Below are 69,054 nucleotides of genomic sequence, written 5' to 3' on the forward strand. Positions count from 1 at the left end.
AAAGTTTATAATATGTCTCTCTCTCTATATATATATTTTTAACTACTAACAAACAAATAAATGCGTCATATCAGTGTGCAGTGACAGGTAGTTCAACATGTAATTCAATTAAGAAATCTAAAACTATTCATCCTGTTCTGCAGTTCAATATTCAATCTAGTTATAATGGTCTACTCTGAGTTTAGAGTTTGTCCTGCTTGGACTATTTTCCTTTACAATGTACCATTGCTCAAATATGGAAATCATTACCATATATTATATGGGGACGAGTCCAAAGTCATGTGATTTTCAGCTGTTAAGTTTAAATGAGTTATAAATCAATAATATCTATATTTTACGTACCCGACAGAATTATATTTAAATAAAATACAGAAAAATGAAATCTTGTCTTTTTTTGGTTTGTTAAACGGAGGATGAAGATCGCAAACATTGCAGCAAAGAGTTGCATAATGCGGGTTATTCATTTTTCTGGTAGGTTTGCTACCTTCATATCCCAATTAACAAACCAAAGAAAGCATTTATTATTGTTTTAAAATGTACGAATGATGAACTTTATGTCAAAACTTTCCGAAGCAATTTTTCTTTCGACTGCGTACGTGTGAAGAATGCACACATAATGCATACATTATAAAATAAAACTAACAAAGATGTCCGCGAGTTAAATTGGTGAAAAAAAAAAAAAGACCGAGAATATTGTTGTATTCTTTTCATCTTAGATGAAATCAATAGTTCACACTTTATAACACCATTATAGATACACAAACCACGTTAGTTTGGAAAAAAATATTAATTATTAGTGGGTATACATGTATATATATGCATGTACATACCTTTAAAGAAATAAATGCTTTGGTTATTTGTATACAACCGCGACATTTATTCCCTAAATAGAATGAAAGGATTTGATTTCTATTTTGTAAACGTTTTGTTGAATCAGAAAACTGATGAGCAGACAAATTTTCAATTTTTTTGCACACTAGTTCCAATTTGAGCAACAACAAAAATTGAGCAAAGAAAGACAACTCTATTTCAAATTATTTTTTTTTAATAGAATCTAACAGAAATACAGTTACTTATAAAGCATACTTTTTGCTAGAAGAGATTGTCTTCTACTGTAAATAACAAATAAATCAATTTATAAAAAAAGGTGATATATTTCATTTCATAAATAAAAAAATAAAATCTCTTTTGGATAAGCAAACAATGTTCTCAACTATAATGTTCATTTCAACAGCAACTAAATTCAATGAAGTGAAAACTTTGCGTTCATGCCTTGTTGATGACCAGGGTCAGTGAGGCCAAGAGCATGGCCAGGAGGACGGAGCACTGGACACCAGCTGAAATAAACATGATAAGGTTATCACATGATCGAACTTACATTACAGAGTGCTTTCCGTTGAAAATCAGACACTTTCTATATGTATAGGTGGCATATGGCTTGCCAGGGACTGTCTATAAGTTAGGTGGCATATGGCTTGCCAGGCACTGTCTATAAGTATAGGTGATATGACATGCCAGGCACTGTCTATAAGTTTAGGTGATACTGTCTATAAGTTTAGGTGATATGACATGTCAAGCACTGTCTATAAGTTTAGGTGATATGAAATGTCAGGCACTGTCTATAAGTTTAGGTGATATGACATGTCAGGCACTGTCTATAAGTTTAGGTGATATGACATGTCAGGCACTGTCTATAAGTATAGGTGATATGACATGTCAGGCACTGTCTATAAGTTTAGGTGATATGAAATGTCAGGCACTGTCTATAAGTTTAGGTGATATGACATGTCAGGCACTGTCTATAAGTTTAGGTGATATGAAATGTCAGGCACTGTCTATACGTTTAGGTGATATGACATGTCAGGCACTGTCTATAAGTTTAGGTGATATGACATGTCAGGCACTGTCTATAAGTATAGGTGATATGACATGTCAAGCACTGTCTATAAGTTTAGGTGATATGAAATGTCAGGCACTGTCTATAAGTTTAGGTGATATGACATGTCAGGCACTGTCTATAAGTTTAGGTGATATGACATGTCAGGCACTGTCTATAAGTATAGGTGATATGACATGTCAGGCACTGTCTATAAGTTTAGGTGATATGAAATGTCAGGCACTGTCTATAAGTTTAGGTGATATGACATGTCAGGCACTGTCTATAAGTTTAGGTGATATGAAATGTCAGGCACTGTCTATACGTTTAGGTGATATGACATGTCAGGCACTGTCTATAAGTTTAGGTGATATGACATGTCAGGCACTGTCTATAAGTTTAGGTGATATGAAATGTCAGGCACTGTCTATAAGTTTAGGTGATATGACATGTCAAGCACTGTCTATAAGTATAGGTGATATGACATGTCAGGCACTGTCTATAAGTTTAGGTGATATGACATGTCAGGCACTGTCTATAAGTATAGGTGATATGACATGTCAGGCACTGTCTATAAGTATAGGTGATATGACATGTCAGGCACTGTCTATAGGTATAAGTGGCATATGACATGTCAGGTAGGAACGAAGAACCATGGGATATGAGATACCCGCCCCTCCCAGGTTTTTTTTTTGACAACGCTCAATTTGCGTTATGCCAAGTTGATCATATTCACATGCACAGGCTTTCAAGTGACATTTTGCAAAAAAATAAGGGCCATTTTTAGGGCAAAATTATCAAAAAATAAGGGCACTTTTTAGGGCTTTTTAGACAAAAATAAGGGTTAAATTTACAAATCAATAGGAAAGAAAAAATGTTTTACTCACCGTTCGCAAGAGCAATAATACAAAAACTAATTACCCACTCAGAAGATCATACCAGTGGTCATCAATAGCCATATTCGGCATTCAGCACAAACCATGATATAATTCAGGTGGACTCCCATGGCTCACAATAAATGCTGAATATAGCTGATAACCATCAAGATGTCTTCTGAGATGTACATTTAATCAACATATTCATTTTCTGAAAGTATACTAAGACTAAATTTAATAAATTCCAACACTTACTTTGTGTCAAATTTATTTCAACTTTCAAAATTTGAAAATGTAGGAATTTCAACAAAAAATTTGGTCTTTTTTAGGATTCTAAAGCTCAAATAAGGAAAATAAGGACCCGCTTGAAAGCCTTCATGCACAGTAAGGTATATTGGGTGATCTCCCCTTTATCATAGTACATGTAGTATTATAGTACATGTAGTAGCTAAAACGTATGGACTCATTAGTAATAAAAATGAAGCACGAACCACAAGCACCATCCCCTCCAACACCCCAACTGATTTAAGATTAAAGTTTGGGAGGTACCAAAATTGTGTATCAGTCTTTAGCTTTCGTTTGATTCTCAAGAATTTTAGACAATTGTATTTAGTCAATTTTTACCCGGCTGCCCCACCCCACCCCAGCTTTGTAAAACGGCGCTACGTGCCTGTCGGGGTCCATCAATTGTTCCTATTAGTCCTTTTGATTCCTCGACTAACATGGAATTCAGCAAGATAATAAATAATGATATTAATGATTTTCTTCTGCTAGTAAAAAATATATGTCGTTTACAGCCAGTGCATTAGTAAGGAGTATGAGTATAGTATATGTCATGTAAAATCGCACATGCTGATCACAAACTCGATATGCCAGCCTTTCTCTGATATCCCATGGACAGCCTCTTAAGGTGGGTGTGGAATTTTAGGTGTTTGCTTTGTTGAAAAATAATGCAATTTTATTTGTGCTATCAAACGGAATTTTGAGCCACATTCGTATAATTGGAAATCTTAGCGAGACACAAATTTAGCGATTTTCCCATAAAAATGGATATACATAATATATATATAATATATGTATATATATAGCTGCAGAACTGTAGCTCTCTGAAAAAATATTTTGACATAACAACGAGCTACAGATCCACCTCTTATAAAAACCTTCGATTTATATGAATTGACCGTCTACCTAACATGGCTACGTCAACAAACGAAATCATTTGAAGCTGGGAGTTTTCAGGTCGTATGGGGCTTTAATGAATATTTGAAGGTATGTTTAAACACAAGTATAGTAGGAAAATATGTTAAGAATTTTTTTTATATTAAATTTGTGAGACAGCAACTCAAGAATACAACGATATAAGGGCTCAACCGTGCGCAGCTTTTTGTGCCCCGTAAATCGAAGGTTTTTATAAGGGGTGGATCTGTAGCTCTCTGTTATGTCAAAATATTTTTTCAGAGAGCTAGTTCTGCAGCTAATATATATATATATATATATATCGATCGATTTTAGCGACTTTATAATTTTAGGAAAGATAACTATTACCTTCGATGTGGAATAAATTGTTAGCGATACTCAATTTTAGACATCTCATCACTCTCGCTAATAATGCCAAAATTGAATCCTCGCTAAAAATTCTGCTTATATGGTAGTACTAGTAAGAAGTGTACTGACCGGCCGTGTTACTGTAACTGACTCCAGATACCGAGGACAGGGCCGACAACTGGTCCGCACTGAGAGCGGCCCTCTGGGAGGCGGTGCTAGCCTGAGCCTGGGCAGGATCAAAGGTGTAAATCTGTGTGGTAGAGAAACCCTGAAAAAAACAACAACAAATGATGAAGATGATGCAATGTCACCGGAAACAAAGAGAATTGTGGGTTGTAACAACTGCCTGAGAATTATTCAATATCTTATCAAATCATTTATAAAATCAAATTCACTGGTACATTCGATTAATACTGTTTAATCTGAAGGCATTGTACTGTGAATTTCGGCTCTAATTCTTATTCTTTTGTTTTCTATGTTCCTCACGATGTGCAATCTAACATCTTATTTAAAATGGACCCCCCCCCCCCCCAATGTGTGTGTGATTAAACAGGTTTCACTGTTCAAGCAGATTTACAATGATAATATAGAAATGATTTTATGAGTGTGACTACATTCATCGTGAGCTGTGTCACATACCGAGGATACCGAGAGGAACTTCACAATTTCAGAAGTACTAATTGTTTATCAGAATCGCAGTGAACCGCCATTTCAAAATGGCTGCTAAAATATCAAGTTTGTCGGATTTCAACCAAAGTTTGTTTCTAGGGTGAATTGAGAATCCCAAGTCCATTTCTAGCACCAAAAGGGACAAATATCCGCGTATGACAGTTCAAGTATTCGTCAACTTTTCATAACGTTTTTTGAACGAACTGGTTAAATATCGAGAAAAATGTAACTGCAAAAATCATTATAGTTTATTATTCATACGTTAGTATAATACTGGTATTGTCCATTTACTTGTGTATACACCTGATTAGCAATTCATATATGTATGTACTTGTTTCCCCAACATGCTGCATCCACATGCAGTTTGCAGTCTATGTAACCTGTAGTTAATGTTGTCAACTTTCTTTCTTTTTTGAATTTCCTTCTTTATAAGTTGTTTTGCTGTTATGTCCCCTAGGCTCAAAATTGGAATAAACTTATCTTATCTTATCTGTAACCCCCCAACCCCCCCAAATCATAAAAAAATTCCATATTGTAAACATTGCTTCTGCAATTATTTAATCGTCTCGGGACATAGTCTGAACAGAGACTAACATAATGTTATCAATGCTTCAGGTCAGAAAGACATAGAGAGCAAAAAATCCACCGAGCTTTCCCACTGCCTTTTGTAAATGTAATTCAGGGTCATACCATGTACTTTGGTAATCACGAATATTATTTAATTTTTCTCCCAGTGACAACATGAAACCATCAGTGCAGAAGGACACTTTTAATATTTCTCAGTTACAGAATAATAGTTCATGAAGGGTGCTCCAGTACATCGCACCAAGGAGACTTACGGTTAATTCTTCGACATACTGCATTCTCTAGTCAGGAGCAGCTTTTTGTTTAGTATGTGAGGTATGCGTTTCTATTAACAAGATATGAATTCAAGGTGCACTTGCCATTCAGTTCCCAAGAGGAATTTAACGCATCAAAATTTTGCATGCATTGATGTAGTTTTCATAGAGTTGAGAAAAACAAGATTTAAAAAAAATGTGTACATTTCCTATAGATTTAGCCCTGCAATGTAATATTTTCAACTTACTGAAAACGCTGTTGGGGGGATGTAGGCCACATCAGCGGCAGCAATGCTGTCAATCTGCGTCTCCGACAGAGTGGACATTTCCGATGAGGTCAGACCACCTGCATGTAAATTACAAGATTTCAAAACCGTAAACTTAGAATGATTTTATAAAACTTCATTGAAGAATTCTATTCAACATGCTATACCGATTACTATTCCTATGTTGGAAATAGTAGCGCTGTCCCAGACTGTGATGTCACTTCCGTATTCGGTCTTGGCATGCGCAATCCATTGCTGCAGTTGGAATTCGGAACAAGTGGTGACCTCACCAACAGTATCAGCAGATGCCCTGGTGAAAACCAGCATTGGTATTATCAACTCAGATATATAAATTAGAAGTCTAATTCACTGATCAAACTCGCATTGATTCTACGGAGAAATCATCAAAGTTAAGCATGTGTCAAAAGACGTTCAATAGGTATTATATAACCTGAAGATTTTAAATGCCGGTATATAATAGTTAAAGCGGAGTCATATGGTATGTATTCTCATGAAACACATCATAATTCACTTGTAATTATGGCGCTATTCTTACTTGTAGACTGAAGACTGGATTGAGGAAATGTGGCTGGTACTGGCGCCGCAGGTCAAGTGACCGAGAGATCGGAGTTCGCTGGATGTAACAGTGGCAGCGCTGGAGGATTTTTCATAACTCAACCACCGATCGAATACGGCTTGTTTCTGTTAAAGATACAAAACCCCGGCATGTGGTCAGCTGGTCACTGAATTGTATCAACAGTACTAGAGTGTATTTCAGGTTAATAGTCAGAGGTTAGAGAGCATCAAGTTACCTTGCTATCAGTCCAGGAGCTAAAGGTTCCCATACGAGATATGGAGTCCAGATTGATGGGGATTGTAGCGATCTCTGTTGCGGTGAGTCCCTCGATGAAGGACCCGGCGGAGTACACGTAAGTGGTGGTCCAGGAGGACGGCGTGTTCCAAACCTACAATGAATCGTCATAGTCATAGGATAGTATACTCGGTAAACACACATGCAAGCTATATTTACTGAATGTCCGGGTTTAGCGTCACAGTTGCTGGAACAAGAGATTCAACTCGTCTCTACTTAGGTAGTAGATAACGGCTGGATTGAAAGACATATTCCCTTGAATTAACGTTCGCTGGCAGTCATTAATAATGTAAATTTCGATCATTTCACATCGCAAACGATTAAAAACTTTAAAATGATTAAAACGGTCAACGATAAAACTAAATCCAGACAAGAGGTGACTAGACCCATTGAAAAAGAATTCTTAGCCTAACGAATAATTCCTATTGCGAAGCTCGATAGGCTATTCCATGCACTTCGCAAAAACCGTGCTGTAGTGCACATACCGGGTATATAGCATTACATTAATATCGACGATTCGCCGTTGCTAGCTGCATGGTATTGCCGATCAGAAGACTCGTGGGGTACTTACCGTTGATCTTTTGGCTACAACCACCAATGCCTCCTTCTGGGCGTCGGACCAATCAGAGACGGACCCTAACAATTCTGCGCAGTCCTTGAAATCCTGGTCCTGGATGTTGCTGATCTGTGTGGTAGTCAGTGCCGACAATCCCGTAGTTCCGATGGATGTCAAATCCGTGCATGTAAGGGAAGCTACGGTAAAGAAAACATGGACCAATTTTAGCTAAACCAGATCAGTTTGCAGAATCTTTATTTTTCTGAATAAAGAGCCAGTCTGTCAAACCAACAGAAAACAGCATTCGATTAAATAATAAATGTCGTTTTAGAAAAGGCATGGGGGTACGATCTGTGACGCCAGCATTCTTTTCGTGAAGTGTGTTAATAGATTTCAGTTTTGAAAATACACACATGTACATGTATGTAGGATATGAACTTCAAAGCTTCACGTCAGCATACTTTATATGAAGCCCTATCGCGCTTCTTAGAGTACGACGGTGTGAAGAGTTGCAATTCATACTCTCATGTATTTTCAAAAATGAATTTATTTCTGATATTTACATTCTACTTTCATCTTTGTCAGAATTTAAAATCAAATTAATCAAGATTCATTCGCGCATACTTTACAACTACAACGCGTTCATCAGGAAATGGCTATCCTTACTTGTAAAGATATCAGAGACCAAACATTGAAAATGTCAATATTAAGAAATGACACAATTTGTACGGTGTTGTTTCGATCTGAATGCATTCTTCGACATACCTGTGGACCTCCTCCGTCTGCCAGACGCTTGCTGACTGCCAAGACTCTCCTTGACGCCGACCACAAACTCTACAACCTTCCTCTTTCCTTTCTTGAACTCATCCTCTTCCGTTTTTTCTGCTTCTTTGGCCACAGCATTCTTCGTTCTCTCTTTCCTTGTGTCATCGCTATCTTTGAACGACTCCATTAATTTGTCTGTTACGTCATTCACCGTGTCCTGAAACCACGAATAGCGGATGTAGGATACGAAAGTGTTCACCGGTCACCGGTATATATTTACCAGTTAATTGTAAATTTCATCATGGCTAACAAAATGATGTTGGACCACTTAACTTTCGTGAATTTGCCTCCTATATTTTACATAAATTCGTATCAGGACATAACTAAATTAGCTTATATTTTCATATTCATAGTGAGCATTTTGTACTTATTTGAAATAAATAACACAAACCCACACACTTATATTACGTAATCTGAGATTCTGGGACATATTATGGTTTTGGGTCTCTCTATTTGCCAGTTTTTTCCTAATGAAACTGGAATTAGATGTCAAATAAATGTGTTCATTTTCTCGATTATACATATACAGTGTACGAATACATGTGTATATAACAATAATTCAATTACGTCATTTAGGTGACTAAATTCAATTGCTGCGTACGGTTCTGTACACAACAACCGATGATAAAAAGTAAAGATAACGAACAGCAATCAATCTCACAAATACCACAAGGATACAAAATTAAAAGTAGGGAAAACACAGACTACATCAACTTACATAAAATTAAGTTACAAAAATTAACATGGTTTGATTACTTACACCCATCAATACTTGGCCTTTGGCTGATTTTAGAACAGTGCGCATAAAAAAGTATAGGTACATTGCATACACCACTGCACATGCTTTTAGACTTACTGGTTTTTGTTTGTTGGGGCACGTGCCTTTAGACTTACTGGTTTTTGTTTGCTGGGGCACGTTCCTTTAGACTTACTGGTTTTGGTTGCTGGGACACGTGCCTTTAGATTTTCTGGTTTTGTTTGCTGGGGCACGTGCCTTTAGATTTTCTGGTTTTGTTTTCTGGGGCACGTGCCTTTAGACGTACTGGTTTTGTTTGCTGGGGCACGTGCCTTTAGACGTACTGGTTTTGTTTGCTGGGGCACGTGCCTTTAGACATTCTGGTTTTGTTTGCTGGGGCACGTGCTTTTAGACATTCTGGTTTTGTTTGCTGTGACACGTGCCTTTAGACTTACTGGTTTTGTTTGCTGTGACACGTGCCTTTAGACTTACTGGTTTTGTTTGCTGTAACACGTGCCTTTATACTTACTGGTTTTGTTTGCTGTTGCACGTGCCTTTAGATTTACTGGTTTTTGTTTGCTGTAACACGTGCCTTTAAACTTGCTGGTTTTGTTTGCTGGAACACGTACCTTATCCATGGAGGCTAGTTGGCTGTCAGACAGTTCTGACATGAAATGACCAAGGACCAAATATCCCGAGGATTTGATTTGGCTTGTGTCAGTCCTGAAAAATGGGAACATAAAATGAAATAGCTTGAGGAAGCTGACCTCGAAATTGTTTACAGTAAAGTAAATATTCTATGTTCAACATACATTGACATCTTGCTGATGATGTTCGAGGCAACCTTCTTTCTTGTTGTTGAATCCAAATTACATTTCTGAAGGGTAGGGGCCATCTTCTCCATAGCGTCGGCATCCATTCGGTCGGGGGCAGCGGAATCGATACCACAGAGAGTGTTTCCTGCCTCAGAGAGGTCATCAGAGGTCAAAGTACCGGAGGACTTACTCTACAAAGCAAACCAAAATATTCATTGATAATTTCTAACACGGATGAATTTTGTTTCTTTGTATATACAGCATCTGTACACTGCTGGACATGAAGTTACCTTGCATTCTTTGAAGAACTCAAACTTTTCCTTCAGTTCGTCTTTTGTTAATTTCTTGTCGTCTACTTCGGCCAATCGTTGAACGACAGCTTCGCAATTAGCTGTGCCAAATTTCTTCAGCTGGGATTTACTGTAATGTATTGATGAGCGTTTACAAATCTTAAACTACAATGTAGCGTGTGTAATCAACAGATGATTTCTTGTTGATTACGTCTTGCAGAACATTTTATCCACGTCACACATCCCCTATAGATTAAAAGCCTAATTTAGATCGATGTCATAATCGTATTCTATTGCATTATGGGATTGTTGCTTGTGTCAGCGCATAGTGCTCACGACATAGGACCCTTTTTAAAGATTTCGGTGAAAATCCTGCAACTTCCATTCCACATGTCGAAGGCAGGTGAATAAAATGGTAACCTCTTGGAAAGTCTAAAGATTATCACATCTAAGATTTCAATTCACTAAGAGACCGAGTAAGATGCCACGGGCTGTAACTGTTCCTCTACCAAACATTCGTGGAGTTAAAGGGTTTTTCGTATATTGGACATAAAACAATTTGCTAAAGTTATATTTTAATAATTACAATATGAATTGAATAGTACTCTACAGTTTGAAAAAAATTATTTGTAGGAGCACTATCCAGTTGATCAAAGTTAGCAATTCAAATTCAAAATTCTGCTGGTTATTTTAGAAATAGCGGAATAAAGTGAGAATTTACTCCACCATAGCAGGGATTTACATCATTATGGCAAGAAAATACTTCGACGTAGCTAGAATTTTACTTTGACATAGCGAAAATTAGTTTCAACATAACAAAAATTTACGTCATCATAGCAACAATTTTACTCACCATAGCGAAAACTTGCTTTAAGATAGTGAGGACTTGCCTAAACATAGCGAGAATACATCTCAATTAACGTTGCAAGAATTTACATCAGCATAGCAAGAAATTACTTAATCATAGCGAGAAATCACCTCAATATAGCGAGAATTTACTTAAAGAAAGCGAGTAATCACCTCAACATAGCAATAATTTACTTAAACATAGCGAGAAATCACCTCAACATAGCGAGAATTTACTTAAACATAGCAAGAAGTCACCTCAACATAGCGAGAATTTACTTAAACATAGCGAGAAGTCACCTCAACATAGCGAGAATTTACTCAAACATAGCGAGAAATCACCTCAACATAGCGAGAATTTGTGGAGCCATGGTGTCTACTGTGCTGCTGTCAACAGCACCAGAGAAGGTGGCCTCATCTGTGGAGTCGATTTTGGAGTACGTTTTGTACATGTCTGTCAGGGTCTTCATCTGTAATCATATAAATACTAGTTAATCCAGTCAATATACACATAGATACTAGTTAATCCAGTCAATATAAATACTAGTTAACCCAGTCAATATACATATAAATACTAGTTAATCCAGTCAATATATACATAATTTAATCCAGTCAATACAATGTATACGAATAAATACTAGTTAATCCAGTCAATATACATATAAATACTAATTAATCCAGTCAATATACGAGTAAATATTAGTTAATCAAGTCAATATAAATACTAGTTAATCCAGTCAATCTACATACATTGTTTAAATACTAGTTAATTCAGTCAATATAAATACTAGTTAACCCAGTCAATATAAATACTAGTTAATCCAGTCAATATAAATACTTGTTAATCCAGACAATTTACATATATTAAATAGTTAATCCAGTCAATATACATAATTATAAATACTAGTTAATCCAGTCAATATACATAATTATAAATACTACTCAATCCAGTCAATATACATAATTATAAATACTAGTCAATCCAGTCAATATAGATATTTGTCAACATAAATACTAGTCAATATAAATATTAGTCAATATGAATACTAGTTCGATATAGTTAATATATTCAGTCAACAAAATGAATAGTACTTAGTCCAGTCGATAGTTAGTTCTAGTTAGTTCCGTGAATATATAAATGCTAGAAGTTACATTAAGTAGATATTGGCCAATATACATACAAGTCAGCTCAGTCAATCACGCAAACAATTAGTAAGAACCTTAAACTGATTGCAAAAGAAATTATTCTCGCGTCATTTTCTGAAACATGAAATAATCATCATGAAAATATCTCCTTGCCAGTAAAGCTTTTTTATATTGTTGAAGTATCTAAAAGGGAAGTAACTCTGTAAATTCATGTCAGAAGTTTACACAATTTCAATCATTGTAAACTATGGAATAGAGTTGTCTGAAAACTGAATGTAGTCAGACACAATGCTTTCAAGGAAATTAATTTTTGACAATTTTGAAAGCAATGTACAAATTTTATCGAATTTAGATACCAATTGTTTCATTACAGTTGATAAGGGTGAGAATTTCATTTCAACACTATATAAACTGCAGCGTCATTATATTTCAGAATCAGACTAGGTTATGTTACTAAGTTTAGAAAAAGAGGCAAAATAGTTTTCTTAAACATTTGTACTCCCTAAATTGGTTTTACAAAAATTATGGTTAGATTTGAAAGATACACAATGAAAGTGGTTGTTTTCGATGATTGCCTGACATTTTTTGCAAATTTAAGAAAATGTACTTCAATATAGCAAAATTCACCACAATTTAATTTTTTGAAACTACAATATTGAGTAAATTTAGAATGTCTGCACATGAGCTGTTGATAGAAAAGGGTCGATACTCAAACACTGCAAGGTCTCAAAGAAAATGTCAGAAATGTGATTTTAACGAAATTGTTGATGAATACCATTTTGTTCTGTCATGTCCCTATTATTCCGATTTACGAAAAATATACATCAAACGATATTATTTTACTCAACCATCCATGTTCAAACTTGTGCAACTTTTTTCAATAAGAAACAGAAAAGCGTTATGTAATCTAGCAAGGTTTTTGATAAAGGCACTGAGCCTAAGAAACTTATAACATATCATATGTTTGTCCATCCTCCATATTTGGTCACATGATTCTTTTCACATGGTTATACTCACTAGTATATTGTTACTAGATTATTATATAACTGTACCATACCAATGAGATGTTTCCCAAGGTTTCAATAAAGTAAACTAAACAAAAGCACAACTTTGAGTTATGTCCCGTAATTACAATGGTAAATATCAAGAAAATTAATTCAAGTAACTTTCTCCTTGTTTGAGTTTGAATATAATAACACATGGTAACAATATATATTCTGTTATGATTACTTTGATGTTAAACTATGTATTGTCTGGATAAAATATGAACTGAGGGTGTGTGACAAATTTTAAAAAACCAAACCAACCAAAAAAATGTAAACAGATTTCTAAAAGTGAAGATGTACACATCAATGTGTCAATGAAAAGAAAGCTGAAATATAAGTCAAAGATTTAAAAACTTACACAATATACTAAATATTACAGGTGTTTTCTGACCTGTTCACGTGACATGTCCGGAGCCTTGGCGATGGTGTGCAGTTTGTCCGAGTACTCCGCGTCCTGTTCTATCTTTTTCAGATCTTTGTCCTCCAGTCCATTCAGGAACGGCTTCATGTTGGATAACCTCGCCAGCGTGAAGTTAGAATCCGTACCATTGACATCGCCCAAGGCGTTCTTCACTTTCTTCATGTAAACACGGGCCTGATACGAAATCCATCATTTAAGTTCTTATCCTCTGATGTTCCATATACTTTTATTTTAACAATACGATAGAGATCTAACATATGGACTTCCTGCTAAAGTGTTACTTTCATGATAGATTCATTAAACGTTCATGCGCATGAAAAGGTGAAGATATCGAACAGTAATTCCTATAAAGAATGCAAAATTAGGAGTAGAGCAAATACGGATCCCTGGACATACCAGAGATGGGGGAAGTGGGATCAGGTGCCTGAGAACAGTAAGCATTCCCTGTCGATAGAGCATACCCGCCGTGAGCCATCTATCTTGATCAGGTATAAGGAGCAATACGTAGTCAAATTCATTGTGTGTAAAGAACGGCCTAACAATTTGTATAAAACACGTCAGACAGCATTTGACCCAATGAAAGGTTGACTTGATAAATTAGATCGTTATAATGACCATAGAAATTTGTGAAATGCTAACTTTAAACAAGACTGTTGACATCCTTGTAACCTTAACTTATATGTCAGTAACCTGCCTCAATTTAAAAACTGATCATACGCAAAACATGTTCTTGCGTATCGAATCAGTTGATAGACATAAACACCATATGCAGGTGATAATTGAATATTGCTACATAGATATCGGAAGTTGGCGATGGAGAAGTTGAAGTCATCCCATTTGTCATAAAGTTGAGTTGTTAGTTTGCATCTATATTTCAATGTAGTGTGTCTTCGAATAATTTTAAGCATTACAATATCTTGAAGTCTGCTTTGCCATGAGAACTCAAGGGCAGAAATAATGCGCATTCAAAAGACACACATTATGTGGGTATAACGGCGTGGTTTTTATGTGAAGTTCGATGGCTACATAAATTTGTCATACTGTAATTAACCTGTGCCTATGAAAATAATTTTTTTGTATATTTAGAAAAAAAGGAAAGACAACTCTTTTGATTTCCCTAACAATTTTGACGTCACATAAACCAAATAATATGACACTCCCTTCATCTTCTTTCACAGGAACTGCACGGGGTATTCAAAATAGTTTACTTCATACATGTATAAATAAGCAGATAGTTCGCGCTTGCTGCTCTCTTCCAAAACGAGTTTGGGAATAAGACACATTCAAGCACTATAATGGTTAATTATAATGGTAAACACAAATACACGGAGAGGAAATTTATATATTCACACTTTTGTGTCCATCAACTACAATTGATGAAGTCAAAATGTTGAAGTAAAAAATCAAGGACATTCTATAGATTTATGTACGTTTGTATGTTTAAAAATATAAATAACATATGAAGCGTTTCAGAACGCACATATTTGTTATCAAATATTCTCTTTGGAATGACAAACGTTCTGCATAAATAAATGCCACGAAATTTTATTTACGTTACTCAAATATCAATAAATGTTTGGAAAAAAAATCTTGACCGCTTCAAAATAATTTCGACATATTGAAATGCTTTCCCACACAAATCCATTGGTTCTGTTTGATTTTCGTTGTACCTGTGTTTTGTACAGTGAAATGGTAATCAAGCTGCTTTTGATAATTAACAAAAGTTTCAAAACAGATGGAGTAAGTACGTCGTTGGTTTAACGCTGCTCAAATATATCTGAGACAACACCAATCCCTTACGACTGTTTAAAACATGTATACTAATCGTCTAAATGGTGGTTTTATTTTAAAAAGCATTGTCATCATAGAAATCCTTTGATACACAATACTGAACGACATTTTCAATTAATTCAAAATCCTTTTAAACTTTTCAGAGATCGATATCATGATAACATAAAGGAATGTTTTAAAGGATTGTCATTAGAAAATCCGTTTTATGTCCAATTCCATGAAGGTGAAATAGAGCACACTTCTAAAGAAATAATGAGAAACTGAAAAAGTAGACCATAATTTTAACCCATCTCCTCATTTAACACACACACACACACATATATATATATATATATATATATATATATTGTTTTCTTAGATCTCGAGACTGAAAAGATTTCATTAAATAGTAAAACATTATTTTCCCTTTAGTAGAACTTTAAAAGGATTGAAATAGCGATAGTCTCCTGATTAGATCAGAGAATTGGAATGCGATGTTATTCTAAAAATTGTTGGTCTTTTGAAAATATGACTCGAATGTTGAGAAAGTACCTGTTTCCCATTGCATTTGATAACTAGATACTATTCGAAAAATCGCACATTTTGTAAAAAAAATCATACAGTTTTTGACAAATACCTGTTTTCGTTTGCATTTGATAAGACCAAAGTATTATTCTTTAAATCGCGCCTTTTGTAAAAATCAAATACACTGTTTGACACAAACCTGTTTCCAAATGTATTTGATAAAGGCAACATAATATTCTTATAATCGCGCTTTTTGTAAAAACCAAATACAGTTTTTGACAAATAACTGTTTTCGATTGCATTTGATAAGACCAAAGTAATATTCTTAAAATTGCGCTTTTTATAAAAACTAAATACAATTTTTGACACAAACCTGCTTCCGGTTGCATTTGATTGTGCTCTCGCCGTTCTCGCCAAGGAGATCCGGGAAGCTAGAGAGTGGGGCGTCATCGAGATCTGCAGGTGACAGTTCCTTACCCAGACCATTCTCAATCAACTTTGCAATGCCGCCAGCCTGCTTCTTTACCTGCGGAAAATAGTGAAATACGAAGATAATACAGAAATAGTCAGAGCAAATATTACTGTTCTCTCTAAAAGAGTCTAACTTTTATTTCAAGCCTATTTTTCACAAACTACCACTTGTAATTTGCATAATTAGATTGATACTATTATTTATATTATAGAATAGAATACCGACACATCTTTAAAAACAAATTTTGTTTAGTGAATTTTTACACAAAATACAAGTGCAAAATTAAACTCTGTATATTTGATGATCTTTTTTAACTTATGAAAATGTACATTTTTAATATGATTCTGTAACAGAATGGTACTGTAATCGGCGCTTTCCATCAGCCATCAACTTAATCATCGTGAGGCAATGATTGTAGATATCACTGTATCGACGATTTGGCATCTAAGGACTTACAGTGTTAAGTGTTAAATGATCTGTGTGACTTATGCAATTCAAAAATGAATCAAGATATTAGACGATCGTAAAGTGTTAGGAGCCCTGTCGTTATGGACTAAACAACAGGGTCAATCTACTGGAAGACACACTTTCGTCTTTACATTTCAGCTATATCATCGTGTTTGAGTGAATGAAGGACTCACTTTGTCAACGAGTTTGGCTTTCAGAGACTTCTTTGGGTTGTCATCGGAGGAGAATGCCTCTTCAAAATCCTTCAGGACGTCAACAGTGAAGGAGCCATCAGGGATCTTGTCAATGTCTTCCGGTTCAAAGGACCCCAAAGCACCCTTCATTTTCTTCAGATCGGCGTCAGAGAAGTCTCCCTAGGTAAGTTAAACATACAGGTAAAATTTCACGGCCCCCTCACACAAATAAGTGTCAGTAAAAGCATCCCCACCGAACAGTGATGCGTACAGAATTCAGCGTGACTAATATAAAAGAGTGGGGGAAAAACGGATAAGTCATCATATGTACATTCCCAGTGTGTTTGCTTTTGAAATTTTTACCAATTGATAGTTATTTCCTCATGAATGCGATGCAGTTGTGAACAGTGTGCGTATGAATCTTGATAAATATAGTAAGTATATTTCAACGACTGGGAATTCCGACAGAAATGAAAATATAATTGGAAGTATAGAAATGAATTTAATATTTTTGAAAATACATGAAGATATGTATGAGACATTAACGCGTATCGTGAAGTATGCTGGTGTGAAATCTCGCGGTTAATGCATTCAAAAATGAAATTAATTTCTTAAATGACGACTCACAGAGATCAGCGTCAGTGAACTATCCGTACACAGTAGTTATATGTATAGGTTTAATGCAATTACCCCCTCTATCACAGATTGGAGTTATGCACCCTTCGGTTATTTTTCCTTTTGAATTAATGATATACATGTATCGACAAATGATCTCTGAATACAGCTACAATATGCATTTTACCCTAATACGTGTGGTTGTAGTTTAGTGTATTAGTTAGTAGTCCAGAAATTTTGAATTCAACATAATTCAGATAACCCTAATTAGATACAAATTGTACATGTAAATATCTCCAAGGATATTTTTAGTGCTTAGAAATGATACCCTTAATTAAATGAATATATATAAAACATTTCTCCGGACGATTTTGCTAGGGTCCAAAATATCCGGATTAACGAAACTGTGTATGGACATAACCCTTACAACAAAACTAATCATATTCATGTATATGAATGATTTCATTTATTTGCTCATACAATGTGACGTTAAACTTTTAACATTGTCCTAAGATACATACATTTCTCGTTAGCAATATACGTAAATGAATTCCAATTCACGAAATTATTTTAAAATTGCATTCAGTAGAATTTCCATCTGAAATGAACGCTCACATTAAACAGAGTGTGGACGCCATTATATTTCTAACTATATAATGAAATCAATCACGTTCCATATATTTGATTAATATTACTTGTATGATATAAACACTCACATTGGGTTTTCCAAACGCTGTTTTGGCGTTGGTCAAAACTTTCTTTCCCTGGAATAAAATACAAATTGTTCATCGATAAAAAGTCGTACATTTGTTGACTAGATGAAATATGTCGATTTGGAATGTTCCCACTCACCATTCTTTTTGATGACATCTTCATCTCCTTCACGTCACCGGAAGTAATGGCGGACTGCAGTGCAGAATCAGGGATGCTCTCAAAAGAACTTTTCTTCATGTAGGACATCATACATCCCATACAGGCAAACGTGGATTGGTCAAAGGAGGAGGGGTCATTGAAAGACGGCTGCTCCATCACAACCTCTGCAAATTTTCTCATCTGTAGAGAAAATATATCTAAATCATTTCCAAATCTCAGTTACATACAAAATTCCTAAAACAATTTTGTATACCTGCCTTTGGAACGGTAAACACGTTTTTATACATAACACATTTATTTAAACAAAATGCGTATGTGAAACACTGATGCCTCTGTATGGTAGCAAATTAATTTGGGTACCCAAAGAAAAATCTTGCCCTAAGGAATACACATGTAAAATATGAAAGTCCTAGCACTAATCTTTCAAAAGTTAAGGCCGAGGTTGACGTTTTTCAAAAGTAGGTCAACATCCAAGCTCAATGTCAAAAATTTTGTTATCTAAAGAAAGGTTTTGTCATAAGTAATGCACATGTCAAATATGAATGTCCTATCACCATCAATTCAAAATAAAGGTTTTGTGGACAAATAGACTACCAGACAAATGGAGAGACCAAAAAACAAAACAACGTAAAGCCCAGAACTCGCGTACGGGGGCTAAAAGGAGAAGACTGTTAATTTCTACAAAAATGGAACTGAAAATGATATTTTTTGTTACCGAGGGATGTCCACATGCGCTTCTATTTAAACATGCTTTTGGGTTAAGCCAACCCTGCAATTCTTTAAGATTTGGTTATTTTCATATTTTTTGTTTTGCATTTTTCGCATAGACTAATCTTTATCCAGTTTGAAGGTTAAAGTTTTAACTGAGGATTTCAAGTGCTACAAACCCGGTGCAGGACTTACATCAGACTTGTCGATGTTAGCTGCGTTACTGCAGACGTCACAAGCGGCTCCTTCAATGGCAGAGGCGTTCATCTGACGTAACACCTTCCTGTCATTGGCCAATGCCCCAACAGCACTGAAAAAAAGCATTTAAAGAGTTTTGTGATTTATTAACTACACAAGAGACCCCTACAATCATTCGGATTTCATCAGAAAATGTCAAACACTGACTTTACGATCTCGTCCTTGGAAAATTCGGATGGCTGTACGGTTTTCAGGGCATCCTCTAGAAACTTGCTTCTCTCTGTCTTTGATGCTTTGCTTAGATCAGCAGTTCTTAAAGTCTAAAATATACATTAATTCAATTATGCTTCAGGTTTAGCAAACTTTGGGATCGCAGTAGATAAAATGAAGGGATTCTGGTGTTGATAATGATGTCATTATTCTGGCTGTTTTGGCTTTCAGTCTTAATCAATTCAATTCATAACAAGGTATGTACAAACATAACAGACTATGAGACACAATTCTAATTAGTATAGACCTTGGTGTGACGCAATCTTTTCAACATGGAGAATATAATGCTTGTCATTGATATAATGCACTGGATTATAAAATAAATTACGTGTATATATTTCATATCTGAATCCAAAGACTGTTTTTACAATATGTTGAGATCCAATTGCTTATTTAATTTTACGTAAATAATGGTCGATGAAAAATGTTCATGGTCCAGTGATTTACAATAAACGTTGAAAATAGTGCAATGGTCATTTGATACCGGTAAATAAAGGTGCATGGACCACGAGGCTGTAAACTATCCCACAGATTGGGTAATTTTCGAAATTAACCATTTTGGAATTGTCTTTGAATAAAAACCGCAAGGGACAAATTTCATGACTCCCTAGCAAGGGAGTAGGGATATATCGTAACATTATGGTGCGGGTGGGGTATAAGTGAGCAAGTGCTTGCGTAACACCGAAATAAAACGCATCGGGTTCGATGTTAGGAGGCGATGCTATTTTTAAATTTCAAATATCATCAGAAATGTAAATTGAATGATTGATTAGATATTGTTTAACGTCCCTCTCGAGAATATTTCACTCATATGGAGACGTCACCGTTGCCGGTGAAGGGCTGCAGAATTTAGGCCTGTGCTCAGCGCTTACGGCCTTTGAGCAGGGAGGGATTTTTATCGTGCCACACCTGCTGTGACACGGGACCTCGGTTTTTGCTGTCTCATCCGAAGGATCGCCCCATTTAGTCGCCTCTTACGACAAGCAAGGGGTACTGAGGACCTACTCTAACCTGGATCTCCACGGGACTCAGAAATGTAGAAGATTCCACAGCATCAACAGACTTCTTTCCGAAATGGCTAAAAATGCAAATGCCCAACCCTGTTTTGATATTGATTTCTTTTATATGATGATATACACATACCTCTTTGATTTCTTTTATATGATCATATACACATACCTCTTTAGGATCAAGAATATCCTTGAAATATGAGGGATCCGCACCACATTTAGATAAGAGTTTGACCCAGTCATCCTTTTCTTTCTGTTGCATCTGACCGCTGGTCTTCTTCTCCTTGATTTTCGCACTAGTGATGTTGGCGAACACCTCAATGTCACGTTTATTGAAATCACTGCATTTCCCGCTCATTACGTCCATGCTGCAAATTATTATCATCTTTTTATTTCAGTTTCCCCCCCTAATAATTTCGAAATCTCTTTTTTTTTCTCAGGAAAATAATTTAATATCAAATATATCCTTTTTATCATTTACATACATTTGAATCGTTAGACAAGGAAATTTCGTATTGTGATGGGTACTAGAGAGCTACAGGCCCAACGTGTTTAATCGTAGTACAAGTTATCTTTCATTAAAACAATGTGTTTTGAGGTTTAGACAATCCGCTCACTATTTTGGTACAATGGGATATGTATTCTGTTGTTATTATACCCCCCGCAACAAGTTGTGGGGGGGGGGGGTATACTGGAATCGGGTTGTCCGTCTGTCCGTCCGTCCGTCCGTCCGTCTGTAGACGCAATGGTTTCCGGACTCTAAAGCATTATCCTTTCCACCTACCGTCACCATATCATACATATGGACTACCCATGGGATGAAGATGTTCCCTATCGATTTTAGGGTCAAAAGGTCAAAGGTCAAGCGCACTGGACATCGAAGAAGCAATATGGTTTCCGGGCTCTAAAGCGTTATCCTTTCCACCTACAGTCACCATATCATACATATGGACTACCCATGGGATGAAGATGTTCCCTATTGATTTTGGGGTCAAAAGGTCAAAGGTCAAGTGCACTGGACATCGAAGTAGCAATATGGTTTCCGGGCTCTAAAGCCTTATCCTTTCCACCTGCAGTCACCATATCATACATATGGACTACCCATGGGATGAAGATGTTCCCTATCGATTTTGGGGTCAAAAGGTCAAAGGTCAAGTGCACTGGACATCGAAGTAGCAATATGGTTTCCGGGCTCTAAAGCGTTATCCTTTCCACCTACAGTCACCATATCATACATATGGACTACCCATGGGATGAAGATGTTCCCTATTGATTTTGGGGTCAAAAGGTCAAAGGTCAAGCGCACTGGACATCGAAGTAGCAATATGGTTTCCGGGCTCTAAAGCGTTATCCTTTCCACCTACAGTCACCATATCATACATATGGACTACCCATGGGATGAAGATGTTCCCTATCGATTTTGGGGTCAAAAGGTCAAAGGTCACGCGCACTGGACATCGAAGTAGCAATATGGTTCGGTTTGTCATGCCATTTGTTTTTTACACTCAGAAAAGAGGTAGTTTATACCTATTACCAACACCCTTTGGGAGATTGGGGTAAGCGGGGGGTATTCTTAGTGAGCATTGCTCAGTACCTCTTGTTAAATGTGGATCATAAATTGTTGAGAAGAAAATTTCAGTCTCTGTTCGTACACTGAAAGTTACAGCCATGGGACTCCCTGACACCTGCGGCTGTTATGTTTTATTCATTGTAAACTATTCAGAAACCCGTGTCTCTATATCCACATGTTAGTGTATTAGATCTGTGAATATTTAATATAACACCGACGGATAGTAAATCATCCAAGGAATTTGATAACAATAAGATATTTGACAACGCTGTGAAAATCGATGTGACAGAGGCTGCTTGTTTAGGAGATCATGGGTAGGTACATGTAGCTGATATTGTGATCTCGCATATAATGGAAACTTACAGTGTATAGATCCACTGGTCCTACTCCCTGTTTAATGTTGTGTAAATATTAAAGAATGGGGCATTGTTATTACTTCGTGATTAAAGTGAAACGAGTTTATTTGAATTTATGAAAAATCAATCAAAGTTCATAAACTGGAGCAGCGACACTCGAGCTGTACGTAACACAGAACAATCCGTCACCCCAAGGGAACGATGTGGTACTGAATGTGAAAACGGCTCATTATTTATCCAAGCATGGATTCGATATTCTCACAAAATGGACTGGTAGAAAGCAGTCAGTACATGGAATTTTAATTGTGTATCACGGCACACCTTTTATACGTACTGTGCATGTAATTATTGAACAAACCACCTTCTTCTAAAAGATATATATTACGCCAACTTTGATAAATTTCAGTTTGCATTTTCTGGAGTATTATCTCTGCCATTTCACTTAAAATAACAAAATATTTTAGAGGAGTTGGAAAATATGTATTTATTGGAATATTTCCGTTAATTCGTTAGTAAATGGAGCTATATTTAGAACGAAAGAAAGTTCTTACGCATCATTCATTCTACGCCATTTTCAATCATAACTTTGAGAAACTATGATGAAACACGTACATGTATATGAAAACAAAACGTCGTAGCAAATAAAAGACATTCTTGATTAAACGAATTCACTGTAAATTCTATTCTATTCCCTATTCAATACTGGTATACTTTACGATTTAATTTATCTGAAAATCTTAAGGATGTATGGTACACCAGAGAAATTTGATATAGATGAAAAGTGGAGAATTTGTACAACGTTTTGAAACTTTATTTAGTAAAAAAAAAATGCAGTTTTATTAGAAAGCAATTATCTGAATTTTTTTTAAAAAACCCCTGCTGGTCTTGAGCTACTCGGCTAGGCAATGATTTTCGAAAGGGATAAACAAATATTGCTGATATCTATATTTTCATTCATATTTTAACAAAAGTCACTCAATATGACGATGTAGAATACCTCCGTATTTAGTGATGCTTATTGATAGTAACATCTCGTTATACAACCAGTCTTTGTCCAATATCAGCAGACACTTCGATAGTGAAACCTTTACTAAGCGTTCTCTTTCAAAATTCTCTTTAAAGCAATACAAGTTGTAACGGACAGTATATAAATTGATAAATAAAAGAACAAACAGAATAACATATCAGCTGAGATTCGGTTTGGCTGAATATTTGGACTGACGCCTTCACCGAATCTCGGAGCAGTCCTTCATAATTCATGTCTGGAAATTTACTTTCAACTTCGGCCAGTTCTAGCAATTAATGTGCACTTATGTGACACTGCTGTTCGCTAAAGTCTTGAACTTTCATACACTATATGATAGTTTAATTTTGTTATAGGTTTATGTTGTCGTTAAATTTGTAAAAGTTAATTGTAAAAGTTAATTAATTGATGGTGTCGAATCTTACAATGATAAATAAGAGTTTTCTTTCCTTTGTACTTTAATTACATAAATAAACGTTCACTCAGCAAGTAAACTTTCTAACTATTCGAATGGTCTTCTTGACCTTCGATCAGAACGTGATTTCCTGTATTAAATAAAACCCATCTAGAAAACGACGGGAAGCGAAGATGCTATCACGTGACCAATATTTATACATTATATAATCATATACATTATAAAATCATTTCGTAATTACGAGATTTATTGTCGCAATTAAGATTTTTTTGTTGTAATTACGAGATAATGACGACATAGTGGAATATAATTTTGTTTTACGTGATTCTAATAGGCTTTCGTACTTATGCCATTTCTCTGTAAATGTGATGAACTCCTACTTGATTTTACGTACTTATGAACATGGTAAAACAAATAAGAAATTGGTTACACCTGGGATGGTCGAAACCTATATTAAAAAATAAGAAATAAGTCTTCTGCAACAGTCCAAATAGATTGATTATATATAGTGTGATTTCTAAACCGATATATTTGAAATAAATAATCATATAAATGTTGTAGATAAAATCAAGGATACAGATGCGTGATTCCATTAATCAGAATCGTGTTTTACTATGAAAAAAAGATTGGCTTGAAGTACTTCAGAGTTTTATCGTTTTTTGAATAAATGGTAACGCATTGAACAAAGTCACGACCCATGTCTATGTCACACGTGCAATTTAAATTTATCTTTCTCAAGTTTATGACCCAAGGGGATATCCTACAATGTATATCTTGCATTAAATGATTATTGAATTGAATTAGCTGGTCAGTTCATACATATTTAGTAAGTTCGCGCACGATTCTCATTCAAAGTTTTTGGGTGTCCTTTAAACGGATTAATAGAGCGAGCATTGTACCACTGCTGAACTGTCCTTATTGGTATGTCGGCCGTGGAAGCCTGCCAGCTCTACATTTCCAACACTGATCGACATAATAAAGTCTGGACATGGAAATGTTGAAATATTGTGTAACAAACAAAGAAATAATAATTAAAAAATGAAAATATGGCCTTAGGGTCTACATTTTTTATGTTTTAGCCTTTTGCTTAGAATTATTTTGAAGATATTATCAAATATCAAATGCCATTTCGGTCAAATATACATGTACCAACTTATTTGACTTATTTAAGTTTTAGAGAGTTTAATCAATTATAACTTCAAAAGATACTACACACGGACTTGGCTTTGCAACAAATGTCGGGAGTAAAAAGTTCAACACAATGATTTGAAATATTGACAATTTTATCTTTTCTATAAGAATCACTCAAACAGTTCCCATTTTCATCAAAGAACTTTTTAATAGGTTTACTTGTATAGAAATAAATTTCATTTTTGAAAATACATGAGGGTATGAACTGCGACGAGGGTATGAACGGCGACGAGGGTATGAACGGCGACGAGGAAACGCACCTTCGTTCTACTTTTATTTCTGTCGGAATTTTCAGCCGTTACATAGACATATTTCATTTATCAAGATCCATACGCGCATTGTTCACAACTGCAGTACATTCGTGAGGAAATGGCCCCCATTACAATTTGTAACGATATCAAAGGCAAAAACATTGGAAATGTAAAAAACAAAACTCCGATGATATAGATTTTATTTCTCCGGACTATCTACTAAAATGTTTCATAACTCAGTTATTGAAGCACGTAAGCGATATTGATTTCTCATACACTAGACCCAGTTTATGAACTTATGGCTCGACCTTTCGCTTTGTTAAAGAAATTATTGGGATTAACTTAACTGGATTGGTCAGGTTATGCGCATGTACATGTAATTGGAACATGGGGGTATAAACTTATGTTGTATGCGTGTTCAGTTTCCCTTTCAATGGCGTGAAAAGGAATTTTAAACATAATATTGTTATAAAAGGAAATAAAATTCCGATCTTGGCCGTTTACCAACACTTACTTCTCCAATAGAAGGTCGGTGGGGGCGGCTTTCAGACAGTCAGCTTGCAGGATTTCCGGAAAGTTTTGCAGGGTTAGATTCCATTTTTCTCTGTCCCATTTCCCACAGCTTCGCACATCCATCATGATCTTGGCCTCAGTGGCTTTTATAGTTTTACCACCCTCCTGAAAAAAAAAAAGAAATATGTAATACACTCCAAAAATAAAAACAATATATTGATTTTTAACAAGAAAATGAAATTTTGAAATTGTAATCCAAGTTGTCTGAATTAAACAGGAAATGACGATTACTGACATCATAACTCATGGAAAAGGTAATATATCTGGATTTTAAAAAAATGAGACAAATTGATATTCAGTAAATGTTTGATATGCTTACGACTAGTGCGCGTCCGCAGTCGATCTTTTTGACGATTTGCATTCTGGTCAAGCAATCTGTGAGCAGCAGGCCCTCGCAGAGTACCACTTTCTGTTTTTTATCCATGTTTTGAAACACGAACGTGCTATTGTCCTCCTAGAAATGAAAATGATAACTTTGACACTGGCGTCATAGATATCGAATTGCAACTAATTTTGTAATTTATGCCTTTTTAAAGCGTCCATAAATTCGTCATTACCTTCTCATCTCATACATAAAACTTTTTTTTTTTAAAATAATAGTTCGAGACCATGAGTTCAGTAGTCATGGTAATGCGCTATGGACGCAGACTTACTTTCAGCGAGGAGAAGACCTCTTTGGGGAACTTTTTCATGTTAAGGGCACTGACAGAGCTCGGGTCTTTAAGGAAATTCTTCAGATTATCCTTATCTGTCCTGCTCATACTTCCATATTTTTCGATGTGTCGCACCATACCACCGCATGTACGAGATTCCAAGTTTGCTTCGAACGCTGTTTGCAAGAGAAATGAAAACATATTCTGATTAGTATTAAAGATGATTTCCATTGCTTTTTGTTGTTGTTGTTTTTTAATTCTTTATTGAGGATTTCCTTAATTCTAAATTAAATTAAAAAAATAGTAGATACCATATCAAGAGATTTTATACAAATTAAAAAATAGCTATAACTTCTTGAGATTGGACAAAAGAAGAATGATAAGGTGAACGTACTGCCTAAATCCTTGATTTCTTGGAAAACCTCTTTCTGTTTAGCGGTCAGTGTTTTCTCAAAATCTGCTTTTGTATTTCCGTAGTCATCCACAGCTGTGCAGGGCTTTTCTAACGGGTTCTTTAGCTTTTGACAAGTCATGCACTCCTTAGGGCACTGAAAGTCTATCTTCATTATGGGCGGAAACGTTATTCCTCCAGGCAGACCACTAGGACGCGTTATTCCGCCAGACGGAAATGTCATCCCACCAGGTGGAGGAGTTTGTCCACTAGGACGCGTCATTCCGCCAGATGGAAAACTCATTCCACTAGGTGGAGGAGTTAGTCCGCTAGGACGCGTCATTCCGCCAGATGGAAAAGTCATTCCACTAGGTGGAGGAGTTCGTCCGCTAGGACGCGTCATTCCGCCAGATGGAAAAGTCATTCCACTAGGTGGAGGAGTTCGTCCGCTAGGACGCGTCATTCCGCCAGATGGAAAAGTCATTCCACTAGGGGGAGCAGTTCGTCCGCTAGGCTGGGTCATTCCACCAGAAGGAAATGTCATTCCACCAGGTGGAGTAGATTTCCCACCGGAGAAAAATGTGTTCTTGGTGGGAAGCTGGCCCTGGCCTGATGTTTAATTATATATTCAAATATACTGACAACGACATCCATGTATATATATATATATATATATATATATATATATATATATACACATGTATGATAATCTCAAATAAATAAATAAATGAAAATGAAATACATATTACATTGATTTAAAAAAGAAGAAGAGACACTTACCGAATGACCAACAGCAAACTAATAAGAAGAAACATATAAAGTATAAAATGCAATGTTTTAAATTAAAATTTGGATACTTTCCGAAATGACTGGAAGAAATGCAAAATTGAAAATTAACATTCTGATGTCAATTAAAAGTGATATGTCTTACCAATGAGAACTAAAGAAGTGGCGAATTTCATGTTTCTGACTCCTGCCAGCAGGGTCTGGTCTGAACTAGGAGAACGCACAGCGCAAACTTGCCAGATCGCGGTCTCCGATGTTCGCTATATACACCCGGCCTTTTAATCTCCTCGTCATGCCTTTATATATACATCCATAATTTCAGTTCAAATGTTCAATGAAATCGAGTATCGCGTCAGCGGAGCAGGAAGAACGAGATACTGTTTGGAACTGAAGCAATAATTCATAAATATTTTATTTTATTCATTATTCTTACCACATGTTTGAAATAAGTACTTAGATCGAAATGCTTCTAACTGATGTTGTATACCGTGATTTTTTTTTAATATAAAAAATGTGGATTTCAGTTAAGTGGATACACAAAAGGAAATAATTTTTATTTTCGCAATAAAAGATAATCATACATATGAAATATATGAATTCCATAGGGGATGTCATAGGGAGTTTCAAAGTTTATAATGTTATTTTACAGAATTTTTATCATGAATATAAAGATCCACCTTTAGGTAAGACTTCTAGAATGCTAGATATAATTAATGATGATTTATTATCGTAAACCATTGTACGAAAGGTATAAAGAAATACATTACACAAAGTCGGTATCCAGAGTAGAACAAAAGAGAAAAGGAAAAAGGAAGAATATGTGAAGGATAACGAAGCCCAGACAAACTATTTCACTTATTGGTAAAACATACTGTATCGGCCATGTACCGTCCTTAATGTGTAAAATCAATATTACTTTTCTCTATATGATGATATATATTAGTATTACCATTATGATTTGAAAATGTATTTCACGTACAAATATGCTCTCTTTAACGACGTCGATTAACAATACTAATTTTGGCACTGATACCATTCATGACAGTTTTTTAAAGGGATCACGCCGTGGTCAATTATCACAACTCTCTGACAATAGCTACTAGTTATTATTTGTCCTACTTTGGATGTTCTATTTGATAAAAGGTATTGTGATGTTACAGTTTATTGATTAAAAATATATGGAAGTACAATACACAAATTTTACAACAGAAATTGGGACAAGGTCAGGCTTCGAGTGGATTTGCATATATATATATATATATATATATATATATATATATATATATTATATACACACACTACATACAGAGACCTATTTAAGTCTTGGACACAATTTATTGTAAATATCTTTCTCTCGAATTGAGGAGATATTCATTCATCATGTAGATGGTCATTGCAATAAAGGAATGAGACGAAGCGCAATTAACCTTGAGGATTCCTGTTTGTTGTTTCCCCCCCATTTTCAAGCAGAGGACACACCCGGTACCCCCTCTTCTGTTTTCAAACAACAGACAATCAAAATAATTTTTTAAATTCAAAATACTCAAGAGTTGTCGAGAGTATGCCTTTTGGATTCATATGTTGAATAATGTACACATTCTAAAACCCAACAAGGTCTCTATCAGGTTCCGCATCGGGCACGAGTTACCTAGTTCAGAACTGCGTTCCATATTCAGCGCCCCCTCTAACATTAAATCTGGGACCCACCCCTGTTTTATTTACGTTATAGCACTTAGCTTCGATGATGCAAGTATGTTTCTGCAAATTGCCCATTGTTGCAGTTCAATCATTTGTACAAATATTGTGTTCCAGGGATGACACAAGACACAAGGCTTATTCAAGGAGCGTCTTATATATATCAACAAGTCTATTGTCACTATTACAACTAAACGGTGTTTCTAAAGTCGTCTTTAAATGGAATTAATAACTATTATCATCATTGCCTATTTTTTCCATTCGATTTTCTCAACGCACTTGCATGTGTACCAGATCAAGATAACTTAAAAAGAACACATGTACCTGGGATTAAATGACTGTGTTTACTGTCGTTACAACAAAGTGACGGATTTTGACGTTTAATTCTTTGTGGGGGTCAGAATACTTACAAAAATATATACTTCTGGACCGCGTTTCACAAAACTACTCTAAGACTGGTCATAATATAGGTTGGGAGTCTATCTTAAGATTTTACTTTCGACGATCCTAAGATACGTCATAACTGTTTGGCAAAACTATCCAAGTATAAAATATCTTAAAGATGTCTGATGGTGACATTGATTACAGTATGTCTGATGACGGTATTACATTGATTACAGTATGTCAGATGATGGTATTACATTGATTACAGTATGTCAGATGATGGTATTACATTGGTTACAGTATATCTGATGATGGTATTACATTGATTACAGTATGTCAGATGATGGTATTACATTGGTTACAGTATATCTGATGATGGTATTACATTGATTACAGTATGTCTGATGGTGACATTGATTACAGTATTTCTTATGACGGTATTACATTGATTATGGTATGTCTGATGATGGTATTACATTGGTGATAGGATGTCTGATGATGGTATTACATTGATTACAGTATGTCAGATGATGGTATTACATTGATTACAGTATGTCAGATGATGGTATTACATTGATTACAGTATCTCTGATGATGGTATTACATTGATTGCAGTATTTCTGATGATGGTATTACATTGATTACAGTATGTCAGATGACGGTGTTACATTGATTATGGTATGTCTGATGATGGTATTGCATTGATTATGGTATGTCTGATGATGGTATTAAATTGGTTACAGTATTTCTGATGATGGTATTACATTGGTTACAGTATGCCTAATGATGCTGTAACCAATGCAATGCCTAATGATGCTAGGGGCCTCCGTGGCCGAGTAGTTAAAGCATTGCGCTCAAAATCACACGGCCTCTCACCTCTGGTCGTCGCGGGTTTAAATCCCGCTAGCGCCGTTAAGTGAGAAACTTTCCCAGTTTTATTTCGGAAGGTCGGTGGTCTCTTCTCAGGTCCGTTGTATTTGGGTTCTCTCTTCCACCTATAAAAACTGGGCGCCACCAGATAACTGAAAAATTGTTGAGTGTGGCGGAAAACAGCAAAACAATCTAATGATGCTATCACATTGGTTACACAGTTCTTAGAGCGCTTGCTGGTCCCTTATTTAATAGCTTTAAGCACTGAATGTTGATTTGTGCACTAAGCTCTTGCGTATAGGATCAATGGAGAGATATAAACACTACAGGTGATAATGGAATATTGCTACATGAATATGGGAAGTTGACGATGGAGAAGCTGAAATCATCCCGTTTGTCACAAAGTTGAGTTGTTAGTTTGGCGTTAATACATGTATCTACTTTCAATAAAATATTCAAGTATGAAGCTGAAGTGCACGACTCAGTGGTGTTTTTCATTTCGAGTTCACAGAGATATATCGAATCGACATATGAATGAAAATTATTATTGTTAATAGATAAAACGTCGTCTGTGTATGTCGAAATGAAGGCCACAGCAAGAAATGTTTTCTTCTCACGTAGAAGATTTGAATGAATTCTGCTTCATAGGAATATAAAAACAGGTCAGCTAACAGAGGAGCACAATTCATGCCCATGGGAACACCATCGGACTATATGTGAAAATATCCGCAACTATCTGATTAAAGTATTGGTCAGACAAATGTTTATTAATATGAGAATAACGATGTATTGCGCCAGTTTTAGATGGTAGGCAGTTAAGGCAAGCAGAAAATCAGGCGCGAAGGGCAATCGTGGGAAATCCGCGTGCGAATGCAGCTATACATTCCGAAGTCCACATACATTGAAATTACCGCTGAGTAAATTCTAAATTATATACACATTTTGCGAAAAATATGAAAAAACATCTATTTATGAAGTCATATTTCATAATCAGTAGAAATGATCTCATGCTAAACAGCTATACGAAAAATAAAACGGATCATTATCAAAGTTTTGTTACTTTTTATTCAAGAGCGAAAAATGACAGTAACCAAACAAACTCTTTTTGAAATGATGCTTCATGATCGTAATGAATTATTTTTTTTCTGAATTTAAGCAAATGTTTCCATCATCTTGCAGTTTCAAAGTTTTAAATTTCTGGGAAATTTCAGTCTTTTGTTTCAGTTTCTATTAATAAAGTATGACGATTCATGTACAAATTCTTGTCCATTGTTCAACAATGACACGCAATTACCCCTCATCTATACCTCTCATTCAATACCACTAACTATGTGCTGACACCAGAAAAAAAAACCCGCGCGGAAACGTACTTGTACAGATATATTAAGTTTGTATGTTGAACATTCATATGTCAGATATAATACGATTTGTCTGTATTATGCTGTCACAGTAATAATGTATCTATATTCTATTTTAAGTTACAATTTAACGAAGGAAATGATTGGACGGTATACAGGCAATGAAAAACATCCTTTCAATATATCCTTAGGTTTATCTCATTACTAGTCATACATGAAAGTATAAAAGAAATTCACTTTGAAATTCAAGTAATTGCATTGCAATTTTCGAAAAGTAACTGTGGGCATATTTTTCCTTCTAATTAATTAACTACATGAAATCGTAGTTTTAGTGATGGCTGATTACTTTAAAAAAGTAATTAAATACAGCCGATCACACTAAACGGTTACCACATACACAATCGGTCAGAAAAGTCAACAAAACAAACCTACATACCACTTCTTAATGATATATATAGGTCGCCAGGAAATGCTTACTCCTCCTAGGCACCTGATCCCACCTCTGGTGTGTCCTGGGGCTCGTGTTTGCCCAACTCTCTATCTTTTATTCCTTATAGGAATTATGAGATTGATCACTGTTCGTCATCTTCACCTCTCATGATATTGTTTATGATGAAGAAAGACATTGTAGATGGAAGAACAAAATAATTTACGCTCGTTATCGAGGGTTATCATATTCATTGGGAAAAAAACACCACGGAAATTCGCAAGAATCTAACGGTGTAAAACAGTGTGCAAGGCATTCGGTCAAATATTGGAGGAGAATTTGTGCTCCAGATTTTATCATCAATACTGTATACTAATAAAAGTAGGATGCAAAAATGATGATGATAATCAATCAATTAGATAAATCTCACAAAATCAAGAACAGGACAAAGACGGAGCCCTGGACATACACGTAACATACATGTGTGATGTGTGATGATCAGATGCCTAGGAGGAACATGCATCTTCTGCTGACCGGTCAAACCCGCTCATAATATATAAGGGTGCAAAAAATGTCAGAACTGGTTTTGTGGTTCATTCAAACCTGCAATGCTTAGTTCGTTGCAAGTAAATGTAAATTAGATCTTATGATTGTTTTAATGGGTAACATTCGGGGAAGAGACTAAAGAACTGATAGTTGATCGTATTTGTTCAACATCCCGCTCGAAAATTTTCACTCATATGGAGGTGAAGATAACGAACAGTGATCAATCTCATAACTCCCATAAGCAATACAAAATAGAGAGTTGGGCAAACACGGACCCCTGGATATTCCAAAGGTGGGATTAGGTGCCTAGGAGGAGTAAGCATTCCCTGTCGACCTGTCACACCCGCCGTCAACCCTATATCTTGATCAGGTAAACGAAGTTATCCGTAGTCAAAATCAGTGTTCCAAGAACGGCCTAACAATCGGCATGAAACACGTCAGACAGCATTTGACCCAATCATAGGTTGTATTGGCAAACTAGATCGTTATAACGACCATAGAATTTGCGAAATGCTGATTTTAAACGAGACTGTTGGAACCCCTCTACCATAAAATTGTTTGTCAGTAGCCTGCTTCAATTTAAAAACTGACCATATGCAGAACAAGCCCTCGTGTATCGAATCAGTTGAGAAATGTAAACACCATGGAATATTGCTACATAGATATGGGAAGTTGACGATGGAGAAGTTGAAATCATCCTGTTTGTCATAAAATTTAGTTGTTAGTTTGCCTTTCAATAGAATATCTAAGTATGAAGCAGAAGTGGATGACTCTGTGGTGTCTTTTTATTTCGAGTTCACAGGGATATATTGAATTGACATATGAATGAAAATTATTATTGTTAATAGATAATACATTGTCGATATATCCAAATGTTGAATTGAAAGCCACAGCAAGGGATTTTTTCTTCTCACGTAGCTAGAGGTTTTTGAATAAATTCTGATTCATATGAATATAGAAACAGGTCAGCTAAGAAAGGAGCACAATTCGAGCCCATGGAAATTCCAACAGACTGTTGGAAGACCTCATCACCAAAGACCACGAAGATATTGTATATGAGGAACTCCAGCATATTTTTTATTTCAACTTCAGAGTACTCGTGCGTGGAATCAGAGTGGCGTTTAACAAAGTAATTTTTAGACGACTGATCACTAGATATGAAAATTTGCGTTTTCCATTTTTGTTGATGAAACAACTGTCTGTGATATAAAAAAAATCTAGTCTTTAATTTATGGTGATGAATGGTCGTGTAAAGAGTTGAAAAGTCATACGTTTTGATGTTGTTGATTCGAGAAAAGTTTTGTGATTTCAAGTTTACTAAAAGTTATTTAGAATTGTTTTAGAAACCACATTTGATTTACACCACTCCTGGCATATGTAGTCGCACAGTACGTTTGAAGTTTCTCCTTCACAGCTCTTAATATTTTCGTGAGGAGTAAGATATTGTCTTGGTAGAACACTAACTGGATCCAGCAATGTATATTTGTTTGAAAGGGTTTTTATGAAGTTTAGGAATCCAGTATAGGTACGGAGACGTCACCATTGCCGGCGAAGGATTGCAAAATTTAGACATATTATGCTCGGAGCTTACGGCCTTCTAAGCAGAGAGGGATCGTTATAGCGCTACACCTGCTGTGACACGGGGTCTCGGTTTTTGTGGTATCATCCGAAGGATAGCCCCATTTAGTCGCCTCATACGACAAGCTAAGGGTATTGAGGACATATTCTAACCTGGATTCCCACGGAAATTGTTGTAAGGAATGGCATGGGAAAACGATACTAATATTAGAAATGATGATTGTTTTAGGAAATATTGTAGCATGGGGAAAAGAAAATAATTGTATTAGTGATGATTGTTTTGATGAATGAACAAGTAAAAATAACGAACAGTGATCGATCTTATAAAGAATACAAATTTAAGAGAAGGGCAAACACGTAGCCCTGGATATATCAGAGGTGGGATCAGGTGTCTAGGAGGAGTAAACATCCATGTTGACCAGTCACACTCGCAATGATCCCTACTCTAAAATGTTGATCAGTTAAACGGAGAAATCCGTAGACAAAATCAGTATTTAAAGAACGGTCTAACAATCTGTATGAAACGTCAGACAGCATCATTCGACCAGTGGTAGCTTGTATTTGCAAATTTGATCTTTATAACAACCAAAGAATTTGCGAAATGTTGACCTTATACGAAACCCCAGTAAGATCAACGTATTTGTCAGTAGCATGTCTCGATTTAAAACTAAATCATACGTAGAGCATGTTCTAGTGTATCGAATCAGCTGAGAGACATAAGCACCATATGCAAGTAATAATGGAATAATGCTATACAAACTGAGATATCGACAATGTAGAAGCTGAGGTCACCTCCTTTGTCATAAAGTTGTATTGATAGTTTGCCGTTGACATATATGATCAATCAAATATTCAAAGACTATGTGGTGTCTTTTAATTCGAGTTCACTAGGATATATCGAATCGAGATACGAATCTGATTACTGTTAATAGATTTCAAAATTGAAACTCGGTATTGAGACATTCTAATGTTAGTTTTTGTCCAGTGCGACACTTTTAAGGACAAAATTATGAATACACGTCGTTTCTTCCCGTCAAACACAATAATCAATTAAAACATAATGCACTGTATGAATGACAAACAGAAAAACTGCTATATTGTAAACAGTGGCCTAATTTCTTGGACATTGTCTGGTAGTGTACATGTACATGTACCTAATTTCGGTAAAATGTTTTAACTTTAAAGTTATAAGGCGCACACTTCCCAGATTATAGTGAATTTTTCTGTGCTTTTAATTATATTTTGTGAAGCCCTTTAATACGATACCAGTGTAAAAAGTTTCCGAAATCTGGCTTTCCCAAGACAAAAAGATTTCTAGCTATTTGTACATCGGATAACTTAATGGTGACGAAATTCTACGGTGGACGAATATTTCACTGATGGTAATGAAAAACCGGTTAACATATACATACTTTTGACAAAACCCATTCACATATTCGTGTGAATGACCTATTGTTCCTGCTACTGGTCCTTGAAGATGCAGTTAAAAACCTATCAACTGTCTTGTTGAAATGTGTTCTGTATTAACATGTATTTACATTATTTCTCGAAAACCAGTCCCAGTGCTAGTAAATCCAATGAATTAAGAAGAAATAGAGGTGATGTAATAAGCATTTTAATTAATTTCACTGCTATGCAATTTGCATGTTAAAATCGTATCATTATATTAAATCAAACTACATTTCCCGGAATATCCTCTCTCAATTTCCAAATTCCTTTATATTGACAAAAACATTTCAATATTTTTAAAGAATGTAATGTATTGTTGTAAAGTCCAATCACATGCGCATATTTTCTGTTTCCATCTTTAAAAGTGAAGAATGAGTATCGTTTCTTTGTGAAGACAGAGACATGTATATAACTCGTTTTTGGTGAAGACCTAGGGATGAGCTGCTTCTGTTTAACTATTGTTTTACATTCTACATTAGGTAATTGTTTCTGGTGATGACCTAGGGATGAGCTGCTTCTGTTTAACTATTGTTTTACATTCTACATTAGATAATTGTTTCTGGTGAAGACCTAGGGGTGAGCTGTTTTTTTTTAAAGTATTGTTTTACGTTCTATTTTAGATAATTGTTTCTGGTGAAGACGTAGGGATGAGCTGCTTCTGTTTAACTATTGTTTTACGTCCTACATTAGATAATTGTTTTTGATGAAGACCTAGGGGTGAGCTGTTTTTGTTTAACTATTGTTTTACGTCCTATTTTAGATAATTGTTTCTGGTGAAGACCTAGGAATGAGCTGCTTCTGTTTAACTATTGTTTTACGTCCTATATTAGATAATTGGTGAAGACCTAGGGGTGAGCTGCTTCTGTTTAACTATTGTTTTACGTCCTATATTAGATAATTGGTGAAGACCTAGGAATGAGCTGCTTCTGTTTAACTATTGTTTTACGTCATATATTAGATAATTGGTGAAGACCTAGGGGTGAGCTGCTTCTGTTTAACTATTGTTTTACGTCCTATGTATAGCGATGGCACCAGTTTATACAAACTGCCACACGTTTTCTAAAGATGAACTTTACTTTGTAAAGATGATTTTTGTATGGAGTAAGCCATGAAATATTTCAGCGCAGAAATTTCTCACCACACTTGATGTTTTTCTATATAAGTTTTTTTGTGTCTAAATATGGTTTTGTTTATTTTTGCAGTTAGTATTGAATTTGTCTTGTTACTGTATCAACACGTTTCTTTACGTTTTTAATTTGTAGTCCGTCGGTTTACGCTTGGGTCTTTGACTCTGTGAAATTCTCAGACAATGGCGATTGTGGGTTTAGCTGAACTTTCTGTTTATTGTCGGGGACTGGGGGATGTTATAAAAAAAAATGTCCCCTAGTCTTTCAGAAAAAAGAAACAGAATGCCTATATTTTTCCCTTTTCTAGTTTAGTAAGACACATAGTTTACAAAAGTATTAGAAAATTCCACAGAAATGGAAAGGAAAAAAAAAGCAAATATCTTTATACTTTTATTGAAACATTTTTGAATTTCAAGTAAATTAACAGTCCTCCGAGATGATAATATGTCAAACATGTTTTTACAACCGCTATGATGAATGACTTTACATCAGTCAAAATTGTTATGTCCAAAAAATAAAATTGTTAGCAATAAGATATAGAAAGACTTATAAGCCCATGGATAGATTGTATTCAAAGAATTTTAGATAGGCCTATATGTAGACTTCCAAATATTTGGAATGATGTAAATGTTAACTACAAGCATTTTCTCTCCTGAGCGTTCTTTTGTATATAAACGGTTTGTTTGTAATACATTGTATTGCAATTCGTATGTTATTGTGGGTTTTGTTGTTGTTGTTGTTTTTTTTAAAATCTTTGTTGTTTACTTTCAAACAATCAATCCTATAATGGACAGGAATACGGTCTACAATATTCACCGAAATGTCATCGGGTTCGTCGAACGTATGATAACGTTGGTGACTCGTTAATGACGTTTCTAACGTTATTTGACGTGGTATGGGGAATTCAGATATTGAAAGATTACATGTAATTCATGTATGTAAGTGCTCTTCTGAAGTTAACGACTCTTCCAAGCACCAGGTTTACAAACTTTTCAAACATTGTATTAGCTCAGAGAAATATGTATTTACTTTGTCTGTAAAATCAAGAAAATTATTTATGAAATTTCGCATTTCAAACCACCACTTATCTAAAGAGATTGGAAGCTGGTATGGTATTCCTCAGAATGGAAGAATATATGTACATTGTGTACCAAAGGAGAAATAGGTGGTAAATCCACTCATTTTACAGTGTTTAACTTTTTCACAATTAAGGAAAAACACTAAGACAAAAAATTCATAAAAGACCAAATGCTCTAAGAGTTTTCTGAACTTTTGTCGAGCAAAAATATCCATGGAAACAGTAGGAAATTTTTGTCCATTTCACTTTGAAATTAATCAACATCCCTGTGAATGCTCAGTGGAGATGGGGGAGGGGAATTTAACTTTATCCAAAATAAAGGCTTAGATATCTATAAATATGAAAGAATTAAAAATCCTAAAGCAAACAAGGTTCTCCGATACAGAGAAGATTAGGAATTATTGTATCCCTTTTGTACAATAACAATCTTACCTCCAAAATATTTACTTAATAAAGAAAGAATTCATTCGAACAAGCACTTCTAGATTAATTTTTGGTGTCAAATGACATATTGCTTAAAGTAATGAACTAGACCAACCGGACAGTTACAGCTCAGACCATTCAGCAATTTCATGCAAATTAGATTAGCTAAAATTAATATGTACACAATAAAATATAGTCCACTATCAACTTCCTTTGTCATCTTCATCTAAGAGTCAAACTTGTTGTGTTGTCTGCAAAATACCCAACCCCACGCAAATGTCAGTTTCAATTCAAGCTTGAATGCATGCATTTGTACATTCCATAAGAGGTAAGATGCCGTTCGGACAACGAAAAAAGCTTCAGACGATGTTCTGCGAAATGTCTAATCACAACAATCGACGGCGTGTTGCTTAACAAAGCCTCTGTTCTTACCATCATTCAGAGCTTGAGAGAAATGGCTGTCGAGAGCCCACGACTAGAGTTTGACGACATGGGTGATGATGATTATAAAATTCTTACCGGATTTGCACCTAAGGAATTCTAGGATATTATTTCAACTGTATCAAATTTCAACTCAACAAAATTTATATTAAAAAAAGACAAGCAGCATGTGTTGCCATTCTCCTCTTGAAATTATGTTCACTGTTTTCACTGTCGCCCCCCCCCCCCTTTTTTTTTGCGGACCAAACAGTTTAAGATTTATTCAATTTTAAAGAGTCTTCCAGTCAAAATGATAGAAAGGTGGATACTTACATGTAATTGCATTATTCAAATTCATCAACATCAGTATATCATTTTTATTAATTCTAGGATAAATAAGACGACACACTGATATATATTTATGATATTTTCGTCAGACACAGGTATTGCTTAAGAATTCTTAAAATGTATAAAATGTACATGTATGTAACATAAACATTTAAGAAGTATAGTCAATTTGAAATTGAAGTAGAAGTGTCAGGAAATGCTCAGAATGCAGGATTTTGCATCATTTACCCCAGAGTTTCTGGGCCCTGGTCTATTTAGAGTAACCTTTACATCAACTTTTTCTTATTTATCTATTTTATTGTGGAATAAGGTCTGACTGAGTATGGCAGTTAGAATGACTAGAACTTTGGAAACAAGTAGTAAATAAACTAAAATAAACTGAAGAAGCTGTCTCAAGATCTTCCCCTCAGATGTTATGTGCACCAGCAAAGGGGGGTAGATAGGGTAGGGGCGGAGGTTGTGAAAAGTACGTAAAAGATAAAGTGCTGGACGCCCCCCCCCCTTTCACAAATTCCTGGATCCACCCATGTTCTATGTTACATAATTCGACTCTGATTAAGTGTTCTTGCGTTGTAGTGTATAGTTGTACATGTACCACTCTGTCTTCCCGTCATTGACGCTGTGTCATCAATATCTATCAAACTTCACATCTGTTTGCAGGAAAATGGTGACATCGTAAAGATAAATATAGATTTTTTGTTGCCAATTTAAGTGTCGCTCATACGTGTCGGCGAAACCAGTATTAATTAATGTAGGACATTTTTTGAATACGTGGGTTGCCTCAAAACATGGTAAACAAAGTTTTGCCTGTCGGTTTATTGTCGTAAGTTCTTGGAATATCATATAAAAGTCCCCATGGAATTGGTGATATCCCAAACTTCATATAAAATTCAATGATTTGAGGGTGAGCCACCTTTGATATCGTCACCCCCCCCCCCCACACCCCCCCCCCCCCCCACGAATGCATGCAACATTCTGACAAAAATAAACGCCATAAATCTTTTTTTTTTTTTTTTTTTTTTATAATTCCGTCACAATGAAGAATATTTGGTGAGAAAAGAGAGAAATATCTGTGAATTATTATTTTATGAATATTTCATTAATTTGGTGTCGGAACATTTTGTTTCTGCACCATTAAAACTTTTCGTAATGTAATGTGCATTTTTTTTTTTTGGGCCGATGCACGACCTCCTTAAGTTTGCTTTAATATTGCAATATCCAATTTATATCCATTCAAATTCAATTAGTTTCAAACGTATTTATTAAAAATTGCTATTTCTATGTGTGTGGTACAAGTTGTTTTTTCCTGCAATGTCGGACGTTTCAAAACAAAGCTTGATTATACGACTTGGTGGTAGGTGGTTGGGGGGGGGGGGGTGTCCTCGTAAATTGTGTCAAAAATAACGTCAAAGTGGGCAACGTCATCAGTTTGTTATATAGGCTTTTCGGTTATATATATATGACACTTTCTCCAATACAATAAATCGTATTTTGGTGAATTTTCTTGCCCGAAACCATAACTTGTTTTTTGACTAATAGTTAGAAAGAATATTTGAATTATATATGAGGCGGAGCAACAAAATGATAATAGAGTTTTCAGTTGTATTTTCTTGATTTTTTTATGATACACGTAGAAATGATAAAGATAAAAAAATTAAAATGGTGGCATTGGATCATTGTAAAGGTTTTTTTTTTTTTTACTATCACCGTCACCATTGTGTTGTGTTGTTATTATCTCTCATTTTGAAATCCATTACTTTTAGACTCTTTCCGTGATTTAGTAACATCCTTGAATCCGAACTCTTCATAGAAAGAGATCGGAAAAGTACATGAAACGAAAAATGGAAACAGGTAATTTCTATCATAAACGGCTGAAACAGACGAAGAAATAATTCCTTGTTTGCAATATGATATCTATCATTTATTTAATGTATTTTCCTTTAAATCTTGTTATTTGGCTTATCTTTAAACATAACTAAAAACTGGAAATGTGTATGGATATCTAAATATACGTATGACGTAATTTTAAATATTTTTTTGGATGATGATATAGCGTGTACGTGTTACATTGATATTGTTTGTTTGTCACTACATGCTGGGTATCATGTGTTTACTTATATCATGTATCTGCGATTCAGTCCCTCTCCCGATTCTCAAATATGCTAAAGCCATTAATTGAATGTAAACAACTCCGTTCAATTCTTGATCGAATACGGACATACTTAATAGGATATTGTGACGGTGCTGCCGTTGACTCGGTGTTGAGGCGAATGGTTATGCATTTCAGACTTGAGTTAAATCTGCTGTTCATCATATACTGTATGACGTAAATTGTTCCCACTCAAATGTTCCTTGGGCCTTATTGAAATGCTAATACAGTGTCATACTGGGGCCAGGTTATCACAGTTTCAGAGTGGAAGTTTTAGAACAATTTTATGTGTAGTTGAGTCACAATTTTTATATTAGACGGTTGAATGTGCAGCTTAGCACTCAAATTTTAGCAGAAAGCAAGTGGTGTCACTACATTTGCTGTAGTGAACCATATTTATCATTGAGATTGTGCATTATGGCATATTCGTGAAACATGCTGATGCAGCTGTTTAACACATAATTCCATATATATAGCCAATTAAAATTCAGATCACAGGTTAGCATTGATAAGATGCACAGCTTTTGATTGTGTACTGAAGTCAGAGAAGAATGACAGACTATGAAGTTTGATGTAACAATTTGTGATATACATGTACATGTAATTTTATGGAAAAACCACTAAAGGAAATACTAATATTTAATTGCATTATTATAATTAGAATTACTGTGTTCTATTTTAAGGTTTTAGTACTCATCTAAATTGTTATTCCCAAGGTTCACTATCACGTCCGTTATAAAATTCTGTTTTGCAACATTAAGACCATAAAATCAGCTTTCACTTACAATTTTGATATTCACCAAATTATCATCATTCAAACTTTGCTTTGTCTGGTTACAGAAGTGGTCCAAACAGATGAGAAATCCAACCTTATGAAAGCAACAGAAGATTCACAGCAGCCATCAGACCCAGGAGGGAATGAAAACAATGAGAAAACAAAGAGTGATGAAAACCACTGTAAAACAAACTCAGGTGCATAGGGTTAAAATACAAAACAAATATTAGATGGAATATTATAGGGTTAACTTAAAATACAAACATAAACACTTTAAAATTGTTGTTTATTGAGAAATATATTGAGTCAAACTAATTAGGTAAATCTCTTGTTACATCTTTATAGTTTTCTAGTGGGGCTGGGCTTTCTCGAACATTTCTATATTTCTGCAGCTGCTTTATGATGTTTCAACTTTATTACATGATCAATGTTAATTTCATGTCAAGGAGAGAATAATGAATGCAGATTGGAAATTTTCCTTGAGACTTTTACATTACGGACATTGTAATTCAATACAGGTGATTCATAATGTAGTAACTGGACTAAGAAACTTTTGCAACATAAATGTCATGAGAATTGAATTTTCTTGACTTTGTAATCTTACAGAATCACATAAAAAGCTTTTTACTGTAACATTGACAACATTCTGGCAACATATTTTTTACCAAACATACCATTTAAGACTTTCTTACCCTATGATTTTGATACATTATACAGATTTTAATTTGGGATTAATCCACTGCATACATATTTTAAGATTTCAAAAGCTTTTCCATTTTATTTTGAATTAGGTTTCATGATGTATATCAGAAGTATTAATGTATGGAGTATGACTAAAATGAGACAGAATGCGTTTTGAATGATAATTATTTTTGAAATGTTTGATTTTTTCCACAGATTCCACAAAACCCAGTGACCATGATCATGTAGAGACTGTAGACTTTAAAATTGTATACAATAAACAAAAATATGATGTAACGTTTCCAACCCATGAAACGGTTGCTAAATTAAAGGCACATGTGCAGACACTCACAGGTAAACTTTTCATAGTTCTCGTTATTTTCAAACAGTTACAAAAATCTCAATGAGCATGCATTAACAAAACCTAGGGTGTTTGATTTGCTGTTTTATTTTTCAACAGGTGTTCCATCTGCAATGCAGAAAATTATGTATAAAGGTGAGTTTGGTATCGAGTACCGTAAAGCGAAAACACTTGTTGATTACTTGGGTATTTATCTTTCATTATATGACTCACTGAAAGGGATATTGTTCATGGAGAAAATTTTACATGAGACATCTCTCATTTTCAGGTCTCGCAAAGGATGAATCCACATTAAAAGATTTAAAAGTAACCAAAGGAGCTAAGATCATGGTGGTGGGATCCACATTAAATGATGTGCTATCAGTCAGTAAGCCCTCCCCACAAGAACTGCAAGAGGCTGCCAAGGCTTCAGCAGCTACAAAGGAACCCCTGTCCCAGCAGAAGGTACTCGACGTTTCTTCTTATTGCAGTAATGGAAAATTGAAAAAAGTCCACCAGTCTATTTTATTATTTATTCAAGTAAAGGCATACACATCTGCTAAAGAATAATGTGCATATGTGAATATAACCTCATAAGAATCTTGAATAACTATTCTAGTAATAGGAATGAGTGATTTGATGTGATGAAAACAAGTGCCCGTTACCTTGGATGATCCAATAAAGCTAAAAAAGCTTATTTCCAGTAGGGTTTATAAAGAGAGGATTATTTTTTGATATTATAAGATAAGGATATGGCAGGCTAGCATTTTTATATCATGAAATCTGTATACAAAACTTTAAGATTATGATATTTCGTATATTATGTAATTCATCTCGATTTAGTGTTTGACACTTTAACAGACAGAGGTACGGAGCCTTCCACTTGTGTGGGACACTTTAAATGAAAGCGTTATAGAACCTTCTACAAGTGTTGAACACTTTAACAGGGTTTTAGCCACTAGTATCGGGAACTCTTAACAGATTTATAGAACTGTCCACTAGTGTCGGACACTCTAACAGATTTATAGAACTGTCCACTAGTGTCGGACACTCTAACAGATTTATAGAACTGTCCACTAGTGTCGGACACTCTAACAGATTTATAGAACTGTCCACTAGTGTCGGACTCTCAAATAATAATAACCTTTATTTATCCAGGATGACACAGATTTGCATATGGCTAGTTTCCATTGTGGTCCTGCATTAAAACATATACACAAACATAAAATTAACATCTAGAATTAGTATCTAAATATGAATACATGATAAAAAAGGAAAGAAAAAAAACCCATAGCATAAGACAAACACAAATAACAGATTTATAGTACTGTACACTTGTATTGGACACTCAAACAGATTTATAGTACTGTACACTTGTATTGGACACTAACAGATTTATACACATGTAGGACGGTCCACTATTGTCAAATTCTCTCACAGAGTTATAGAACCTTACCTATGCACACTTAATTCAAACTCCTCATCGAGGCCTCTTCTACGTATAGACCTCTCCCGACTGACGCAGTACAAGAAACAGATTTGTATTTTGTGAGTCCGCGATTCTCATGCAGGCAAATAACACTAAAAAAGTAGTTCATAGATAAAGCATGAAAATATTGACATTAAGAGCATTAATATAAAAGTATGGATTTTATTTTAAGCATAAAATGATCAAAAGATCACTAAAAAGTAGGGAGACTATGTTCAAATTTTAGTGTAAAGTAATGAACTTGATGTTTACGTTCTTGTTTTGAACTGTTTACGTTTGACGTTATGTTTTTTCGTCATTCTAAAGTGAATCACACAGTATACGTGGCCACGTGGTTTTGTAGTTCCTAAGAAATCGCTATTCCATAATGCCTAACTGGAAGAGTTTGGTTTGTGAACAAACGAACTCTGGTGGCAGTTTGCACATAATTTCATACTTTTTCTATCTTACATTATAATAATGATAGCAATGATAGTGATAATTCATCTCTTGTAGTGGAAGAGTGGTATATTATTATTTTCGTTTTACTAGCTCTAAGATTTGAAACTGAAATCTTGTGTCATTTGAAGGAACACAAAAGAGTTCTGGATAAGCATGGTAAACCCGATGATGTTCCAGTTGGCATAAAAAATATGAAGGAGCCACTGCCCCATACTCCTTTATCCGGAATGTACAACAAATCGGGTGGGAAGGTACGACTTACCTTTAAATTGGAAGTCGACCAGCTTTGGCTGGGAACAAAAGGTATGGATATCAATTTATTCTGATTCAAATACTTTTCTAAACTGGGTGAAAACAGTAATTGTCAGATCAAATCATGAAACAAAATTGTTATTAAATTACTCTATAAAGATTTGTTACAGTGTATCTTGTGTTTTCAGTCGAACTTGTTTCTTAACTGAAAAGAAGGGATGAAATATGAATGTAAATTGTTCTTTTGTTTATGAGTTGATGACAAAGATTTAAAAATCACAGCATACTGATAGAAATCAGTTGTTTATGAGTTTCTGTATGGGATGCGCCATTTAAAGCTGTGTTCTAATGAGCTTGTTTTGTAATTTGCATTTTGATTGGCTAGTGCACCGATGATTTATGCAATTAAAGGAGCATAAACAAAGTGGAAAGTTTTCTTCTGTGATGTCAGAATGAAGCAAAAATAAAACATGTGCAAATATTTTGTGCCATATTTCATATAAAAAACCCAGTAAAACTCAAAGAAATAAGACATAAACATCAAGCAGAGTGTATAAATTGCATTAGAATGGAAATTCATTATCTTCTGATTTGTTATTTGTGACTGTTAATGCTGATTTGATGATTAAAAACATCTATTTTACCTGATCTGCTCACATGTCGTCTGGAAAACTTAATTTGCTGCCATTAAATCGGCATTAAAATGTCGCAAATAACAAATGAGAAGATCATTATTTCCTCAACTGACTCCCTAAAACAAAACTTATTTGTTTTCAGAAAGAACTGAAAAAATTCCAATGAATTCCATCAAAGCTGTAGTCAGTGAAGCTATAAAAGACCATGAAGAATATCATATGCTGGTATGTATCACATATAGATTTATAGTTCTGGTATATTTCACATGTAGATTTATAGTTCTGGTATATTTCACATGTAGATTTATAGTTCTAGTATATTTCACATGCACATGTAGATGTATAGTTCTGGTATGTTTCACATGTAGATTTATAGTTCTGGTATGTTTCACATGTACATATATAGTTCTGGTATGTTTCACATGTACATATATAGTTCTGGTATATTTCACATGTAGATTTATAGTTCTGGTATGTTTCACATCTACATGTAGATTAACAGTTCTGGTATATTTCACATGTAGATGTATAGTTCTGGTATATTTCACATATAGATTAACAGTTCTGGTATGTTTCACATGTACATGTAGATTAACAGTTCTGGTATATTTCACATGTAGATGTATAGTTCTGGTATATTTCACATGTAGATGTATAGTTCTGGTATATTTCATATGTAGATGTATAGTTCTGGTATATTTCACATGTACATGTAGATTAACAGTTCTGGTATATTTCACATGTAGATTAACAGTTCTGGTATGTTTCACATCTACATGTAGATTAACAGTTCTGGTATATTTCACATGTAGATGTATAGTTCTGGTATGTTTCACATGTACATATATAGTTCTGGTATATTTCACATGTAGATTTATAGTTCTAGTATATTTCACATGTAGATTTATAGTTCTGGTATATTTCACATGTAGATTTATAGTTCTGGTATATTTCACATGTAGATGTATAGTTCTGGTATATTTCACATGTAGATTAACAGTTCTGGTATATTTCACATGTAGATTTATAGTTCTGGTATATTTCACATGTAGATTTATAGTTCTGGTATATTTCACATGTAGATTAACAGTTCTGGTATGTTTCACATCTACATGTAGATTAACAGTTCTGGTATATTTCACATGTAGATGTATAGTTCTGGTATATTTCACATGTAGATGTATAGTTCTGGTATATTTCACATGTACATGTAGATGTATAGTTCTGGTATATTTCACATGTAGATTAACAGTTCTGGTATGTTTCACATGTAGATTTATAGTTCTGGTATATTTCACATGTAGATGTATAGTTCTGGTATATTTCACATGTACATGTAGATGTATAGTTCTGGTATATTTCACATGTAGATTAACAGTTCTGGTATGTATCACATGTAGATGTATAGTTCTGGTATATTTCATATGTAGATGTATAGTTCTGGTATATTTCACATGTACATGTAGATTAACAGTTCTGGTATATTTCACATGTAGATTAACAGTTCTGGTATGTTTCACATGTAGATTTATAGTTCTGGTATATTTCACATGTAGATTTATAGTTCTGGTATATTTCACATGTAGATTTATAGTTCTGGTATGTTTCACATGTACTTGTAGATATACAGTTCTGCTGTGTTTCACATGTAGATTTACAGTTCTGCTATGTCTCACATGTACAATACTACATGTAGATTTATAGTTTAGGTATATTTCACATGTAGTTGAACAGTTGATATAGTTGTGGAGATCACTAGTTGGAGAACCTTATCAATGAGTAAACCTGAACACAATGCAAGGGGAAGTTAAGTCTGGACCATATGATATTTTTATTTACATGGAATATGTCTTTATTTCTCTATCCTATGATCAGTTGCAAGCTGAAGGTTGATATGAAGCTCAGGAATTTGACTAATTCCTTGGGAACATTTATATTCATGATAGATATCATTGTGATAATAGTTGTCCTCTATGTAATGGAGTAGATCATAATTGATTAGGTTTACAGAAATTGTTGAATGAAGTAGGCAAATTGTAATTCAAGATCCCCCAAAAAAAAAAAAAATTACTTAAGTAAAATAACAGCAAATTAGAATCATGCATAAAATGTAATAAATAAACTATCATGTTACTTTTAGTCCCGTCATTGTTATATGTGTTTGTGATGTGATTAAATGTTAGATCTTTACAACATTAGGATACTTCTGAGTTTTGGCAATCCCTGATATCAGATAATTGAGTAGATGTATCTCTAATGATATGAACACAGTATTAAATGCTAGACAAAAGAAGCCGCTAGCTAGGAAATCAGTTGCACAGACAAAATAATCACCTATTTAGGAGGTCAGTTCAAGTTCATTTATTCTCTTGAAACCATTTATAACATGAGATCAATAATTTACATACAAACATACGATTCAAGTTATACAAGTTAAGAGTATGAAAATAAGAAAGAAAAAGCTGTAAGCATATAAAAAAGCTAAATTATATATTTTTATGATAAACATACACAGATTTTTAGAGAATCAAGATCTGGTTGGCCGGGTTGAATGTGCAAACGGCTTATAGAATGGTGAATGACGGGTGGGCTGTAATAGGGTACTTACTTTGTGTAATCAACTCCTCTCACACCTCTAACTTGATGTTCCTCAAACTTTGTACAGGTGTTATGGATACATTGAAGATGTACATGTGCCTTTTTGAAAGTGATCAGACGTTTTTCGAAAAATTGACATGTAGTTGAACTGATGATTTTTGATAATTTATTCAGTATATAAAGTATGAATAAAATGCATCATCCATTAAGATTAACCTTTTATGACATCAGAAAACTGGATAGAAGTAGAGATGAATGGTCCCTGTTAAGCAGTAGTTGGTGAAATAAAGAATTCGCTAAAGGCTGTGGTATTTTTCAGGGTATACAGTTAGGACCCACGGAAGCCTCCCGGTACTGGATATACTGGGTACCAGCACAGTACGTGGATGCAATCAAAGATACCATTCTTGGAAAATGGCAGTATTTCTGACCTGTGTTCATATCAGCAGCCATAGGGTCTCGTGCTTTCCCCCTAAACAGCTCAATCGTACAGGATGAAAATGAATTCTCCAATGTGTATTTACCAATGATTTTACAAATGAAACACACACTGTGTTAAATTGTTTTAAAGCTTGATGATGTAAATATGTGCGGGTGTTTTGCACAATGTTTGCTAGTCCTTACCAGACTACAATCTCAGTAAATGTGATATATTTGAGTGTATTAATTTAATTGGTATTAGATGTTAGTGATGCATGGTTCAAGACTGGGTTTTTAGTTTTCACATGTTTATCGCATTAATTTAAAACTTCAAACATGTACAATTTAAAAAGAAAAGACTATTCATTCCAAATGTTCTGTATTCTTCTTGGTTATCAATTGCAGCCTCTCTTCCGACGCTCAAAATGGAGAATCATGCTAAATAGTGATGTCAGTGGATAAGTCCAAAGATAAAGATAAGATCAATCTGTGGGTTAATCTAGCCGTGTTAATCAGTAAAAGACAATATCAGAAGAGCATCGTCAACTTGGAGAAAATTCTGCATTAAATTAGCAAGTCATTTTTATGCTCTCTCATAGAAAGAGGGGACATTATATGTTTGCCTGTTGGTCGGTCGGTTGAAACGTGTCTCAACTTTAAATTTAGAATATCTATTATAACGACAGGAATCCCAGTGTACCAAGTTTGCGTCTATCAAGGAAAGCAGATAATATTTCGTAAGTCCGGAGTACATACAGTTTGACACCTTTGACTTTGTGACATCAAAATGAGTCATCTACGCTTAGGAGGTACCACTATACCAAGTTTGATGTTTGTCCAGCAAAGGGTTCTCAAGAAATTGAGTGGACAACACGAAGTCTACTGACTGACCAATATTGCCACACTGGGGGTGGGAGTGGGGGGCTACACTTGTATGTTTCTTAAATATTTCTTATTAAAGGGGTATTAACACGATTTTTGTAAAACAAAAATGTGTAAAACATAGCAACAAAATGAGCAAAGATGTATTTGAGACACCAGATCTACATGTCAGCTTTTCATTTTTAAAACAACTTTATATATTAAGTGACTTGGTTTTTAACATGGCGCCAAAAGTTGGCGCCCTTGGAGAAAAAAGCTTTTACAACGAAAATATTCAGTTCCTACTTCTTTGTGCTTGCTCCCTAAAATGACTTGGCATTAATCTATGTCGAAATGCTGAAAGCTATTGACATATTGTTTAGAAATCTTGTTGTTCACACTACCGTACATCATCTACAAGCGTTTGTTTACAGTCGTATGAAATGCTAGCATTCGTCTCCCTCTAGATACGGACCAACACCATGTTTACAAACATGATTTAGGGAGCCGGATTTTATATCAATACAAATTGTATCCGGTGTAAAACTAATTTTAATCCTCTTATTTATAAAAGATCTTTATTTCTATATAAAAACAAAAAGATAAAAAAAAAAAACCCTGCCAATTTCAATCGATTAAAAATCGTGCCGGTGCCCTTGTAAGTTAAGCTGTGTATTACTCTGACGGTTACATGTACGTCTGCCACGCTTTGGGTTACCATCACTTGGTTCATTCATTCCGTCTTCATTTTCTTCCGTACAAAGATTTACATTAATCATTACTACTTTGCATTTACAATGCTACAAAATGTGAAGAAAACTACAGAGAATTTACATAATAATGAAAAAACAACATTGAAAGAAGAACCCCCTGTCTATAACAACAAGTTCTAATGTGGCGGCCTGGTTTAGTACCAGAAAGGTTGACACGCTCTAATGTTATTTGATACCGATCTGCAGACAAACTTTGCAGCTGCACCCGCGGACTAATTCATTGTCTAAAGACTAGGACTGCATATCTCCTAATAGATACACACCATTTCCCTACCCACGCTGTAATTTTACAAATAGACCTAAATAAATATAATTTATGACCTTGTGGTAAGAAAGAAGTGAAGGGGCAACAAGGTCCATGTAAGGCTTTCTACACAAAGTTACATATCCTGAAAACTTCCTGCACCAACTACATATTTTATGAACTTCCGCTGAAGGATACTTGTGTAGTAGTGTATAATTTGACCATAACTTGACTGTTCATATTCTTGTTAGGACCCACGGTGAAGTTTATTGAACAAGTTTAAATATGGATCCGCCTCCGGTCGGATACAGGTATTTCACAATACATGTATTTACATTTACATGTTTTTGTCTTCGATATCTTAAACAAGTGTAATGATATTCATTTCCTCATGAATGTGTGTAAGAATCTCCTAAAATAGTATGTCTATTTGTTAAACAGCTGGGAATTCCGGCAGAAATGAAAGTAGAATGTATAAAAAGAAACTTATTTTTTGTAAATACATGCAACGCTTCCCGCCGACAACTTTTCATTGACGCGCTTCATGAAGTATGCTCACTCGGCCAACCTTGGAATATTCGTACCTCATACTATACAAGTTTGATGTAGGTTACGGAATCGGCCGAATGGAAGTATGCTGGCATAAGTTGTCGCTGTTCAAGCCCACAATGTATTTTCAAAATCTTAATTGTATTTTACTGATGTTATATCTTTAATGCATCCTGTATCGCAACATCGGCAAGGAACTCTCGCATTCTGTAGACGAAAGTATTTTTAGTTTATGAATCTGAGTTCCTTTCTGTTTTTTCTTTTACTTGTATATCGATACGTCATCAGCTGTTGGTGAATATTTGCCATCTATCTAGGGAGCCCTATATAATTCTTTCATCATAAGAAAATTTCGTTGTATGCATGGCGCCTTTGTATTGAGAACTAGTGAAGATGACGAACAGTGAACAATCTCAATTTCTATAAAGAATACAAAATGGAGAGTAGGGTAAATACGGACCCGTGGACACACCAGAGGTGGGATCAGGTGTCTAGGAGGATTAAACCATCCCTGTTGACCGGCCACACCCACCGTGAGCCCTATATCTTGATGAGATAAACGGTGTAAATGTCGAGTGGAAGGCCACATCGAGATATTATTTCTTCTCGTGTAAAAGCTTTTGAATAAATTCTGTCTCAGAAAAATATATAAATTCGTGCTCATGGGAATTCCAACAGACTGTTGGCAGACCGGATCACCAAAGATTACGTAGATATTGATAATGAGGAACATCGTCTTTTTAATACCAACTTCAGAATACTTGCGCATAGAATCAGAGTTGCGTTTAAGATTATTTTAGGACTAATCACAATATATAAATATTTCCATGTTCCATTTTTAGCTCACGTGAGCTTTTCTGATCCTGTCTGTCTAAACTTCACATTTTCGACTTCACCAAAATCACTCGGCCAATATCCACCAAACTTGGCAAAAACATCCTTGAGTGAAGGGGATTCAAGTTATTCAAATGAAGGACTCCAAGGGGAGATAATCACGAAAATGCCAAAAAATAGGGTGAGGTCATTTAAAAAATCCCGAGAACCACTAGTCCAGAAAAGTTTAAATTTACATGAGAGCTTCCTGACGTAAAAAAGCTGCAGGGGAGGCATCACAAATGGCAAATGAGATGAATAGGTGAAGAATGGATATTATCAGTGTAACCGTCATGTATTTAAATTAAAACACACTGGTGGTTCGGGTTCTAAAGTTCTTTATTGTTATATCCTAATTCTGGAGGAGGATTTAAAAAATATGTAAAATACATGTAATTAAATTCTCTCTCACTCTATCATTCACACTTTTATAGTTATATTAAAATAATGATTTTAAAATATCTATAAATTAATGTAATAGATAAATATTTACCAATAGAGTAAATTCAAACTCTAACCGTAAACTCGGAAGAACAGAAACTGCTGTAAAACTTAGTTTCTTTGATATGACAATACGTGAATAATAAGTCACTCAGTCCGGGTATGGAGTGTTGCTGGGTTAGTTTCTGGAATTGGCGCGAATCTTGCTTATATAGCACCAAACCAGGAAAACAACTCACAGGATACTCACAACCACACACAAACCATACTGACCTTTCACACTCCTCCCTCTACCAATCAGCGTTCATCCCCATGAATGAAATGAAACGACTTACGATGAAATGAGTAAAGTAATGAAATTATATTAATATGTTAAATATGAATTATTTCATCCTGTGACATTCTCCCCCTCTTAGAGAAAATATCTCCTGACATTTCTAAGATCAGAACTCAGGACTGTAATAAAATTCAATTAAATATTAATATTAATAATGATACTAATGCAACTGATCTGGAAAGGAATCCTCTTCTGTAAATAAGAAGATCAAATAACAGAAGCTGCAACATGTAAATACTCATGGCCGCAACATGCAAGATAATCAGTTTTAGTGCACATTGTAATGTCATAAATAAAATTGGATCAGATACTGCTCTGAAAAATTATATGATTAATCCACTTAAAATAAATTAAGCTAATTTCCTAACTAATCATATGAATAAGTACGAAATATCCTAAAACTATCTAGACTAAACATATTTCATCCTGTGACATCAGGATAAGTGAGTGCAGGTGGACGGGGCTAAACAAGGCTGGCAACAGGAGAGAGAATAGCGTATGCAGGAGAAGATGACAACCACAGTAGAGGGACGGAGCTGATGTCGCAGGACGAGCAGAAAAATCTTACGGAATGGAGGTAAATGAGCAGTAGGATTCTATTCGGCGTACAGGAAGGTGACAGTAGTACAGGTGTATACAGGAAGGTAACAGTAATAAAGGTGTATACAGGAAGGTAACAGTAGTACAGGTGTATACAGGAAGGTGATAGTAGTACAGGTGCATACAGGAAGGTGACAGTGGTACAGGTGTATACAGGAAGGTGACAGTGGTACAGGTGTATACAGGAAGGTGTCAGTAGTACAGGTGTATACAGGAAGGTGATAGTAGTACAGGTGTATACAGGAAGGTGATAGTGGTACAGGTGTATACGGGAAGGTGACAGTAGTACAGGTGTAAACAGGAAGGTGACATAGTACAGGTGTATACAGGAAGGTGACAGTAGTATAGGTGTATACAGGAAGGTGATAGTTGTACGGATGAGACGGAGGAAGGAGATGAAGAGTTCTACGGCAAGTTGCAAGAAACGACAGATCAGTGCAACATGAATGAATATCATAATGGTGATGAGTGACTCCAACACTGAGGTTGGCGCAGATAATAGGGACAGGGAGCACATCAAGGGAAGGCATGGAGTAGGGCAGATGAATGACAATAGTGAGAGGCAGTGCGAGGTTAGCATAAATGTGATGGCAATCACAGGAACTATATTCCCGTGCTAAGAGCCCACAAGACAAATGGACATCACTGGATGAGAGAACAGGAGACTAGATAGATCAGGTATTAGTATCAGGGCAGATGGAATCATCAGTGTTGGACACTATAGTGATGAAGGGTGCTGATATAGGCAGTGACCACCGCTTAATGAGACTACAGCAGGAACACAGCAAGGGGGAAGGTATGACCTTCAGAAACTGGAGAACCCGGAGATCAGGGAGAAGCACAGAGGGGGGATGAGAAACAGGTTGCAAATACTGGTGGATCTAAGAAGTTGAGGAAGCTGTGGGAAAATTATGTCGAGGCAACAGGGAAGGTGATTGTAAGACCAAAAAGGTGAGCCAGCCATGGATAGGTGGAGAGACCTAGAATAAAGTAGAAGCATGAAGAGTGGTGAAAGTGAAGTAAGCTGGGACGAGGTCAGCGAGCGAGAGAGAGAGAGAGAGAGAGAGAGAGAGAGAGAGAGAGAAGGCTGAGGTAGGAGTACACAGAGATGGAGGTGAAGCGAATTATGAGAAAGGACAAGAAAAAGTAGACAAAAGATATAGAAGAGAAAACAAAAAGAGCAGCGGAGAATAGAAAGAGTTGTACGACCAGGGCACTGACAGTCAGGAGTGAAGGATACAGATGGCATACTGAGGACAAATAAGTCAGAAAGGGTGGTAAGATGGGTAAATCATTTCAAGAGTGCTAAATGGGGAAGAGACAGAGCACCCAGCAGACGAAGAGATGGAGATGATGGGAAAAGTTGGAGAATAGACTGGACTGTTTTATTCAACAAGAGGTAATGACAGCCCTGAAAAAGGTGAAGAAAGAAAAGGCACATGGAGTGGACAATATGAGTGGAGACCTGCTAAAGGTGGATATGGAAGAAACAAATAGACTCGCAGACCTGTTCAATATTTCATGGCAAGACTGTAACATCTGGAGAGGAGTGACACTGCTATCAGTGATGAGTAAGGTGTTTGGGAGAATAATGATAGACAGAATGAAGAAAGGAGTAGAAAAGGCACCAAGGAAGGAACAAACATGAGTTAGACCCGCAACAGGAACGTGCGATCAGATATTCATTCTAAGGAATACTATCGAACAAGTACACGAATGGATCGCCGTATTTCAAATCAACATCAAAACACATGCCTTTTCAACAATTTACACGACCATTCCTGACGATAAATTAAAGACTAGACTTTTCGACATCATAGACAGTTGATTCTTCAACAAAAATTGAAAACGGAAATATTCATATTTAGTGATCAGTCATCCAAAAAATTACTTTGTTAAACACCAGTCTCATTCCACACAAAAGTATTCTGAAGTTGAAATAAAAAATATGCAGGGGTTCCTCATTGACAATATCTTGGTAGTCTGTGGTGATCAGGTCTACCAACAGTCTGTTGGAATTCCCATGAGCACGAGTTATTCGTTATCTTCACCTTTCATACTATAATTAAAAAGTTGAGGGGGGGGGGTCAGTCAGTCAACAATCTCTCTCTCTCTCTCTCTCTCTCTTTCTCTCTCTCTCCAGGACCATGTCCCCTTGTTATACGTGCTTGGTACTGTTGTGTATCAATGTGAGGAGCACAAAGCAGTGCTAAGCGATGTAAGCATTTAATGAGAACAGCTTGGGAGAAAACATTTTCAAGATATTGTTTTCCTGAACATTTTTTGAAAATATTAGAAGTAATTACTGAACAATGATGTACAATGTAGTTGGCTTTACGTGACTATGTCGCAGGATCGGCTTCTATCCCAGTTGTATGATTTATGTTTCATAGCGACCCCATTCTTGATTGAAAAAAGGAGTGAATTGAAAAAAAAATATACCAAGGCCTTTTTATTATTGCTGTTTAATGTTCAGAATCGATCAATAGTGAATAAAAATCACTCGAGTTGTCACAGATTTATTTTTACACTGAGGAAACTAGATTCCCAACCATTCGAAGAAAATCACGACACGCCATGCAGAAGGCGCGATAAAGCGGAAGATGTCGCCTGTAACACTAAAGTTATCGGTTCTGTAATACGGCAATTCGGTCAAAGTCCAGTCATACATTTACATGTTAACATAATTAGGACGATGGGGTAAATTTTACGTGTTGGTCAATGTTAATCTCGGATCGGGAAGAAGAAGAAAAAAAAAAAAAAACCGCCATGATTTTATTTCTTCTAATAACAGAATACTCCTCTATAACTTTATCAATGAGAGTCTATGCACATCAAGGGGAATAAATAGGGATCTAAAACTCCCCGAACGCGTGCTGAAATATTAGACATGTACTTTTATATTATTCGGAAAGTTTTCCGAATTCTTTATTCAGTGATGTAAACAGACACACTTTTAATATCCTTTACGGTGTGCGAAGTTTTTTAAAAGCAGAAAATGTTGTGATCAGTAGAGGAAACTTTATTTACCAATCCCATATTTCATTGACACAGCACATGCATACAAGGAAGATCTTTCTTTTGTTAGAATTATTAGATTTCTCATCCTGATCCCAAATGTGTTTTTCGTTGCGACAAAAATAAACTACTTCTATAGTCTTAATCTTTAGAAAACATTTCACTGCAGGGCAAATATTTCTTAATAATTAGCTTGCAGGAAGATTTCTTTTATTGAACTTCAGCAGTTACAGTCATTTTAAGACACAGCGGAGAATAAGGTCTGTTCGAAAAATTAAATCTTAGTTATTTTTTCCTACGAAATTTACACAATAATGAAAGAAAAGAAGGGGGAAAAACCCCAAGTGTATTTTTACAATTTAATTATTTCTCGCCTCTGTGGGTGATAAGCAATTACTTAAAGGACACATCGCATGTTTCCAAAGTATACAAAATTATATGCATTTTGTCTTTCCTATGCTTATAGTAATTAAGTCTAATAGTTAGTTCGCCGAAATATTGCGATAATTAGCCACAATACGGACTTAAATCTAAGCCCCGATTTTAAAGTCTCCTTAATTAGTTCGGTAGTCAAGTGATACAGTGACGTCACATGCGCCCTTCTTCGATCAACTGATTGTAAAAGTGGTGTTTCTAGCTAAAACCTCAGATTTTAGGGGCCTAATTCATTCACCATTATCCATCATGGACAATATTTATTTCGATGTTGACAAATTTTCCGAGTCTTATACGTTTTAGCCACAAGTGCATGCATACAAATAGCGATGTAAATACCCAAATATGTAGCGAGGAAAGCGGGTATCAAATTGGCGATTGCGGAAAAAAGCTAAAGGTCCTTAACAAATCTATTGAATTTCTAATAGGATGATTGAACATTGTAATTTTAATGTAAACTCACTCTAGGGAACGAATCAGAAAAGATCTTCTGGACCAATGAGAGAACACCGAAATTCCAAATCATTTGATAAAATGATATTTTTTATATAATCCTCATCTGATATACAAGTAAGCACCATTGGCCTCAGAAAATGAACAGCAAACTGCTACAGAAATGACGTGGATTTCCACTTCTCTCATTTTTTGTATACGTATACACAAGCGTGTTTCGGTGTTTATATCTACATGTTTCTACTGAAGTTGTTTGTAAAGTTCATTTCAAAATCACGAGAAGACGACATTAATGTTTTAAGAACAATGGTGTTTATTCGATTGAATTAGATTCATTACAGACCTCATTTTTGAGATTTTGTAAAAGGTTTAGAATGCATGCCATAGTAAAGCATTTACATGACAAGTTACACATAATTTTGTCAAGTTACTGTACAGCTTATCTATTTGGTGATTTGTCAATCAATGTTGGTAATCCCGTGGGGATCCGGGTTAGAACAGGTCCTCAGTACCCCTTGCTTGTCATAAGAGGCGACTAAATGGGGCGGTCCTTCAGATGAGACTGCAAAAACCTAGGTCCCGTGCCACAGCAGGTGTGACACGATAAAGATCCTTCCCTGCTCAAAGGCCATAAGCGCCGAGTATAGGCCTAAATTTTGCAGCCCTTCACCGGCAGTGGTGACGTCTCCATATGAGTGAAATATTCTCGAGAGGGACGATAAACAATACTCAATCAATCAATGTTGGTAAATATTATTTATCATGCAATGTTGGCAAATATTATTTATAAATGTTGGCACATATTATTTATAAATGTTGGTAAATATCATTTACCAGTGTTGGAGTACATCAATGATTTATGGTTAAAGCATTTTTATAAAGATTTACATTGATCGTGTATGCCATTTCTGTGTCAGACCACAGCAGAAATTGAATGGAGGATATGGTACTCCTAATCTAATTAATTTTGATAGTGGCGTATTAACTTAGTAAGATTAGGCCTGGTTTACTTGTAATAAAGTGCACAATGAGACAATTGGGTAATAACAATGAAATCAGATTCGATGGAAAGTGCTTAGTAGTTGGCGCTTTGGTGTAATCCCTAGAAGGGCTGAAGAGCAAGACTCGAATTCCAACAGAAAGATATTCAAACTTTGATTTATACAAATGTATCATTTTAAGCTTTCGGAGTTTCGGCGATATATCCACTCAGAACTTAAACTTATTAATCTTCGTTCAGCAGCCAATCAAGTTTGCTTACTCCCCCTCTTTCTGTTCCCCAGTTCAACCCTTAGAACATAAATAAAATTGAACCTTTCCACTTTTTCTTTCATTCAAAGTCTGAAAGAGAATTTAGAACTGCACGTAAGTCTTAGAATTGGCACTCTGCTACGAACTCCTGGATTTACCACTGAACAATTCCACCAGCAATGTATTGATTAATTGGCTTTAATGTATTTTACGCCGGTATTTTGCTGACGACCATGTGATACTGCTGGTGTGGGAGTTTCTGAGTCCCTGTGACCGCCAACATTAAACCTTGTTCGTTTTCAAATACCATAGAGACCTTTTACGTTAAAACAGTGGACGGTGGAGACAAGATGATAGTCGTAACATGTATACAGGTCCGACTTTGCTCCTTTTTATCAGCACATACTAAATTAACAACCTAACCTTATGACAAACGTGATAACTTCAGTTTCTCCATCGTCAATGTTCCATATTTATGTAGCAATATTCCATTATCACCTGCATGTGGTGTTCAGGTGTTTCAACCGATTCGATACCCAAGAGCTTGTTCTGCGTATGGTCAGTTTTTAAATCGAGGCTGGCTACTGACAAATAAGTTGATGTTATCATAACGATCTAATTTACCAATACAACCTATCATTGGGTAAAATGCTGCCTGACATGCTTCATACAAATATTGACACTGTGCATGTAAAGGGGAGTAACTCAGCGATGAAGGTCATAGTCTCGCTTTCGAGAATTTGCATGAGCGAGAGGCTGGTACGATTCCTGTTTTGATTTTGTGACCAGTAGAGGGCGTTAAACCAAAACAATAACAATGGCGACTCCTGACAAGGATGTTCATTATAAAGCAAACAGATATTTTATTGTGACTGTGTTAAACAATAACAATGCCGACTCCTATGAAGGGTCATGAGCGAATTTACTTTTTACACCAAAACCCTAACCCTAACCGAAGATATGCATTTTCTGTCGTTAAAAAGAAAACGGAGATGTTTTATTATGAAGACTGACAAAACTGAAGGTCCGGAAATTGATTTAGTGTTCTTGCTTTCTCCAGATTCTCGCTCTCGAGACTTTGCACGAGCTCGTGCAGTCTCGAGAGCGCGAGTCTGGGAAAAGCGAGACCATAACCCTCATAGCTGAGTTACATTTAAAACACTTCAAATACTTTATGTAAATTCATGTTCATATAAGTACATGTATCTGTGATATCAACACAATTCACAGCTTCTCGATCAATTTTTCTAAGACTATTGCTCTGAATCTTCTTCATCGTCTTATCATCACCTTCTTCTAAATCCTCTTTGAGTTCATCTAGTTTCCCTTTTTTAAAAGCTTTTTGGTTTGGATTAGAGTAGGATGACATGGACGGACTACTCTTCCACTTCATCTGTAAAATAAGCACTTAAGCCTACCACATATTGATGTAAAATGAACAATCTTGAAATCTAGTGTTGTAATAACTAAACATCCTATCATCCGGACATGTCAGATAATTTATTAGGACCATACACTCTTAATGAAGCCCTAAGTCAATTAAGGACGGCAAACCTAATTCGTTTCTAAGACAGAAATCTTACTCAATTTTGATATATGGTAAAGTGTGCATTAATGAGTTAAAATCAATGGGAAAAACACATAAGATCATCGACTTTGATTTTCGCGGGGGATCTTTCAAAAGTAGGCTATGAAAATTCGGTAATAACGGTAAATGTCCCCTGTATAATATAAAAGTTTAAATAAAAAAATCTACCATATAGACTTTTAATCCGAATTAAAGTACGAATTGAAGAAGATAATAAGCTTATTAATTATAAGAAAGAAAATATCGGTCATCGGCAAAGAGTTTTCAGGAGAGCATTTCAAAGGACGATTTTTGGCTAAAATGGATTTTTTTGTTAGTTTAGTAATTTTATTTATAGATTCATACACAAAATATTATGTTGCATTATGCATTATTCATTATAAACTTCACTTTTAAGTATGAGTACGATTTAGAGCACAGACTTCGAGTTTGGGTATGAAAAAGTGTTCAAAAAAGTTTTATAACCTCCAGCTTTTTCAACGGATTGCAAATAATTCTGCAAATTCCATGTTGGTATACACTAATTTTAACTACGAATAACTCCGTTTACCTGATCAAGATACATTTCGCATCAAACTCAGAACTTTATATTTAAAACTTAAATCATTTGTCATAGTACATGGTACAATACGTATTGGGGATAATGCAGTCTTAATTAATTTTTATCTACAATTTTTCACATTTATTTTACTGGTATCAGGTGATATCGTGGTCACTTCTGGACTAACTTTAGACAACGTCCTTGACATAAGTATTAAATATTAGAAAGGTGAAGATGACGAACAGTGATCAATCTCATAACTCCTTTAAGCAATACAAAATAGAGGGTTGGACAAAACCCTGTATATACCAGAGATGGAATCAGGTGCCTAGGAGGAGTAAGCATCCCCTGTCGTCCGGTCACACCCGCGGTGAGCCCTATAGCTTGATCTGGTAAACGGAGTTATCCGTAGTCAAAATCAGTGTGCCAAGGACGGCCTAGCTAACAATCGGTATGAAACACGGCAGACAGCATTTGACCCAATGACTGGTTGTAATGGCAAACTAGATCGTTATAACGACCATAGGATTTGCGAAATGCTGACTTTAAACGAACCTGTTGGAATACTTGCACCTTCATCTTGTTTGTCAATAGCCTGCTTCGATTTAAAAACTGACCATAAGCAGAACAAGCTCTTGCGTATCGAATCGGTTGAGATATTTACTCGTAAGCACCATATGCAGGTGATAATGGAATATTGCTACATGAATATGGGAAGTTGACGATGGTGAAGTTGAAATCATCCAGTTTGTCATAAAGTTGAGTTATCAGTTTGCCGTTAATATCTACTTTCAATAAAATATCTAAATATGAAGCAGAAGTGGACGACTCTGTGGTGTCTTTTGCTTCGAGTTCACAGAAGAAGTATTAGAAACAAAATAGCTAGCTCATCTTAATACCACAGTACACGACTTTGACATTTTGTGTTTCACTGAAACTCATCTAGATACCAATTTACTGAATGATAGGTCATAAAATGTTAAGGTCAACAATTCATACAATATGTAAGCCTCTGTATTTGCTTTTTAACAAATCAGTCTGAAAATACATTTCCCAGTTGTTGGAAAATAGCCCATGTGCTACCTCTTTTCACTTTCATGTAATTACAGACCCATTTCTTTATTAAGAGGGTGTCCATTATGATATCAGACAGAGGTTGGCACATGTTATCTCTCAGATTTTCATAAAACTTTGTGCACAGGTTCCTACTGACCCCAATACTAAATTTGCCAAATAAGAATTTTCTATCATGTTTAGTTTGGCTTCAACAACAGCATGGTTTCCCAGCAATTTTATTGTTTTATCTTAATTATTAAGGAATTTCCTTCAAATATTGTCTATACTTTCTGGACAAATTTTATTGCATTGGATATTATTCAATTTTCCAAAATGATTGTTTTCTATAGATTATATAGGATCCTCGAATTAATGAAATAGGCCAAATTTTGGCACTTAACAATATTTTTTATGAAATTTACTTTACATACGATAAAATCGGCGTACGATCTTAACTTACTTCATTGGGTATGAATAAAATTGTGGGGAATTGCATGTGCCAGCCATATTATAGCGACTGCCTGATATCTCCGTGGATGGCCTCTTAAGCTGTGTGAGTAAGATAATGGAAAGATTCATTTTTAAACATGTCTACACATGTAATTATTTTCATAGTAACAACCTGTTTTATAAGTACCAAGTTGGATTTGTGCCTGGTCACTTTACAGGTTACCAACTCATTGAAACATATCACAGTATAGTGAAGAATATTGATGAAGGTAGATCATGTTGTATGGTTTTTTGTGATCTTTCTAAAGCTTTTAACAGGGTTGGGCATAAGGGACTTCTTTTCAAATTACAAATATATGGAATATGTGGAAATCTTTTTCAATGGTTTCAAAGTTATTTGTGTAATATATATCAGAAAGTGATGTATAAGGATGTAAAACTTATACAGTACCAATTTTGATGCACCAGATGCGCATTTCGACAAATAATGTCTCTTCAGTGATGCTCAACCGAAATGTTTGAAATCCGAAATAACTATGAAGTTTTAGATCTAAATATAGCCAAAAACAGCGTGCCAAACTTCGTCCAAGGATAAGAGCTATGCATGAGGGAGATAATCCTTAATTTTGAAATGAATTTCTAAATTTTATAACAGCAATTAAATATACATCCGTATTTTCAAGCTAGTAACGAAGTACTTAGCTACTGGGCTGTAGAGACCCTCGGGGACTAACAGTCCACCAGCAGAGGCCTCAACCCAGGGGTCATAATGTAAAACTTATACGGTACCAATTTTGATGCACCAGATGCGCATTTCGACAAATAATGTCTCTTCAGTGATGCTCAACCGAAATGTTTGAAATCCGAAATAACTATGAAGTTTTAGATCTAAATATAGCCAAAAACAGCGTGCCAAACAAGTGGAGCCAAATTCGTCCAAGGATAAGAGCTATGCATGAGGGAGATAATCCTTAATTTTGATATGTTATCACCCATTTTAACTATCAATGCTGGAGTGCCACAATGATCTGTACTGGTGCAGCTTTTGTTTTTAATCTATGTTAATGATGTAGCACAAAATGTGTTATCGTTTTGTTTGTATATTATACGCAGGTGACAATTCAATTCAATATGCAGACAAGATTATAAGTAAGATAGAAAATGTTATGAATCACGATCTCAAAATTCTTGAAGAATGGTCAAATAACTAGTTTTTAAAATTTAATCCTAATAAAACTAAAGTTTTGTATTTTACCAAGGCAAAGCATAATGAAATTCCAAGACTGCTTTTTCAAAATTATCCATTAGAAATCATTTCTTCTCACAAACATCTTGCTCTCGCTTTTTGTAATGATTTAAAATGATCTGTGTATATCAATGATGTTATAAAAAAACTAGGACTTCTAAGAAAACTCAAATTCACTTTATGTAGAAACAAATTGTTTAAATTGTATATTACTTTTGTTAGACCTGTACTAGAATATGCTTCAGTCGTATGGGATGGATGTTCGTCTACAGAAATTGAAAAGTTAGAAAAAGTACAGCTCCATGCAGCTAGAATTGAAACGGGGCTGCCAATTCTTGCATCCAAAGAATCATTATATTTAGAAACAGGTTGGGAACTACTATGTAAAAGATGGGAAATCGCAAAATTGATGACAATGTATTCACTTCAATCTTGTACCATAATATTTAGGCGATATCATTGACAATTTTCGAAAGAATACATCGCACTACAATTCTCGTGACGAATATGACTATATACCTCTTAGCACTAAGCAAGAAATAGATAATAAATCAATTTTTCCAGATGCCATTCGCAAATGGAACTCTTTAGCAAACGAAGCAAAGAAAACAACCTCTATCTGTCAGTTCCGCCGAAACATTTCTAATAATATCAGTATTTCAAAAGTGCCTAAACATTTTCTTCTTGGCAAAAGAATGGTAAATATAATTCATACTAAATTAAGACATAATTGTTTGCTTAACTATGATTTCCACCGAAAAAAAACCCATTATCGATTCTCCTAACTGTGATTGTGGTATGAGAAAAGATGCACATCATTTTTTCTTTGTAAAATATCTTAGTTGTAAGAAATTTTATGTTTAACGAACTCTTTCAAATATAAGAATTGTCTATTATTGAGTCATAGATTTTACTTTGTGGCAGTGACAATTTGGGGTATGAAATTAACAGCAAAATTTTTGATGCTGTTCACAAATTTATATTGAATTCAAGCAGATTTTCATGATAGTAATTCATCTTATGCTATATGTACATGTATTCATTTTGTCTATATATGTGTTTTATGATAATTGTTATCAATTAATCTTAGGTGAGAACCTCGTAAGTTGTAAACACTTGTGTTCAAACCTGTTGTATATTATATATGCAATGAACTATGTTAAAAATGAATATATAGGGCTCACGGCGGGTGTGACCGGTCGACAGGGGATGCTTACTCCTCCTAGGCATCTGGTCCCACCTCTGGTATATCCAGGGGTTCGTGTTTACCCAAGTATCTATTTTACATTGCTTATAGAAGTTATGCGATTGATCACTGTGCGTTATCTTCACCTTTCATGCTTGTTTCATCATAACTGAATAAGGTTGTTTTTGATAAAGTCAAGGATTCGATTTTATGCATGAAATCAGATGTATCTCTGATGTAAGTAAATTGTTTCTGGACAATAAGATGGTCGCAGTAGTGGCTTAGTATATTTTCCGTTGGTGTACCACATTAAGAATGATTAGGCTGTCCAGGTGAAAGTTGTCGGACCTTTTAAAAGTGCATCAAAAATTGTGTACTTAAGGGGGCTTGTACTTTCTCCCACATGTTTGTCCTGACTCAAAAACGGGAATGTTTCCTAGTCTACTGTGTCATTTTGATACATTTCTGTTATTTTCGTCTGAACGTTTTGATGTTATGATACTAAATCCTCTATAGCTACCTTAACATAATGATGAGAAGTGAGTTGTCTCCCTTCTGAGACATATTGATCTCTGTTCATGATCATTATAGTGTCCGCCTTTTTAAATAACAATATTAGGATTGTTTTTAAGTGAAACTAAAGTTTTTCTGTTATGTTTGGTAAGGTTATCATGAAACCTTTCTATTTACAACGATGCTATTTCACGTTTGGCCTTGTCAATATACCGCTGTTTTCAGTTGTAACACGTGTGCGTTCTGGCGTGTAACCTGAGCGGGTCTGAATGGGTACAGGGGTGCTTAATAAATTTGCACCGCAATTTCTTAGAAACTACAGCAAACGTTGTCTAGAATTATAATATGATTTGAGACTTGGTATGGACTTATGTCCTTTGGTCAAAAGAGAGTTTGTAGTGTCAGAGATACTGTACTCTGATAAGTTTGAAGTCAGGCATACCAGAAATATTAATAAGGTGTAAGCTGTGAACAGAGATATATCGTACTTTCCGATGTCTCAGAAAATACCTGGCCATGTTTTTTTCTATAAATGATAGGCGTTTAACAAGTTCAAGTTACAATTAAAGCATAATTGAAATCTGAAGCTGTATGTTACGGGCAGAGATAGATCAAACTCGCAAAAGAGTTATTTCCGATTGTAAACATCGACGCACAAATATCAGCCCATGGAAGGAAGTGGACAACACCCACTCAGGAGTTAGATTAAAAAGACTGGTGACGACGTTAGCGAGGTTTAGTTTAGACAGCAAACACATAGGTAGCATATTAAATAACACACAAAGGTGAGGAAGCAAACAGGGTGTATGTACAATGAGAAGTTACACAATCAATTCGAATTTCCACATAATTATATTACGAAATTCATTGCCCGGAAGATGACTTCGGTCTGAAGTTAATACTGACGTGGAATCAAATTAATTTTCAGTATGGTCTATGGTTTCTGTGGTTTGATCCACGGTGAGTTCTGTAAGTTCCACCTGACCTCTGGTTTATATATTCCTGGCGTCCTGCCGTGTCTGGTTTATATATTCCCGGCGTCCTGCCGTGTCTGGTTTATATATTCCCGGCGTTCTGCCGTGTCTGGTTTATATATTCCCGGCGTTCTGTCGTGTCTGGTTGCGCTGATATTCCCGGCGTCCTGCTGTGTTTGGTTGCGCTGATATTCCCGGCGTCTTGCTGTGTTTGGTTGCGTTGATATTCCCGGCGTCCTGCCGTGTTTGGTTGCTTCGCTCGATATAATTTGAAGGTTTTGTTATTTTGCTCTCTGTTTTCTTGACATCTGACCAACTCCCTCTTTTAGTCAGCGTTGACTTTCCACTTTAAACTTAGATTTTCAAAGGAATTATATATACCTTACTTGTTGAACAGTCCTAACCTCGATTTATTTTAATGGAAGCTTGATAATTTTATGTACGAAAAATGGGGTCACGGCGGGGAATCCTTACTCCCTTTGGACACCTACTCACGTCTCTGGTATGTGCAGGGATGTCTGCTCTACTCTTAATTTTATAATATTTATAGGAGTTATGAGATTGATCGCTGCGACGACGATGGTGAAGATTTAAAGTGCAGACTGCCCAGTAGGGGCCCTGCTACAATAAGTTTGTTGCGGCGAGGCGACGATGGTGGTCGACCCTCGGATCCCCTGGAAACGGGGACGGGTCTTCTTGAAGATCTGGGGATGGTTAGGTCCTCCAGAAGGTGGTGGATGGGTCCATCTCCTCTTCCTAGAGTCGATCGCCCACGGATCCCCACAGTATAGTCGGGGGGAGGGCTTCTTTGATTGATCGCTGTTCGTTATCTTCACCTTTTTATAGTACAATGAGAAGCTGACGTAATGACGGTGTACTCGGGCTTCATAGTCTGTGTCAACTGTACGATATAAAGTGAAAGCCGTGACGTAATGATGATGTACATGGGCTTCATAGTCTGTGTCAACTGTACGATATAAAGTGAAAGCCGTGACGTAATGACAGTGTACTCGGGCTTCATAGTCTGTGACAACTGTACGATATAAAGTGAAAGCCGTGACGTAATGACGGTGTTCTCGGGCTTCATAGTATGTGACAACTGTACGATATAAAGTGAAAGCCGTGACGTAATGACGGTGTACTCGGGCTTCATAATATGTGACAACTGTACGATATAAAGTGAAAGCCGTGATGTAATGACGGTGTACATATGATGTCCATTGTATGATGTGAAAGCATAGTGCGAGAAGTAAATTAATGACGTTATCTAAGCGTTGAGTGTTTATCTTTTGTCCTCTATGTGCTGGTAATACATACGCTAAAATATGCAGACAAATTAAATAATACTAATAATTAATAATAATTAAAAAGTCGAATAATAGAGCGTAATGAGAATTCTGCATACTGTTGCGTATTATCAGCACAACTGATTCCAATGCCTAAATATTATGGGCATATATTCACACTAAATTTAAATATCATTTTTTGAAGATGACCTAAATCTCATTTCCTAGAACCCTTCGTGCCTCTTTAGTCACCAAGTCGGAACAACCAGGGAATAGCCATGAATGTTTTTCAGCGTATTAAGATTGTGACGTCAAGTTTCTTCTTTAGCGTTGCATTGTGATGTTGTAATTTGTTGTCATGTGTGTGTACTTTATAGCTGTGTGAAATAAATTATAGATACAGGACTCACCGTGTGGCCAGTTAACAGGGGATGCTTACTCCTAGGCGCCTGGTCCCGCCACTGGAGTCACTAAGAGTTCGTGTTTGCCCTATACTCTTAACTTTATATTCTTTACAAGCGTTACGAGATTGATCACTATTCAATGTCTTCCCTTGTTCATTATATTATAATGAGAAATAAAAGTAGTGAAGTTATGACGGTGTACACAGTACTTTAATGTCTGTGTGACTGAATAGTACTGTGAGAAGTAAATGTCGTGACGTTGTAACGGTATGTCCGCGATCTATATAACCTGAATACAGATTACATGAACAGTAGCATATTGCATGTACGGTAGGTAAACTTGCCGACAGACTTCGCCACGTCACCACTATTTTCCCCGCAAAAATATGATTTTTAAAAATATTTTTCCAGATTCCAAATAATAATACTTTTACGAAGAAAAAATGCCAGTCATAAAACATTTTCTGAAGAGACGATGTTTGTCTTCATGATTTTATTCTAAGAAGATGATGGATGTCCTGATGACTGCGGTAACACGTGACCTCCATTTTTAAAGGTCATATCCGAGAGACCCGTGA

At 35.5% G+C, this 69,054-nt stretch overlaps 2 protein-coding genes across 4 annotated transcripts; one reads left to right on the plus strand and one right to left on the minus strand.

Moving 5' to 3' along the window:
* Positions 1–1,027: 1,027 nt before the first annotated feature.
* On the minus strand, positions 1,028–28,172 carry LOC125668216 (uncharacterized). Its single transcript, XM_048902057.2, has 26 exons — positions 28,060–28,172; positions 27,909–27,926; positions 27,132–27,737; positions 26,738–26,913; positions 26,404–26,538; positions 26,026–26,189; positions 20,874–21,072; positions 19,632–19,744; positions 19,422–19,536; positions 18,498–18,698; positions 18,362–18,409; positions 17,031–17,210; positions 16,291–16,443; positions 13,593–13,796; positions 11,352–11,479; positions 10,164–10,293; positions 9,871–10,064; positions 9,688–9,781; positions 8,263–8,479; positions 7,513–7,694; positions 6,883–7,035; positions 6,627–6,772; positions 6,238–6,380; positions 6,053–6,150; positions 4,426–4,564; positions 1,028–1,337 (listed from the first exon to the last, which is right to left on the minus strand). The coding sequence occupies exons 1-26, from the start codon at positions 28,088–28,090 to the stop codon at positions 1,267–1,269; spliced, it is 4,038 nt and encodes a 1,345-aa protein (XP_048758014.2). The 5' UTR covers positions 28,091–28,172; the 3' UTR covers positions 1,028–1,266.
* A 13,226-nt stretch (positions 28,173–41,398) lies between these two features.
* Positions 41,399–49,770, plus strand: LOC125671098 (ubiquitin domain-containing protein UBFD1-like). Of its 3 annotated transcripts, none has more exons than XM_048906555.2 (8): positions 41,399–41,468; positions 42,607–42,738; positions 43,439–43,576; positions 43,683–43,718; positions 43,852–44,027; positions 45,621–45,795; positions 46,522–46,604; positions 49,297–49,770. In XM_048906555.2, exons 1-8 carry the CDS (start codon positions 41,447–41,449, stop codon positions 49,405–49,407), a joined length of 873 nt encoding a protein of 290 aa, XP_048762512.1. In that variant the 5' UTR covers positions 41,399–41,446; the 3' UTR covers positions 49,408–49,770. The 3 variants fall into 3 exon arrangements, with proteins under 3 accessions (XP_048762512.1, XP_056018422.1, XP_048762513.1); XM_056162447.1 differs by lacking the exon at positions 41,399–41,468 and adding an exon at positions 41,650–41,673; XM_048906556.2 differs by lacking the exon at positions 41,399–41,468 and adding an exon at positions 41,852–42,059.
* Positions 49,771–69,054: the final 19,284 nt, after the last annotated feature.

Source organism: Ostrea edulis, chromosome 4, assembly GCF_947568905.1.
Source record: "Ostrea edulis chromosome 4, xbOstEdul1.1, whole genome shotgun sequence".
Lineage (NCBI taxonomy): Eukaryota > Metazoa > Mollusca > Bivalvia > Ostreida > Ostreidae > Ostrea > Ostrea edulis.

Coding starts and splice junctions, on each gene's coding strand:
- LOC125668216 (XM_048902057.2), bottom strand. CDS start 28,090: ATGAAATTCGCCACTTCTTTAGTTCTCATTG. Junction 7,036..7,512: donor TTGTAGCCAAAAGATCAACG/GTAAGTACCCCA, acceptor GATTCATTGTAG/GTTTGGAACACGCCGTCCTC. Junction 6,151..6,237: donor CAACATAGGAATAGTAATCG/GTATAGCATGTT, acceptor ATTTACATGCAG/GTGGTCTGACCTCATCGGAA.
- LOC125671098 (XM_048906555.2), top strand. CDS start 41,447: ATGAAACGAAAAATGGAAACAG. Junction 43,719..43,851: donor GCAGAAAATTATGTATAAAG/GTGAGTTTGGTA, acceptor TCTCATTTTCAG/GTCTCGCAAAGGATGAATCC. Junction 44,028..45,620: donor AACCCCTGTCCCAGCAGAAG/GTACTCGACGTT, acceptor TGTCATTTGAAG/GAACACAAAAGAGTTCTGGA.